At 36.9% G+C, this 72,089-nt stretch overlaps 1 protein-coding gene across 1 annotated transcript; it reads left to right on the forward strand.

Annotated features, from left to right (window-relative positions):
- Nucleotides 1–484: 484 nt before the first annotated feature.
- Nucleotides 485–46,583, forward strand: dglucy (D-glutamate cyclase). The gene is made up of 15 exons (XM_062034965.1): nt 485–570; nt 2,372–2,444; nt 6,845–6,998; nt 9,556–9,621; nt 15,043–15,178; nt 15,286–15,430; nt 15,708–15,830; nt 17,805–18,038; nt 22,002–22,119; nt 24,896–25,038; nt 30,413–30,512; nt 32,584–32,732; nt 39,941–40,060; nt 41,192–41,349; nt 46,243–46,583. The coding sequence occupies exons 2-15, from the start codon at nt 2,381–2,383 to the stop codon at nt 46,393–46,395; spliced, it is 1,863 nt and encodes a 620-aa protein (XP_061890949.1). The 5' UTR covers nt 485–570; nt 2,372–2,380; the 3' UTR covers nt 46,396–46,583.
- The last annotated feature ends 25,506 nt before the right edge of the window (nt 46,584–72,089 follow it).

Below are 72,089 nucleotides of genomic sequence, written 5' to 3' on the forward strand. Positions count from 1 at the left end.
AAGCACATATTTACACACCTATGCTTGAGAAGGAACAGGATGAAGAAAATCTTATATTTCCTGCCCCCCTTCAACATAATAAAGTAGTTAATGGCCAGCCCAGATTCACAAGCATACAAACCAAACAAATACATCCAAATATAATGAAAACAAACAAAAAACACACCAAAAAAAACAAGTGCAAAACTTCATGAAGTACAAACCGAACAAAAAAAATAATATATACCTCACGGGATGATACAAAACAAATACAAAACCAGACAAAAAATAAGTAAAATAATAAATATAAAGCAAAATGTAGACACTTACGGCTGTCCATAGCTTGATGTGAGGGTAATGTATACAGCACAGGGTGACACTTTTGCTTTGGAAAAATAATAATAATTTCCTAGTGGATCAATAAAGTTTGTCTAAGTTTATATACCGTATATAAAAAAAATAAAAAAAAATAAAATCATTGACATCCTGGGAGTGGCGCTGTTGCACTGACGTAGTTTGCAACCGCCTTTAAATCACCGCGAAGAAGAAAAACAGTAATTTCCGGTGCTGCAACTTTGTTGACATATTCCAGTAAGTATCTTGGTCTAATGACACGCCAGGTGTGACATTACCTGTTTCTAATGACACGCCAGGTGTGACACTACCTGTTTCTTCATGGATGCACGTGTGTAGAATATAGTCACGGTGACGCAGTAGCAACACATTCCAAGTTCCTTTAAAACGCAATGCATTTGTTATAAGAAGCAAATCATAAGTTGTGTATTCACCGGCAGCGTGACGTGCTTAGTAATACACAATTTATAATCCATTTGTTGTTTCTTTTTCAATCTCACCTGCCAGTTTCAACCTTGAAGATATGCAGCACAATGGAATGAAGTAAAATCATCATTCTGTCCTGGTGGTCCCTACCACTAGGGGCGCTAGTGAGACTGGTCCTTTATATACCTATACTGTATATATCTTTATATACCTATGTATGTATATATACATATATAGGTGTATGTATATATACAGGTATATAAATACCTATACTGTATATACCTTTATACACATATATACCTGTACTGTATATATCTTTATATAGCTATATACATATAGCTAACTACACCAACTACGTTGGCACGTGTTGCAGCCAGGAAATTCTAAGTTAATTATTATTTGCAAAAAAAAAAAAGTTTATGAGTTTGAACATCAAATATGTTGTCTTTGTAGCATATTCAATTGAATATGGGTTGAAAAGGATTTGCAAATCATTGTATTCCGTTTATATTTACATCTAACACAATTTCCCAACTCATATGGAAACGGGGTTTGTATATATATATATATATATATATATATATATATATATATATATATATATATATATATATATATATATATATATATATATATATATATATTACTGTAAATATCTTTATTTATATATATATATATATATACGCCATCCATCCATTTTCTATCGCTTGTCCCGTTCGGGGTCGCAGGGGGTGCTAGAGCAGCTGCATTCGGGCGGAAGGCGGGGTACACCCTGGACAAGGCACCACCTCATCACAGGGCCAACACAGATAGACAACATTCACACACTAGGGACCATTTAGTGTTGCCAATCAACCTATCCCCAGGTGCATGTCTTTGGAGGTGGGAGGGGCCTATCCCCAGGTACATGTCTTTGGAGGTGGGAGGGGCCTATCCCCAGGTGCATGTCTTTGGAGGTGGGAGGGGCCTATCCCCAGGTGCATGTCTTTGGAGGTGGGAGGGGCCTATCCCCAGGTGCATGTCTTTGGAGGTGGGAGGAGCCCAAAAATACTTTTGTCAATACATTTGACTTTAATTCTGTCACAAGGCACTGTTTTTTCCTTCTTCTGCATGAGTTAGTATCTTCTGCATGAGTGAGTATCTTCTGCATGAGTGAGTATCTTCTGCATGAGTGAATATCTTCTGCATGAGTGAATATCTTCTGCATGAGTTAGTATCTTCTGCAGGAGTTAGTATATTCTGCATGAGTTAATATATTCTGCATGAGTTTGTATCTTCTGCATGAGTGAATATCTTCTGCATGAGTTAGTATCTTCTGCAGGAGTTAGTATATTCTGCATGAGTTAGTATCTTCTGCATGAGTTAGTATCTTCTGCAGGAGTTAGTATATTCTGCATGAGTTGATATATTCTGCAGGAGTTAGTATATTCTGCATGAGTTTGTATCTTCTGCATGAGTTAGTATCTTCTGCAGGAGTTAGTATATTCTGCATGAGTTAATATATTCTGCATGAGTTTGTATCTTCTGCATGAGTTAGTATCTTCTGCATGAGTTAGTATCTTCTGCAGGAGTTAGTATCTTCTGGATTCAAAATGATTGTGTTCTTGTGTAGCAGTGAATCATGCTGACTGCTGTCAAAGGAGCAAGTCTTGGCCTGAGATACTTCAGCAGTAACTGCAGCAAAGGTAAAACACAGCATGAGTTAGTATATTCTGCATGAGTTAGTATCTTCTGCATGAGTTAGTATCTTCTGCATGAGTTAGTATCTTCTGCATAAGTGAGTATCTTCTGCATGAGTTAGTATCTTCTGCATGAGTGAGTATCTTCTGCATGAGTTAGTATCTTCTGCATGAGTGAGTATCTTCTGCATGAGTTAGTATCTTCTGCATAAGTGAGTATCTTCTGCATGAGTTAGTATCTTCTGCATGAGTGAGTATCTTCTGCATGAGTTAGTATCTTCTGCATGAGTGAGTATCTTCTGCACGAGTGAGTATCTTCTGCACGAGTTAGTATCTTCTGCATGAGTGAGTATCTTCTGCATGAGTTAGTATCTTCTGCATGAGTGAGTATCTTTTGCATGAGTGAGTATCTTCTGCATGAGTGAGTATCTTCTGCATGAGTGAGTATCTTCTGCATGAGTTAGTATCTTCTGCATGAGTTAGTATCTTCTGCATGAGTGAGTATATTCTGCATGAGTTAGTATCTTCTGCATGAGTGAGTATCTTCTGCATGAGTTAGTATCTTCTGCATGAGTTAGTATCTTCTGCATGAGTTAGTATCTTCTGCAGGAGTTAGTATCTTCTGCATGAGTTAGTATCTTCTGCATAAGTGAGTATATTCTGCATGAGTGAGTATATTCTGCACGAGTGAGTATCTTCTGCACGAGTGAGTATATTCTGCATGAGTTAGTATCTTCTGCATGAGTTAGTATCTTCTGCATGAGTTAGTATCTTCTGCATGAGTTAGTATATTCTGCATGAGTTAGTATCTTCTGCAGGAGTTAGTATCTTCTGCAGGAGTTAGTATCTTCTGCATGAGTGAGTATCTTCTGCATGAGTTAGTATCTTCTGCATGAGTGAGTATATTCTGCATGAGTTAGTATCTTCTGCATGAGTTAGTATCTTCTGCATGAGTTAGTATCTTCTGCATGAGTGAGTATATTCTGCATGAGTTAGTATCTTCTGCATGAGTGAGTATCTTCTGCATGAGTTAGTATCTTCTGCATGAGTGAGTATATTCTGCATGAGTTAGTATCTTCTGCATGAGTGAGTATCTTCTGCATGAGTGAGTATCTTCTGCATGAGTGAGTATATTCTGCATGAGTTAGTATCTTCTGCATGAGTGAGTATCTTCTGCATGAGTTAGTATCTTCTGCATGAGTTAGTATATTCTGCATGAGTTAGTATCTTCTGCATGAGTTAGTATATTCTGCATGAGTTAGTATCTTCTGCATGAGTTAGTATCTTCTGCATGAGTGAGTATCTTCTGCATGAGTTAGTATCTTCTGCATGAGTGAGTATATTCTGCATGAGTTAGTATCTTCTGCATGAGTGAGTATCTTCTGCATGAGTTAGTATCTTCTGCATGAGTTAGTATCTTCTGCATGAGTGAGTATCTTCTGCATGAGTTAGTATCTTCTGCATGAGTGAGTATCTTCTGCATGAGTTAGTATCTTCTGCATGAGTGAGTATCTTCTGCATGAGTGAGTATCTTCTGAGAGACTCCAAACAATGAGGAAGTCAACCTCACAGCACTCTTGATGGTTAACGGGATTCTTTTTACCGACTGGAGTCACTTACTGAACATGACATATTTACTTCTCTTCTTCAAAGTAAATCCTCAAATCATCATCCAAATGTATTATTATCATTATTACTTATAACATTGAGTCTCAGACAGATATGTTGCAACATGAAGACGTTTCCTTCTTTGTGAGAAATATGAGTCATTCCTCATCTAAACGGGAGTATATCAACATTTTATTAGTCGGCCTCCCAGGGAGAGCAGACCTTGTGCAGTAGGTGATGTTGTATCTCATGAAGTCTGCAGTGAGTAATAATCAGTGATGTCGTTGAAAGAAAAAACAAACCTTGTGATGCGTTTGTGAAATTAATGCGCTGCCGTATGGTTATGAATAAATGATAAATGGGTTATACTTGTATAGCGCTTTTCTACCTTCAAGGTACTCAAAGCGCTTTGACACTATTTCCACATTCACACACACATTCACACACACATTCACACACTGATGGCGGGAGCTGCCATGCAAGGCGCTAACCAGCACCCATCAGGAGCAAGGGTGAAGTGTCTTGCCCAAGGACACAACGGTTAAAATGATCAAAATATGTAAATATTACATGTTATTATGAATGTTACTACATGACATATATACTTACATCATGTATATATTACATGTTATTATGAATGTTACTAGATACTACATATATACTTACATCATGTATATATTACATGTTATTATGAATGTTACTACATGACATATATACTTACATCATGTATATATTACATGTTATTATGAATGTTACTACATGACATATATACTTACATCATGTATATATTACATGTTATTATGAATGTTACTAGATACTACATATATACTTACATCATGTATATATTACATGTTATTATGAATGGTACTACATGACATATATACTTACATCATGTATATATTACATGTTATTATGAATGTTACTACATGACATATATACTTACATCATGTATATATTACATGTTATTATGAATGTTACTACATGACATATATACTTACATCATGTATATATGACATGTTATTATGAATGTTACTACATGACATATATACTTACATCATGTATATATTACATGTTATTATGAATGTTACTACATGACATATATACTTACATCATGTATATATTACATGTTATTATGAATGTTACATGACATATATACTTACATCATGTATATATTACATGTTATTATGAATGTTACTACATGACATATATACTTACATCATGTATATATTACATGTTATTATGAATGTTACTACATGACATATATACTTACATCATGTATATATGACATGTTATTATGAATGTTACTACATGACATATATACTTACATCATGTATATATTACATGTTATTATGAATGTTACATGACATATATACTTACATCATGTATATATTACATGTTATTATGAATGTTACTACATGACATATATACTTACATCATGTATATATTACATGTTATTATGAATGTTACTACATGACATATATACTTACATCATGTATATATTACATGTTATTATGAATGTTACTACATGACATATACTTACATCATGTATATATGACATGTTATTATGAATGTTACTACATGACATATATACTTACATCATGTATATATTACATGTTATTATGAATGTTACTACATGACATGAATACTTACATCATGTATATATTACATGTTATTATGAATGTTACTACATGACATATACTTACATCATGTATATATGACATGTTATTATGAATGTTACTACATGACATATATACTTACATCATGCATATATTACATGTTATTATGAATGTTACTACATGACATATATACTTACATCATGTATATATTACATGTTATTATGAATGTTTCTACATGACATATATACTTACATCATGTATATATGACATGTTATTATGAATGTTACTACATGACATATATACTTACATCATGTATATATTACATGTTATTATGAATGTTACTACATGACATATATACTTACATCATGTATATATTACATGTTATTATGAATGTTACTACATGACATATATACTTACATCATGTATATATTACATGTTATTATGAATGTTACTACATGACATATATACTTACATCATGTATATATTACATGTTATTATGAATGTTACTACATGACATATATACTTACATCATGTATATATTACATGTTATTATGAATGTTACTACATGACATATATACTTACATCATGTATATATGACATGTTATTATGAATGTTACTACATGACATATATACTTACATCATGTATATATTACATGTTATTATGAATGTTACTACATGACATATATACTTACATCATGTATATATTACATGTTATTATGAATGTTACTACATGACATATACTTACATCATGTATATATTACATGTTATTATGAATGTTACTACATGACATATATACTTACAGCGTGTACATAAAACCTTAATGGAGGGGCTTGAATGAATAGAGCGACTTGCTGACATTTATTTACTAGTTAGAATGCATTAAAAGAATGCATGTGTTACATAAGGATTGTGAAGGATAAGAAACTAAAGTGTATTTCCCCTCTAAAGATTCCTCCTCCCTGTTCCAGACCTGATGGTGTTAAGTGGTTAGCTACTAATGATGTTGTTCACCAGGACTACTCACTCTACTTTTCATCTCTCCATCAGCTGCAAATTCAATTGAGAAATCCCTTTTGGGATCCCGTAAATGAAAATAAAAGCTGGGGGCTGTCTTGCTCCATAATGAATGAATAAGTATCCATATGGCCGTGGCTGATGTGTGGTGTATGAACTGTGTTTCAGGGTACCGGCAGGCCCACCTAGTCATCCTCCCTAAACATTTGGCCGATGACTTTGAAGCGTTCTGTCACAGTAATCCTGCTCCTTTGCCACTCCTGGACCGCAGACAGTGGGGGGACAACTCATGCCCACCTCTGGCTAAAGATGATGTCATCAGGTAACACTTTCTTTCTTGCTATTGATGAAGCGCAGCTGTTCAGTGCGGTCAAAACATTCCATGTGTTACACCCAAATCTTGTCTGATGAGAAGAAACTACAAAGTATTTTCAATATGAAGACAATATTTATCCTTTTTGAGGCCTCGTAACACAGCGCTGGACTAGCAACTACAACAACACAGCACTTCCTTATTATGCACCAATGACAGTTACGAGGTGCATTCAAGAACCCCTGGAATTATGGGTGTCAACATTTCAACACAAACACGTTTGCAGGTTTTCTCTATCCACTGCAATAAGTTTGACTAATTGATGTTGTTCATTTCCTATTTTTGAATGTATTATTTAGTTATTTCATTCAGATGATCCAAATATGTTCAGTTTGAATGTCACAAATATGTTTTTTTGTTTCTTTTTGTTTAGAATTTTTTAAGTATTGGTTCGGGCAAGATTTTAGCACCAGTACTGTGTCAAAATGACAGATTTGGTCCTCATATTGCAGGGGTGTTAAAGTCAAGGTCCGCGGGCCAGATCCGGCACGCAAGTGAATGATCTATGGCCCCCGGGATGATATTTGATTAGTCTTAGAACCACAGCCGCCCGCACGCACCAATACTCCAGCAGTGTTGGCGCTAGGAATCTTCAAAATGGGGTCCCAGGGATCTAAACTTTACGGCAGACGGTATTTTTTTCTATATTTTAATTGTAATATTTCCAGAATGTGTTTGTTCTATTTTTGGCCGAAGTAAGACAAAGAAAATAATGCAAAGTTGTCTTTATTTTTTTACTTTTAATGCCATGATTTTAATAGTCCGTGTGCACAGATCTTCCTCCATGTGGCCCCTGATCTAAAGTGACTTTGACACCCATTGTCATATTGGTCAACATTTTCATTTTCATTTGAAAAGCTTGTAATTTGATTACTTTGCATTCTTTTTTATGTGCATCACTCTGGAGACAGTTGTGTTGTTAACAGTGTGATATCAATAAAGGGGATTAGATTGTATTGGAAATGTAAACCATACCCATCCCCAACTCCTCCGCACGGAAAGTAGCTATTGGCTGTCCTAAAAGTCGCTAGATGACATCATCGCCTCATTTGCATAGTTTCTTGCAATGGCCGCTGTGGGAGTGATTAAAAGTAACATTTTAATTATAAATAGAACTGCAAATGACCTTCCATATTTTGATTCTTAGTTGTTGTCGTGTTTTAAAATCCATTTTGTTCTGCATAGGATTGTACGCTACACTGCTACTAATAAAGTACCAAGGTCAAATGCAGAGAATCATTTCGCCACACAGAGTGTGTGTAACAATCATTGCTACTTTATCTTTAACTTAACTAGTCAATCTATAACGGTACTATACAAATACCAGTACTTGTATACCGGTATTATACAGTTTAATAATACTCTGTATAATTACACTCTGTATAATAACTCTGTATAATAATACTCTGTATAATAACACTGTATAATAACACTCTATATAATAGTACTCTGTATAATAACACTCTGTGTAATAACACTCTGTATAATAATACTCTGTATAATAGTAGTCTGTATAATAATACTCTGTATAATAACACTCTGTATAATAATACTCTGTATAATAACACTCTGTATAATAATACTTTGTATAATAGTACTCTGTATAATAACACTGTATAATAATACTCTGTATAATAGTAGTCTGTATAATAACACTCTGTATAATAGTAGTCTGTATAATAATACTCTGTATAATAACACTCTGTATAATAGTACTCTGTATAATAACACTGTATAATAACACTCTGTATTATAATACTCTGTATAATAGTAGTCTGTATAATAACACTCTGTATAATAGTAGTCTGTATAATAATACTCTGTATAATAACACTCTGTATAATAGTACTCTGTATAATAACACTGTATAATAACACTCTGTATTATAATACTCTGTATAATAGTAGTCTGTATAATAACATTCTGTATAATAGTACTCTGTATAATAACACTGTATAATAACACTCTGTATAATAACACTCTGTATTATAATACTCTGTATAATAGTAGTCTGTATAATAACACTCTGTCTAATAGTAGTCTGTATAATAGTAGTCTTGTGTAATAGTAGTCTGTCTAATAGTAGTCTTGTGTACAGTATAAGATGTAGTGACGGGTGTACAACTCCAGCTAAAGGCCACATACTGTAAATGCTTCAGGCTGACTGATTGATTTCACCTGCAATAATTGCACTCTTCCTGTCAATCACCAAAGTTCATTTGCCTTGTGAAGCTAACAGGCTTAATAAGCTGAAAGTCCAAGTCAAGTCACACACGGAACCTTGAAGAGGACCATCATGGTGCAGAGGTCATTCGGTCCTGCGGCTAGTTTGTTGTTTTGGCCCCGCAGCACATTGGAGAAATAACATTTAATAAAATAACACCAGCAAAAAAGAGGAAACATAGAGCAGTAGGCATGAATAGAAAGATCTTAATAACACTGTAATAAGCATGCTTGTCTAGGTGTGATAGATGACTTCTTCTGTGTCTCCATCTTCACAATACAGAATGTATCAAGACGGTGTTGTGGTGGAACATGTCTCCAGCCTGCAGAAGTCCAGTGCTTCAGCCAGGTAAATATTACCTGCCTCAATCCAGTCCTGCAACACATCAACACTTCAATTAGGACTTCTTATATAAACAATCCAATCCTGCAACATTTCAGCACTTCAATTAGGACTTCTTATATAAACAATCCAATCCTGCAACATTTCAGCACTTCATTTAGGACTTCTTATATAAACAATCCAGTCCTCCAACATTTCAACACTTCAATTAGGACTTCTTATATAAACAATCCAATCCTGCAACATTTCAGCACTTCAATTAGGACTTCTTATATAAACAATCCAATCCTGCAAAATTTCAACACTTCAATTAGGACTTCTTATATAAACAATCCAATCCTGCAACATTTCAACACTTCAATTAGGACTTCTTATATAAACAATCCAATCCTGCAACATTTCAACACTTCAATTAGGACTTCTTATATAAACAATCCAATCCTGCAACATTTCAACACTTCAATTAGGACTTCTTATATAAACAATCCAGTCCTCCAACATTTCAACACTTCAATTAGGACTTCTTATATAAACAATCCAATCCTGCAACATTTCAACACTTCAATTAGGACTTCTTATATAAACAATCCAATCCTGCAACATTTCAACACTTCAATTAGGACTTCTTATATAAACAATCCAATCCTGCAACATTTCAACACTTCAATTAGGACTTCTTATATAAACAATCCAGTCCTCCAACATTTCAACACTTCAATTAGGACTTCTTATATAAACAATCCAATCCTGCAACATTTCAACACTTCAATTAGGACTTCTTATATAAACAATCCAATCCTGCAACATTTCAACACTTCAATTAGGACTTCTTATATAAACAATCCAATCCTGCAACATTTCAACACTTCAATTAGGACTTCTTATATAAACAATCCAGTCCTCCAACATTTCAACACTTCAATTAGGACTTCTTATATAAACACCTGATCAATACATTTAGGGTTTTTTCATGACGTATTTCAATGGTTCTACATTCTAAGCAGCGGTGTGCCTTCTCTGATGGCCTAACATAAATCGTCATCATAAATTGATAAAAGTTCATTTTATTTTTTGATTGACTTTCCATACATATATAAAAGTTTTTATCATATTCTCTTCATGTCATATTAGGCTCCAGTGTTGCTGTTTTTAAGTTAGAGCTTTTATCCAATCAGAATTCAGCTAATTAGTTGCCAGCGTTGTATGAATTCTGCCAGAAGCCTTCTGAACCAACATTAGCGGCGGCTGTGCAGTTTAACAAACGGAGGACATACAGTTGATAGACAGTTGCGATCAGATCATCAGTTGTTGACAGTAGCCCATCTAGGTAGCCTTACGTTGAATGTGACTGTGATTGGATACTCACTTGTCACTCCCAAGTATCCAATCACAAGTTGGGATTTAGGAAAGCAGAAAGGGGCACCGGAGCCATACCCGGCCAGCGGAGAAATAAGCGGCACTCACTTTTTTAACCAACAAAGAAGCAGAGCAAAACGTTGATTAGGTGGCAGATATATATTTGCAAGGGCATTTTCAAGAAGGATGTTTAAAGAGCAACTAGATCTTGTGAAAGGAGGTCGGCCCACCCCAGAAACGAGTTAAGCTGTCCCGGCTGTGAAATAGTTTGCCCGCCACTTCCACTGGCATCAACCAACTACCAGCAGTACCAATGGCTTATACGCCAGCATATTGTCACTTCAAATATATTTTGTCACATTCAATATGTTTTTTACAATGATTTTAGTTTTGACAGTACCACCTCTGATGCACTTTTATTGATTTTTAAATGTGCCAGAAAGTAGCCCGTTTTGTAGACTAGTGACAAGTGGAGGTGATTGAATGGCCAGCAGTGTTTCTGTATAGTACTTCTCCAGCCCCGGTCATGTGGCCACATAAATGATGGCATTTTCACAGGTATTTATTGAAGTCGGACTAAGTAGGACATCACTGAAGGCCTCAGGGGGAGTTTGCTATTGATGTAATTTGCATCAATAGCAAATGACATGTTTTTTTACCACTTTGTAGTTCAGGTTCTTCATCACGTACACAGCTCCTCATCCTCCGTTGTTGTCGGTTCTGTTTATGTTTATACTGTTTTTTAGTATGGAGACATGTTTCTGAGATAGCAAGCATTTTAAAGGGTTAATCATTGGAAGTATCAATCAATCAATTCCTTTATTGTCATTGTTATAATAACACTTAAGTCATACATGTCAACGAGATTTTGTTTGAGCTTTATCCAGCGGCATAGAAAGTGCATTGAAGTGCAGGTTGACCATAGTTTACAGTTTAGCATTGTCAGGAAGATGGCGAATAGACGGGGTGTGGGGGTGGGAACAGTTAGATGTCTGATGGGTGTTACGTTGATGTTGCAGCAATACAATGTCCACAGCACAATTATTGAGGTGGTGAAGAGTGAGGTAATAAGATGCAAAGGAGCAGGCTGTTCATTTAGCAGTCTCACAGCCTGGGGATACAGACTGTGAGACATTCTGCTGGTCCTGGCGCGAATCCATCTACACCTTCTTCCAGAGGGTAGCAGGTTGAAGAGGCCATGTGCTGGCTGGTATCTGTCCTTCAGGATGTTGTGTACTCGCTTTAGGCAGCGAGTTGTGTACATGGCACTCATCTCTGGGAGTATCGTCCATGTCATTTTCCCCGCCGCTTTAACCACTCGCTGGAGGGCCTGTTGGTTGGCTTTAGTGCAGCTAGCAAACCACACTAAAAATGCGTAAGTGAGGACACTGCTGATGGCACAGTTGTAAAAGTTAACCATTGATTTCTGCGGAATGTTTGCGCATTTTAGTTTCCTCAAAAAAAAAGATGTTGTTGGGCCTTTCCGACTGTAGAAGCAGTGTTAATGTCCCAGCATAGATCTTCTCTTATGTTCACCCCTAACAATTTGAAATGCTTGACCCTTTCTACCAGATTATTATTAATAATAAAAAGTGGAGGGTGTTTGTTCTGCCCTTTCCTGCGGAAGTCTACAATTAGTTCTTTGGTTTTGTTAGTGTTAAGAACCAAGTTGTTGTTAGCACACCATGAAGCCAGCTGTTATATTCTATCATAACAACAACATGACTGCAAATTCTTCGTTGCTTCTCTTGGACTGTTTTTGTACGTATGTGTGCACGCGGTCCGGGTGACTGACCACCTTAAACACCAATCCTTTTATTCATTAACACTTAGTCATTGTGAAAAACACAATCACAAACAGCCCCTTAAATGAACATCATCTTCTTGGCACAGTCTTTTACATTTACTTTTACAGACTGTTGTAAAAACAAAGTGATGTCCATCTTTCGCTGGGCAAACTAAGGACCGGGGGCCACATGCGGCCCGTTAAGCTTTTCAATCTGGCCCGCCGGACATTCCCAAATAATTGTTTTAGATGTTTAAGATGTAAAGTGTAGCTGCCATTAGGATGTGCACTCATGTTTTATAATGACCTTCAACTATACTTGTCAAGGCTTGGACTTTGGCGTGGTTTGTTCTCCCGAGGTGCAAATGATTTGGACCGGACGTGGCTTGGAGGTGGGAACATGATTTAATATAATGACCATAAAAAGGAATAAACAAAAGGCGCGCACAAGGGCGGAAGTACAAAACTTGACTATGAAAACAAAAGACATGCACAAAGGCAAAAAACTATGAAGAATAACAAAAACTTACTTGGCATGGCATGAAGAATAAACTATAATAGACATTAATCTCGTGGGTAGCAGTAGCATGGATGGATAGATAGATGAAGCATGGTATGAAATGATAGAGGATGTCGCCAGGACGAACAACAGAAACAGACAGGCTTAAATAGTGACATGATCAGTGAAAACAGGTGCGTGACTCTAAACGTGAAACAGGTGCGTGACATGACAGGTGAAAACTAAGGGGTTACTATGGTGACAACACAAACAAAAGTGCACAAGGAGTCCAAAAACAAAACCGAACATGACTAAAACAAAACATGATCACACAGACATGACAATACTAAGTCTTTACATGCTTGGAGTCTGTGCTTCTGCATGATATACTAGTTAATATGCTCATGTAATTAAGTTAAAGTTAAAGTACCAATGATTGTCACACACACACTAGGTGTGGTGAAATTTGTCCTCTGCATTTGACCCATCCCCTTGATCACCCCCTGGGAGGTGAGGGGAGCAGTGGGCAGCAGCGTAGCCGCGCCCGGGAATAATTTTTTGGTGATTTAACCCCCAATTCCAACCCTTGATGCTGAGTACCAAGCAGGGAGGTAATGGCTCCCATTTTTATAGTCTTTGGTATGACCCGGCCGGGATTTGAACTCACAACCTACCCATCTCAGGGCGGGCACTCTAACCACTAGGCTAGTTACTATGGTAATGTAAATAGTTACTATGGTCATCTAATTAGTTACTATGGTCATGTAATTAGTTACTATGGTCATCTAATTAGTTACTATGGTCATGTAATTAGTTACTATGGTCATCTAATTAGTTACTATGGTCGTGTAATTAGTTACTATGGTCATCTAATTAGTTACTATGGTCATCTAATTAGTTACTATGGTCATCTAAATAGTTACTATGGTCATCTAATGAGTTACTATAGTCATGTAATTAGTTACTATGGTCATCTAATGAGTTATTATGGTCATATAATGAGTTACCATGGTCATGTAATTAGTTACTATGGTAATGTAAGTGACAGCAGGTCAGACGAGGCACCAAGCAGTGTGGGTGTGGAGTGTTTCCACAGAGTGTTTCCAGAGCCTGAAATGTGGGTGTCAGGGACAGACGTGGAAGGAGATTTTCACAACAAAGTTCTAAAGCTTAGTGATCACATATATCAGATTGTAGGTGGGTTTATTTTTACCCTTCATGTTCATATTTCACTGTGTTTGTTGCATTTTAGTTGATTGTAAAATATGTGTATGGAGAGGAGGTGTGATGTTCATATGTTGTCAATATTCAGTGTTTTATCTTTTATAGTTAATATTGTAACATTCTTTATTTTCATGTACATTCTGGGTGTTTCATTCAGTAAAAAAATGTAAAATTCCATTCTGTTTAAGGTGGTCTGTCATAAAGTTTTTAGCATTCAATCCGACATTATTGTGAGGTTTTGTATTAGTGTTCCTAAACATAGATATACCGGCCTACAGACACATTTTTTTCCTCTAAATTTGGTCAAAATAATTGCCCAGGCCTGATGTAAGCCAGTGCTTGCGAGCAAGACTGAATGTTTTGGTCAAATCTTACGAGGTAAATTGTAGCATTCGCTACAGCAACTAGCGGTGGAGAGGCCTGCAACCCGAATCTTTGCTTGCAAACCTGAGGCATAACTATTAGCCGGGACACAGCATGTTTCCCGGAAAAGTCAGAAGGTGAAGTGCTTCTATCCCGAGGTACCAGCGTAATTGTTTGAATGGATTGTAATTGTTTGTAGGAGTGCATCACAGCAGTCACCTGGGCGTCAAGTCAAGTGGTCAGACATGGTGTGTTTCTATCTGGGCTCTAGCTTTGGCTTTGAGGCCGGCCTGAAGAAAGCTCTAGCCGGAGTCAGGAAGGTCAGCATGTACAAGGTATGGCATGGAACACATGTTCTGTACTGCTTCACATTTGCTTCTTTGTAAGCGCTTACAAATAAAAAAGGTCCTATCCTTTATGGTGATGACACGTCTTTGTCCAGACTGCAGTTCCCTGTATTCAAGCCGGTGTTTTCAGCTGCCCTCTTGTGGTGTCCATGTGTCCAATACCAGAGGCTACGCTCCAGGCAGCGGTCCAAGGCACGCACCATAACCCACATGGAGCCCCTGTGCACATCGGGGATGCGGGTAGAAATAACACTTTTTTAAGATAATAGGATATATTGTTAGAAATATATGTACTTTACATGTTCAGATTTGCTTGGCATACAGGATCTATCCAGACCAGATTATGGAGATCAAATATATGTACTCTGCATGTTCAGATTTGCTTGGCAAACAGGATCTATCCAGACCAGATTATGGAGATCAAATATATGTACTTTGCATGTTCAGATTTGCTTGGCATACAGGATCTATCCAGACCAGATTATGGAGATCAAATATATGTACTTTGCATGTTCAGATTTGCTTGGCATACAGGATCTATCCAGACCAGATTATGGAGATCCAGTTGAGTTGCAGCCTGCGGATATCCCCGTCTTCTGGGCCTGTGGTGTGACAGCTGAGGAAGCAATAATCAGCAGCAGTCAGTGTCACTTAAGTACAACACTTACATTCATATGTCGGCATGTGTGTTGCTATGGTAACTGATAACCAACACTATCATTGTACTATAAAGTCTGCATCTTTCAACCAGAAGAACATCAGCTGGAAGCTCAACCAAACTAATTGATTTATTTTTTTGGTAAAAAAACAGAGGTCAATTCAAACTACACGCACTTAAATAGACAAATGTCAAAAACAAACACTGTCATGAATAAGTTTGTAAAACGAAAATACGAGTGCATGTTGGTCTAGTACAGAGGTCGGCAACACAAAATGTTGAAAGAGCCATACTTGACCAAAAATACAAAAAAACAAATCTGTCTGGAGCCGCAAAAAATTAAAAGTCTTATATAAGTGTTATAATGAAGACAACACATGATGTAAGTGTCTATATTAGCTATATTAGCCTACTATCAAAATGACTTTAAAAGTCTTATATAAGTGTTATTAAGAAGGCAACACGTGATGTAAGTGTCTATATTAGCTATATTAGCCTACTATCAAAATGACTTTAAAAGTCTTATATAAGTGTTACAATGAAGACAACAGATGATGTAAGTGTCTATATTAGCTATATTAGCCTACTATCAAAATGACTGTGTCGCAGGCTGAAGCAAATCTTGGTTGACAGAAATGTTGAAATGTAATATTTATTCTACACATTTTTACAACATTAGAAAACATTAGTAAATTAGAGGCTACTCAGAAGGTGAGATAACTCCTGGAAATGACTAACTTAGAATGGCCAAAAGTATAGATGTGTGTGTCCAAGTGGAATGAAACTGTCTTCTTCTAATGGATTTATTACAATCTTTGCAAACTAGGTAATGTTTGCTGTGGTCTGGAACAACATGGCACACAAACAACTATGAGAAATGCAGCCAATATTACATACAAATAATGTGTCATGAAACATGCAAATATAAATTAAATACACAGAGGACATAAGTAAAGAAAATTAAATCATCTCAAATATGCCTACAAAGGAGGCATAATGATGCAATATGTACATACAGCTAGCCTAAATAGCATGTTAGCATTGCTTAGCTTGCAGTCATGCACTGACCAAATATGCCTGATTAGCACGCCAACAAGTCAATAACATCAACAAAGCTCACCTTTGTGCATCCACACACAGTATAAAACTGGACAAAATGAGACAAAGGAGTGGAAGATTTTACATGTAAACAAACTGTTGTGTCACAGTCCACACTATGGTGAGTTCAAGAATCGCCAAAATGAGTAGGACAAAAGGATGTTGACCAAAAAGTCATCAGTGAAGCATACACACAAACATATTCAACAGTGGTAGTTCTAACAACTGGGAAGGTTTGTGTCAGAAACCATATTAAAACTAAATATATATTTTTTTACATTTTCAATCCTTTTCTAAAAATCCTTGAGGGAGCCACTAGGGCGGCACTAAAGAGGATGGAGTAGTTGAATATATTCACGTGTATTGATTGTTACAAGTGAACCCTCTGAGCGCAGCTACAGTATAACTGCACAAAATGAAACTAAAAATATGTCTTTATTCAATGAAAGGACCCTGATTTCAGGTTTAGTTGCTTTAATTTTTGTGTAACACATTTTGTATTTGTTATAATAAGTGAAAATAACCTGAATCCATCATCAGGGTGAAGCCAGCAGACTGACTTGTTCTGGTGTAGGATTCTTATATTAAGTACAGTAAATAGTATATCATGTATCTCATCTGACACTTTTTAGTGGCCAAAGTGAAAAATAAACACTATATTTCAGGCAAATTTGGTTTATAATATTTTTAATTATTAAATGAAAACAAATGGTGATCTTCTCAGTTTTGTGTGCTAAGAATTCATCATCACTTTGAGTTTTGTGCAGCATACTTCCTGAAGTAAAAGCCTAGTTGCTTGGTTTGTGATGCAAAACATTAAAAAACTGATCAAAATAATCTCATGTTTCTGATTTTCAGAGCCTTCTTTGGCATTCACTCACTCACCAGGCAGCGTGGACTTGACGGATGCCCAGGAAAGCTCCCCAATGTGGCCTCCCCCTCACAGCATGGGGTCTGAAGTCTCAAGTCTTCCTCCGGAGCTGACGCCACTCTGCTTTCTGATATCCTCAAATCCATTGTTCTATAGTCTGGCATCACAGAGGGCTGTGTCCAAGATCAGGAAGTTGGAAGCAATCATTGGAGAAGATCCTGGTAAGTTCAGTAACATTACAAAACCCAAAAGCAGTGAAGTTGTCAGGTTGTGTAAAAGGTAAATAAAAAGAGAATACAACAAATCCTTTTCAACTTATATTCAATTGAATAGACTGCAAAGACAAGATATTTCATGTTCACACTGACAAACTTTGTTACTTTTGGCAAATATTAGCTCATTTGGAATTTGATGGCTGCAACATGTTTCAAAAAAACCTGGCACAAGTGGCAAAAAAGAGTGATAAAGTTGAGGAATGCTCATCAAAGACTTATTTGGAACATCCCACAGGTGAACCGGCTAATTGGGAACAGGTGGGTGCCATGATTGGGTATAAAAGTAGATTCCATGAAATGCTCAGTCGTTCACAAACAAGGATGGGGCGAGGGTCACCACTTTGTCAACAAATGCCTGAGCAAATTGTTGAACAGTTTAAGAACAACCTTTCTCAAGCAGCTATTGTAAGGAATTGAGGGATTTCACCATCTACGCTCCGTAATATCATCAAAGGGTTGAGAGAATGTGGAGAAATCACTGCATGTAAGCAGCTAAGCCCGTGACCTTCCATCCCTCAGGCTGTACTGCATCAACAAGCCACATCAGTGTGTAAAGGATATCACCACATGGGCTCAGGAACACTTCAGAAAACCACTGTCAGTAACTACAGTTGGTCGCTACATCTGTAAGTGCAAGTTAAAACTCTCCTATGCAAGGCGAAAACCGTTTATCAACAACACCCAGAAACGCCGTCGGCTTCGCTGGGCCTGAGCTCATCTAAGATGGACTGATGCAAAGTGGAAAAGTGTTCTGTGGTCTGACGAGTCCACATTTCAAATTGTTTTCGGAAACTGTGGACGTGGTGTCCTCCGGACCAAAGAGGAAAAGAACCATCCGGATTGTTATAGGTGCAAAGTGTAAAAGGCAGCATGTGTGATGGTATGGGGGTGTATTAGTGGCCAAGACATGGGTAACTTACACATCTGTGAAGGCACCATTAATGCTGAAAGGTACATACAGCTTTTGGAGCAACATATGTTGCCATCCAAGCAACGTTACCATGGACGCCCCTGCTTATTTCAGCAAGACAATGCCAAGCCACGTGTTACATCAACGTGGCTTCATAGTAAAAGAGTGCGGGTACTAGACTGGCCTGCCTGTAGTCCAGACCTGTCTCCCATTGAAAAATATGAAGCCTAAAATAGCAGAAGGGAGACCCCCGGACTGTTGAACAACTTAAGCTGTACATCAAGCAAGAATGGGAAAGAATCCAACTTCAACAATTAGTTTCCTCACTTCCCAAACCTTTACTGAGTGTTGTTAAAAGGAAAGGCCATGTAACACAGTGGTGAACATGCCCTTTCCCAACTACTTTGTCACGTGTTGCAGCCATGAAATTCTAAGTTAATTGTTATTTGCAACAAAAAAACACAAAGTTTATGAGTTTGAACATGAAATATGTTGTCTTTGTAGCATATTCAACTGAATATGGCTTGAAAAGGATTTGCAAATCATTGTATTCCGTTTATATTTACATCTAACACCATTTCCCAACTCATATGGAAACGGGGTTTGTACATTGTACCATGATGGCACTGGTGCCCACGCAGATAGTAGAAAACTAAACCAAAAAACTAAAACTCCCTTTCGCTGCTCGGCATGGAGCTCAAATGCTCAGGGCGAAAAAAATGCTTAAACATTTGATGATTAAATTTCAGCTGGAAACACGCAGACTCAACCACCTGCAACTAGGTGATGTTGTGCCAGTAATCAACTTTATTTTCTATCACTTCATATGCAAGCCTTGCATGTAGCATAAACTAGCAAATACCTTTGTAACGCTAGTCGCCACAATCTTTTCTTAAGTACTGTATTTTCTGGACCATAGGGCGCACCGGATCATAAGGTGCACTGCCGATGAGCGGGTCTATTCGGGTCTATTTTCATACAAAAGGTGCACCGTAATAAAGGGCACATTAAAGGAGTCTTATTATTAGGGACAGAGTCCCTTTGGGACAGAGGACCCTATTGTATTTGTAAGGTTTTATTATTATACCGCCGCCTCTTTGAGCTCTAATTTGACCCCCTTAACATGCTTCAAAACTCACCAAATTGGACACACACATCAGAGCTGGCGAAAATTGCGATCTAATCAAAAAACCAAACCCCAAAACACAAAATTGCGCTCTAGCGCCCCCTAGGAAGAAAACACAGGCAAAACTGCCTGTAACTCCCAGTAGGAATGCTGTAGAGACATGAAACAAAAACCTCTATGTAGGTCTCACTTAGACCTACATTTCATACACTGACAACCCCCAGCAAAAATCAACAGGAAGTTTGCAATTCCACCTTCAAAACAAAAAACAGTCACCTTTTTTCAAACATTATCTCCTCTGAGCGCGTTTGTCGTGTCGGCTTCAAACTAGCACAGGAGAGAGATTGAACCCTTCTGATTAAAAGTTGATGAAAGAGTTTTAAGTACTGCTCCGGTTTGGATTTTATGAGCCCTCAAAGTCGGTCCCATCCATCGCTGCTTGCAGCTTTAATTATGATTATTTTCTAAATGTAAAAGACTTCCTTGTGGTCTACATAACATGTAATGCTGGTTCTTTGCTCAAAATGTTGCATAGATGAGGTTTTACTCATCATCTTCAACTCACTTTCTGACAGTCTCTTCAGGATGCGTCTTATTTACGTGCCTCCACTTGGACAGCGTCATCTTTGTTGTAGTGGTGTAGCGTGCATGGACGGGAGTGGAAGAAGTGTCAAAAGATGGCACTAACTGTTTTAATGACATTCACACTTTACTTCAATCAATAACGGAGCAGCATCTCCTCATCCGTGGCTCACTAGTGCAACAACAACACCCGTGACCGGAACTCTCTAATAAGTAAAGTTCCTTGGGTGAATAATGTAAAGTCACTATACCGGTATGTTTTAGTGCTTTCATGGTGAGTTTACTGACAGATATAAGTAAGAACTTTACACTACTTTATATTAGAAATGGCAACAGTGGAGGATGAATGTCACATAACAAGAAAATAGAGAAAAAGAAGAAGCTTATCAACTACGGTGTCGGTACGGACTACAATGGCAGACGCGTGCACATTTTCAGGGCTTATGCAGATCCCAAATACAGATCAGCAGGTATCAGATGGTAAGAAAAGTTGGTTTTGCATAATATTGTGAAACAAAACAGCAAATAATATGTCTTAGCTTATACACACAGCATAATAATACTCCTATGTTGAAGCACAGTACAATCCATCAAGTGGTGTGGCTTCATAGCTTACCAAAGTTATACTAAAACATTTTGATAGATTTTTGAGTGCCGTGTGTAATGTTCTATATTTTCAATGGAACATATACAATGTTGGTGTTGTTTACTTGAGTCATATTGGCATCATAGTGCAGTCTACATGTATCTCTTATGTGTGACTGCCATCTACTGGTCACACTTATCATTACACCATGTACCAAATAAAATAGCTTCGAGGTCGGTAAGCACAACCAGAATGATGGCGTACATTAGGTGCAGCGGGTTATAAGGCGCACTGTCGAGTTTTCAGGAAATGAAAGGATTTTAAGTGTGCCTTATAGTCTGAAAAATTCAGTATATATATTTTTTACATATTTCCATCTATCTTCTTACGCTTATCCAAAGTGGGGCCACGGGGGCAGCAGCCTAAGCAGAGAAGCCCAGACTTCCCTCTCCTTAGCTACTTTGTCCATGTCTTTCTGTGGAATCCTGAGGCGTTCCCAGACCAGCTGATAGACATAGTCTCTCCAACGTGTCCTGGGTCTGCCCCCGTGGTCTACTACCGGTCGGACGTGCCCTAAACACCTCCTCTCCATGTGTTCTTCGGGTACTCAAGCTACCTCCAAAAAGCATGCATGTTAGGTGAATTGGAGACTGAATGGGCGTGTAAATGTTTGCTTTTGTTAACCTTTTTTTTTTTTGAAAACAGGTCAACGAGGAATCAAAGCTTTGTTTATCCAAGATGAACTTATCCGCTCCTGTCTGGCACTCTCCCATGCCTCATCTGTTGCCATAACAACAGGCTTTCCCACACACTACATGCACAGGTACATGCATCTTTCAAAAACATCCCATTACACCATCTAGACCACACCTGGGCAAAATAGGGCCCGCATTAACATTCTCAATCTGGCCCGCAGGATGTTCTACATCATTATTTTACAGCTTTAACATGAAAAGTGTATTTGCCATTATGATGTTTTTAAATGATTAAGTCTTGAACTCTAGAAAGTATTTCAATGGTTGAAATCTGCACTTTTGAGTGTTCTTATTACTGTAATGTACATCACAGGAACTAAGCAGAGCAGCCAGCCCCAAACACATGTGTCAGGAACACATTTTTACTTCATAATATATCATATTGTAGATGTTTATTACACTTTGCATTCATATTGTGCTGGTTCTTACATTGTTGTTGTGTTTTGCTTGATTGTAAAAGATACGCAACTATGGAGGAGCTGCTCTGAGAAGTCAAATATGTTGTTAATATTCACTCTTTTATTGTTCATAGTTAATATTAAATCCCACTTTCTTTATTTTCACGTACATTTTGGGTGTCCCATTCTGTAAAAAACTGTAAAATTCCATTCCGTTTTTTTGAGGTGGTCTGTCATAATGTTTTTAGAACTCTATGGGACATTGTGACTTTTGGTATTAGTGGAAAAACACACATACTGTACAGCAGATATTTACATCTAAATGTGTACATATCATTTATACACACATGCACATTGGCCCCCCCGGACACATTTTTTCTCTCAATGTGGCCCCCGAGTCCAAATATTTGCCCAGCTCTGGTGTATGCAGACACTGCTGCGTTGTGCTAACAAACAACCCTGGTGTTTAACAGAGGACGAGCAGGTTGTAGTCTAGTCATACGAGCACACACACACACTGCTAAAAATGTAAAGATGTCCACACAGTTTGTGACGTCACCAGTGAATTAGTCATGTGACCCGTGGGGTGCCTCCAACATAATTGTAAAGATCTGACAGTATGATTGCTGCTGTTTTGCCACCACCTTGTGGACAAGGCGAGTATTTCAGGTTAATGAGCATGTATTTTCAATTGGAAGTTTTTATATATGACTCAATCCAAACAACGTTTTCCACTCATGGTGTAAGTAAAGCAACTTGACTGATACACATGCTCACACATAACACAACCTGATCACTCAACTTTGTGGGTAATATAAAAAACAACAACAACAACACCCAAGCACTTAACAAAGTTCGCTATAACAGCCATTTAAATCAACTACAATGCATGATGGGAACAATGCAAAACACTCTCCACATTTAGTCATGTTTGGCGCTAATTAGCTGTTGTTTAGCTATTTGTGTCTAGTAACAAAACTTTCAGGAGGTCCACACAGAAGTAAACAAGGTATTAACTATATAGCATTTATATTAATATGATATATATATATATATATATATATATATATATATATATATATATATATATATATATATATATATATATATATATATATATAAATCCCCTGAAGAGCAGGGAAACTTGCAAAACCGGCTGGTAGGGCTGAAATAGACTGTTTTTTCCCTTACCTAACGCATATACATATGTATATGAGAGTATATACAGTATATACAAACCCCGTTTCCATATGAGTTGGGAAATGGTGTTAGATGTAAATATAAACGGAATACAATGATTTGCAAATCCTTTTCAAGCCATATTCAGTTGAATATGCTACAAAGACAACATATTTCATGTTCAAACTCATAAACATTTTTTTTTTGTGCAAATAATCATTAACTTTGGAATTTGATGGCAGCAACACGTGCCAAAGTAGTTGGGAAAGGTGGCAATAAATACTGATAAAGTTGAGGAATGCTCATCAAAGACTTATTTGGAACATCCCACAGGTGTGCAGGCTAATTGGGAACAGGTGGGTGCCATGATTGGGTATAAAAGTAGATTCCATGAAATGCTCAGTCATTCACAAACAAGGATGGGGCGAGGGTCACCACTTTGTCAACAAATGCCTGAGCAAATTGTTGAACAGTTTAAGAACAACCTTTCTCAAGCAGCTATTGCAAGGAATTTAGGGATTTCACCATCTACGCTCCGTAATATCATCAAAGAGAATGTGGAGAAATCACTGCACGTAAGCAGCTAAGCCCGTGACCTTCCATCCCTCAGGCTGTACTGCATCAACATCAGTGTGTAAAGGATATCACCACATGGGCTCAGGAACACTTCAGAAACCCACTGTCAGTAACTACAGTTGGTCGCTACATCTGTAAGTGCAAGTTAAAACTCTCCTATGCAAGGCAAAAACCGTTTATCAACAACACCCAGAAACGCCGTCGGCTTTGCTGGGCCTGAGCGTCATCTAAGATGGACTGATACAAAGTGGAAAAGTGTTCTGTGTCTCCTCAGTTCCCAAACGTTTACTGAGTGTTGTTAAAAGGAAAGGCCATGTAACACAGTGGTGAACATGCCCTTTCCCAACTACTTTGGCACGTGTTGCAGCCATGAAATTCTAAGTTAATGATTATTTGCAAAAAAAAAAAAAAGTTTATGAGTTTGAACATGAAATATGTTGTCTTTGTAGCATATTCAACTGAATATGGCTTGAAAAGGATTTGCAAATCATTGTATTCCGTTTATATTTACATCTAACACCATTTACCAACTCATATGGAAACGGGGTTTGTATATTTGCAATTTAAATTCAAATGATGATGCATGCTACAAAGTCTTAAAATGTAAACGTTATCATCTTCAAATGATGATGCTACATAGTCTTAAAATGTTAACATTTGCTATAACTTTGTTTTGACATTTTGCCTTCAGCCCTCCCGATGAGACTGATGGCCCACCTGGAGCTATTGCCATGGCGACCATGCTCCTTTCCCTGGGCAAGAAAGTTACAATGGTGATGGACAGGAGAGCCTTAGAGATGAATCAGGCCATCATTGATGAAGCTGTGAAGAAAGGTGGGAGTTTAGTGGTGAAGATTGAGATTGAAGTGGTACGTCCACCTAGGACTACATTGTGTTCCTCCTAACTGTCCTATCTTCCAGCAGCCCCGCCCACTGACATTCATTGAAAACTATTTAACCCCAAAGCCCCACAACTGGAACATGCAACATGCCCTTTTTAAAAAGAGCAGCAAACTTTCAAGCCAGTGGTATAGCCTACTATCAAAATGACTTTAAAAGTCTTATATAAGTGTTATAATGAAGGCAACACATGATGTAAGTGACTATATTAGCCTACTATCAAAATGACTTTAAAAGTCTTATATAAGTGTTATAATGAAGGCAACACATGATGTAAGTGTCTATATTAGCTATATTAGCCTACTATCAAAATGACTTTAAAAGTCTTATATAAGTGTTATAATGAAGGCAACACATGATGTAAGTGTCTATATTAGCCTACTATCAAAATGACTTTAAAAGTCTTATATAAGTGTTATAATGAAGACAACACATGATGTAAGTGTCTATATTAGCCTACTATCAAAATGACTTTAAAAGTCTTATATAAGTGTTATAATGAAGACAACACATGATGTAAGTGTCTATATTAGCCTACTATCAAAATGACTTTAAAAGTCTTATATAAGTGTTACAATGAAGACAACACATGATGTAAGTGTCTATATTAGCCTATTATCAAAATGACTTTAAAAGTCTTATATAAGTGTTATAATGAAGGCAACACATGATGTAAGTGTCTATATTAGCCTACTATCAAAATGACTTTAAAAGTCTTATATAAGTGTTATAATGAAGACAACACATGATGTAAGTGTCTATATTAGCCTACTATCAAAATGACTTTAAAAGTCTTATATAAGTGTTATAATGAAGACAACACATGATGTAAGTGTCTATATTAGCCTACTATCAAAATGACTTTAAAAGTCTTATATAAGTGTTACAATGAAGACAACACATGATGTAAGTGTCTATATTAGCCTACTATCAAAATGACTTTAAAAGTCTTATATAAGTGTTACAATGAAGACAACACATGATGTAAGTGTCTATATTAGTTATATTAGCCTACTATCAAAATGACTTTAAAAGTCTTATATAAGTGTTATAATGAAGACAACACATGATGTAAGTGTCTATATTAGCCTACTATCAAAATGACTTTAAAAGTCGTATATAAGTGTTACAATGAAGACAACACATGATGTAAGTGTCTATATTAGCCTACTATCAAAATGACTTTAAAAGTCTTATATAAGTGTTATAATGAAGACAACACATGATGTAAGTGTCTATATTAGCCTACTATCAAAATGACTTTAAAATTCTTATATAAGTGTTATAATGAAGACAACACATGATGTAAGTGTCTATATTAGTTATATTAGCCTACTATCAAAATGACTTTAAAAGTCTTATATAAGTGTTATAATGAAGACAACACATGATGTAAGTGTCTATATTAGCCTACTATCAAAATGACTTTAAAAGTCTTATATAAGTGTTATAATGAAGACAACACATGATGTAAGTGTCTATATTAGCCTACTATCAAAATGACTTTAAAAGTCTTATATAAGTGTTATAATGAAGACAACACATGATGTAAGTGTCTATATTAGCTATATTAGCCTACTATCAAAATGACTTTAAAAGTCTTATATAAGTGTTATAATGAAGACAACACATGATGTAAGTGTCTATATTAGCCTACTATCAAAATGACTTTAAAAGTCTTATATAAGTGTTATAATGAAGACAACACATGATGTAAGTGTCTATATTAGCCTACTATCAAAATGACTTTAAAAGTCTTATATAAGTGTTATAATGAAGACAACACATGATGTAAGTGTCTATATTAGTTATATTAGCCTACTATCAAAATGACTTTAAAAGTCTTATATAAGTGTTATAATGAAGGCAACACATGATGTAAGTGACTATATTAGCCTACTATCAAAATGACTTTAAAAGTCTTATATAAGTGTTATAATGAAGGCAACACATGATGTAAGTGTCTATATTAGCTATATTAGCCTACTATCAAAATGACTTTAAAAGTCTTATATAAGTGTTATAATGAAGACAACACATGATGTAAGTGTCTATATTAGCCTACTATCAAAATGACTTTAAAAGTCTTATATAAGTGTTATAATGAAGACAACACATGATGTAAGTGTCTATATTAGCCTACTATCAAAATGACTTTAAAAGTCTTATATAAGTGTTACAATGAAGACAACACATGATGTAAGTGTCTATATTAGCCTATTATCAAAATGACTTTAAAAGTCTTATATAAGTGTTATAATGAAGGCAACACATGATGTAAGTGTCTATATTAGCCTACTATCAAAATGACTTTAAAAGTCTTATATAAGTGTTATAATGAAGACAACACATGATGTAAGTGTCTATATTAGCCTACTATCAAAATGACTTTAAAAGTCTTATATAAGTGTTATAATGAAGACAACACATGATGTAAGTGTCTATATTAGCCTACTATCAAAATGACTTTAAAAGTCTTATATAAGTGTTACAATGAAGACAACACATGATGTAAGTGTCTATATTAGCCTACTATCAAAATGACTTTAAAAGTCTTATATAAGTGTTACAATGAAGACAACACATGATGTAAGTGTCTATATTAGTTATATTAGCCTACTATCAAAATGACTTTAAAAGTCTTATATAAGTGTTATAATGAAGACAACACATGATGTAAGTGTCTATATTAGCCTACTATCAAAATGACTTTAAAAGTCGTATATAAGTGTTACAAAGAAGACAACACATGATGTAAGTGTCTATATTAGCCTACTATCAAAATGACTTTAAAAGTCTTATATAAGTGTTATAATGAAGACAACACATGATGTAAGTGTCTATATTAGCCTACTATCAAAATGACTTTAAAATTCTTATATAAGTGTTATAATGAAGACAACACATGATGTAAGTGTCTATATTAGTTATATTAGCCTACTATCAAAATGACTTTAAAAGTCTTATATAAGTGTTATAATGAAGACAACACATGATGTAAGTGTCTATATTAGCCTACTATCAAAATGACTTTAAAAGTCTTATATAAGTGTTATAATGAAGACAACACATGATGTAAGTGTCTATATTAGCCTACTATCAAAATGACTTTAAAAGTCTTATATAAGTGTTATAATGAAGACAACACATGATGTAAGTGTCTATATTAGCTATATTAGCCTACTATCAAAATGACTTTAAAAGTCTTATATAAGTGTTATAATGAAGACAACACATGATGTAAGTGTCTATATTAGCCTACTATCAAAATGACTTTAAAAGTCTTATATAAGTGTTATAATGAAGACAACACATGATGTAAGTGTCTATATTAGCTATATTAGCCTACTATCAAAATGACTGTGTCGCAGGCTGACGCAAATCTTTGTTGACAGAAATGTTGAAATGTAATATTTATTCTACACATTTTTACAACATTGGAACACATTAGTAAAACTTCTCAGAGGATGAGATAACTCCTGGTAATGACTGTCTTAGAATGGTCAAAGGTATAGATGTGTGTGTCCAAGTTAAATGAAACTGTCTTCTTCTAATGGATTTATTACAATCTTTACAAGCTGGGTAACTTTTGCTGTGGTCTGGAACAACATGGCACACAAACAACTATGAGAAATGCTGACAATATTACATACAGATAATGTGTCGTGAAACATGCAAATATAAATTAAATACACAGAGGACATAAGTAAAGGATATTAAATGAGCTCAAATATAGCTACAAACACCTTTGTGCATTCACGCACAGTATAAAACGTTTGGTGGACAAAATGAGACAAAGAAGGAGTGACATAAAACACGTCTTTCTGTGGCAGCGTCGGAGAAAGTTGTACATGTAAACAAACTGTTGAGTAACAGTCCACACAACGGTGAGTTCAAGGGCCGCTGAAATGAGTAGGACAAAACGGCGCTCGCCAGATAGTGTCATCAGTGAAGCATAAACACAAACATATTCAACATATTAACAATTAGGAAGGTTTGTGTCGTGTTTGTCCTCCTACACAAACCTTATTACAACAAAATATTTAATTGATATTTTTTCCATTTCCATACATTTTTGAAGACGCTCCGTGAGTTGCTGACCCCCGGTCTAGGAGGGAACATATACAAATACCGGCACTGCATGAGGGAACATATACAAATACCGGCACTGCAGGAGGGAACATATACAAATACCGGCACTGCAGGAGGGAACATATACAAATACCGGCACTGCAGGAGGGAACATATACAAATACCGGCACTGCATGAGGGAACATATACAAATACCGGCACTGCAGGATGGAACATATACAAATACCGGCACTGCAGGAGGGAACATATACAAATACCGGCACTGCAGGAGGGAACATATACAAATACCGGCACTGCAGGAGGGAACATATACAAATACCGGCACTGCATGAGGGAACATATACAAATACCGGCACTGCAGGAGGGAACATATACAAATACCGGCACTGCATGAGGGAACATATACAAATACCGGCACTGCAGGAGGGAACATATACAAATACCGGCACTGCAGGAGGGAACATATACAAATACCGGCACTGCAGGAGGGAACATATACAAATACCGGCACTGCAGGAGGGAACATATACAAATACCGGCACTGCAGGAGGGAACATATACAAATACCGGCACTGCAGGAGGGAACATATACAAATACCGGCACTGCAGGAGGGAACATATACAAATACCGGCACTGCATGAGGGAACATATACAAATACCGGCACTGCAGGAGGGAACATATACAAATACCGGCACTGCATGAGGGAACATATACAAATACCGGCACTGCAGGAGGGAACATATACAAATACCGGCACTGCAGGAGGGAACATATACAAATACCGGCACTGCAGGAGGGAACATATACAAATACCGGCACTGCAGGAGGGAACATATACAAATACCGGCACTGCAGGAGGGAACATATACAAATACCGGCAGTGCATGAGGGAACATATACAAATACCGGCACTGCAGGAGGGAACATATACAAATACCGGCACTGCATGAGGGAACATATACAAATACCGGCACTGCAGTTTTATGTCCGTTTCAAAGTCTAAATGAGTATTTTTGATGAATAGTTTAGCTCTATTAAATATAGCAACCAAATGGCTAAGTTAGCAACACTGATTGCTTCTACTGTATAACATAAAAGTGTATAGTACTATTATGGAATACCCTGACACCATTATTTGTTTGTGTTTCATCCAAGTACTATATTCAATAAGAAGACACCGTGTGAAAGTAATAATTGTGTACTTTCATTCTCAGGTGTTCTGAAAAGCACAATTCCACTGGTCACCTTTGAAGAAAGTGGACCAAACTCTGCACTTCAGTTTTTGTGTCACCATGGCGACCCGACTAAGCCCAGGTTTGAAAATGTGACTTGCACCACACATGTTAGTGGTCACTTCATTGACTTGCACCACACATGTTAGTGGTCACTTCATTGACTTGCACCACACATGTTAGTGGTCACTTCATTGACTTGCACCACACATGTTAGTGGTCACTTCATTGACTTGCACCACACATGTTAGTGGTCACTTCATTGACTTGCACCACACATGTTAGTGGTCACTTCATTGACTTGCACCACACATGTTAGTGGTCACTTCATTGACTTGCACCACACATGTTAGTGGTCATGAGCTGCTACTGCACTTCTCCTTGTGTTGAATACACTTTGGTGTGTTCTTGCCTGTCACCACTTCCAGGTTAGTCTTTTTTTCTTTTTATGCACAAGTGTTTTTTCACGACTTTCACACGCTGACAATAAATGTAGCCTTGTCACATGACACCAAGGAAATTGCCGAACAGATCATGGCAGACCAATTGAAATTAATACTACAAACCCCGTTTCCATATGAGTTGGGAAATGGTGTTAGATGTAAATATAAACGGAATACAATGATTTGCAAATCCTTTTCAAGCCATATTCAGTTGAATATGCTACAAAGACAACATATTTCATGTTCTAACTCATAAACTTTTTTTTTTTTTGTGCAAATAATAATGAACTTAGAATTTCATGGCTGCAACACGTGCCAAAGTAGTTGGGAAAGGGCATGTTCACCACTGTGTTACATGGCCTTTCCTTTTAACAACACTCAGTAAAGGTTTGGGAAGTGAGGAGACACATTTTTGAAGTGGAATTCTTTCCCATTCTTGCTTGATGTACAGCTTAAGTTGTTCAACAGTCTCCCTTCTCATATTTTAGCTGCCACACTTTTTCAATGTCTGGACTACAGGCAGGCCAGTCTAGTACCCGCACTCTTTTACTATGAAGCCACGTTGATGTAACACGTGGCTTGGCATTGTCTTGCTGAAATAAGCAGGGGCGTCCATGGTAACGTTGCTTGGATGGCAACATATGTTGCTCCAAAAGCTGTATGTACCTTTCAGCATTAATGGTGCCTTCACAGATGTGTAAGTTACCCATGTCTTGGCCACTAATACACCCCCATACCATCACACATGCTGCCTTTTACAATTTGACACTATAACAATCCGGATGGTTCTTTTCCTCTTTGGTCCGGAGGACACGACGTCCACAGTTTCCGAAAACAATTTGAAATGTGGACTCGTCAGACCACAGAACACTTTTCCACTTTGCATCAGTCCATCTTAGATGAGCTCAGGCCCAGCGAAGCCGACGGCGTTTCTGGGTGTTGTTGATAAACGGTTTTGGCCTTGCATAGGAGAGTTTTAACTTGCACTTACAGATGTAGCGACCAACTGTAGTTATTGACAGTGGGTTTCTGAAGTGTTCCTGAGCCCATGTGGTGATATCCTTTACACACTGGTGTGGCTTGTTGATGCAGTACAGCCTGAGGGATGGAAGGTCACGGGCTTAGCTGCTTACCTGCAGTGATTTCTCCACATTCTCTTTGATGATATTACGGAGCGTAGATGGTGAAATCCCTCAATTCCTTGCAATAGCTGCTTGAGAAAGGTTGTTCTTAAACTGTTCAACAATTTGCTCAGGCATTTGTTGACAAAGTGGTGACCCTCGCCCCATCCTTGTTTGTGAATGACTGAGCATTTCATGGAATCTACTTTTATACCCAATCATGGCACCCACCTGTTCCCAATTAGCCTGCACACCTGTGGGATGTTCCAAATAAGTCTTTGATGAGCATTCCTCAACTTTATCAGTATTTATTGCCACCTTTCCCAACTTCTTTGTCACGTGTTGCTGCCATCAAATTCTAAAGTTAATGATTATTTGCAAAAAAAAATAAAGTTTATGAGTTTGAACATGAAATATGTTGTCTTTGTAGCATATTCAACTGAATATGGCTTGAAAAGGATTTGCAAATCATTGTATTCCGTTTATATTTACATCTAACACCATTTACCAACTCATATGGAAACGGGGTTTGTACATCACATGTCATGTATAGTGGCGATGGTTTCTAAGAACTATGAACTTGTTGCAGGTATGACCACATGGTGGCGATAGAGCGCAGTGGGCGAGCTGCAGATGGGAACTACTACAACATGAGAGGAATAAACATCAAACATCTTGTGGACCCAATTGATGACTTGTTTATTGCTGCAGACAAGCTGGCAGGGATGACAACTACAGGTATGTAACACCTGAGAGACATGGCACACACCAACTACAGGTATGTAACACCTGAGAGACATGGCACACACCAACAACAGGTATGTAACACCTGAGAGACATGGCACACACCAACTACAGGTATGTAACACCTGAGAGACATGGCACACACCAACAACAGGTATGTAACACCTGAGAGACATGGCACACACCAACAACAGGTATGTAACACCTGAGAGACATGGCACACACCAACTACAGGTATGTAACACCTGAGAGACATGGCACACACCAACAACAGGTATGTAACACCTGAGAGACATGGCACACACCAACTACAGGTATGTAACACCTGAGAGACATGGCACACACCAACAACAGGTATGTAACACCTGAGAGACATGGCACACACCAACTACAGGTATGTAACACCTGAGAGACATGGCACACACCAACTACAGGTATGTAACACCTGAGAGACATGGCACACACCAACAACAGGTATGTAACACCTGAGAGACATGGCACACACCAACTACAGGTATGTAACACCTGAGAGACATGGCACACACCAACAACAGGTATGTAACACCTGAGAGACATGGCACACACCAACTACAGGTATGTAACACCTGAGAGACATGGCACACACCAACTACAGGTATGTAACACCTGAGAGACATGGCACACACCAACTACAGGTATGTAACACCTGAGAGACATGGCACACACCAACAACAGGTATGTAACACCTGAGAGACATGGCACACACCAACAACAGGTATGTAACACCTGAGAGACATGGCACACACCAACTACAGGTATGTAACACCTGAGAGACATGGCACACACCAACTACAGGTATGTAACACCTGAGAGACATGGCACACACCAACTACAGGTATGTAACACCTGAGAGACATGGCACACACCAACTACAGGTATGTAACACCTGAGAGACATGGCACACACCAACAACAGGTATGTAACACCTGAGAGACATGGCACACACCAACTACAGGTATGTAACACCTGAGAGACATGGCACACACCAACAACAGGTATGTAACACCTGAGAGACATGGCACACACCAACAACAGGTATGTAACACCTGAGAGACATGGCACACACCAACAACAGGTATGTAACACCTGAGAGACATGGCACACACCAACTACAGGTATGTAACACCTGAGAGACATGGCACACAACAACTACAGGTATGTAACACCTGAGAGACATGGCACACACCAACAACAGGTATGTAACACCTGAGACATGGCACACACCAACAACAGGTATGTAACACCTGAGAGACATGGCACACACCAACTACAGGTATGTAACACCTGAGAGACATGGCACACACCAACTACAGGTATGTAACACCTGAGAGACATGGCACACACCAACAACAGGTATGTAACACCTGAGAGACATGGCACACACCAACTACAGGTATGTAACACCTGAGAGACATGGCACACACCAACTACAGGTATGTAACACCTGAGAGACATGGCACACACCAACAACAGGTATGTAACACCTGAGAGACATGGCACACACCAACTACAGGTATGTAACACCTGAGAGACATGGCACACACCAACAACAGGTATGTAACACCTGAGAGACATGGCACACACCAACTACAGGTATGTAACACCTGAGAGACATGGCACACACCAACTACAGGTATGTAACACCTGAGAGACATGGCACACACCAACTACAGGTATGTAACACCTGAGAGACATGGCACACACCAACAACAGGTATGTAACACCTGAGAGACATGGCACACACCAACAACAGGTATGTAACACCTGAGAGACATGGCACACACCAACTACAGGTATGTAACACCTGAGAGACATGGCACACACCAACTACAGGTATGTAACACCTGAGAGACATGGCACACACCAACTACAGGTATGTAACACCTGAGAGACATGGCACACACCAACTACAGGTATGTAACACCTGAGAGACATGGCACACACCAACAACAGGTATGTAACACCTGAGAGACATGGCACACACCAACTACAGGTATGTAACACCTGAGAGACATGGCACACACCAACAACAGGTATGTAACACCTGAGAGACATGGCACACACCAACAACAGGTATGTAACACCTGAGAGACATGGCACACACCAACAACAGGTATGTAACACCTGAGAGACATGGCACACACCAACTACAGGTATGTAACACCTGAGAGACATGGCACACACCAACTACAGGTATGTAACACCTGAGAGACATGGCACACACCAACAACAGGTATGTAACACCTGAGACATGGCACACACCAACAACAGGTATGTAACACCTGAGAGACATGGCACACACCAACAACAGGTATGTAACACCTGAGAGACATGGCACACACCAACAACAGGTATGTAACACCTGAGAGACATGGCACACACCAACAACAGGTATGTAACACCTGAGAGACATGGCACACACCAACAACAGGTATGTAACACCTGAGAGACATGGCACACACCAACTACAGGTATGTAACACCTGAGAGACATGGCACACACCAACTACAGGTATGTAACACCTGAGAGACATGGCACACACCAACAACAGGTATGTAACACCTGAGAGACATGGCACACACCAACAACAGGTATGTAACACCTGAGAGACATGGCACACACCAACAACAGGTATGTAACACCTGAGAGACATGGCACACACCAACTACAGGTATGTAACACCTGAGAGACATGGCACACACCAACAACAGGTATGTAACACCTGAGAGACATGGCACACACCAACTACAGGTATGTAACACCTGAGAGACATGGCACACACCAACTACAGGTATGTAACACCTGAGAGACATGGCACACACCAACAACAGGTATGTAACACCTGAGAGACATGGCACACACCAACTACAGGTATGTAACACCTGAGAGACATGGCACACACCAACAACAGGTATGTAACACCTGAGAGACATGGCACACACCAACTACAGGTATGTAACACCTGAGAGACATGGCACACACCAACTACAGGTATGTAACACCTGAGAGACATGGCACACACCAACTACAGGTATGTAACACCTGAGAGACATGGCACACACCAACAACAGGTATGTAACACCTGAGAGACATGGCACACACCAACAACAGGTATGTAACACCTGAGAGACATGGCACACACCAACTACAGGTATGTAACACCTGAGAGACATGGCACACACCAACAACAGGTATGTAACACCTGAGAGACATGGCACACACCAACTACAGGTATGTAACACCTGAGAGACATGGCACACACCAACTACAGGTATGTAACACCTGAGAGACATGGCACACACCAACAACAGGTATGTAACACCTGAGAGACATGGCACACACCAACAACAGGTATGTAACACCTGAGAGACATGGCACACACCAACTACAGGTATGTAACACCTGAGAGACATGGCACACACCAACAACAGGTATGTAACACCTGAGAGACATGGCACACACCAACAACAGGTATGTAACACCTGAGAGACATGGCACACACCAACAACAGGTATGTAACACCTGAGAGACATGGCACACACCAACTACAGGTATGTAACACCTGAGAGACATGGCACACACCAACAACAGGTATGTAACACCTGAGAGACATGGCACACACCAACAACAGGTATGTAACACCTGAGAGACATGGCACACACCAACTACAGGTATGTAACACCTGAGAGACATGGCACACACCAACAACAGGTATGTAACACCTGAGAGACATGGCACACACCAACTACAGGTATGTAACACCTGAGAGACATGGCACACACCAACTACAGGTATGTAACACCTGAGAGACATGGCACACACCAACAACAGGTATGTAACACCTGAGAGACATGGCACACACCAACAACAGGTATGTAACACCTGAGAGACATGGCACACACCAACAACAGGTATGTAACACCTGAGAGACATGGCACACACCAACTACAGGTATGTAACACCTGAGAGACATGGCACACACCAACAACAGGTATGTAACACCTGAGAGACATGGCACACACCAACTACAGGTATGTAACACCTGAGAGACATGGCACACACCAACTACAGGTATGTAACACCTGAGAGACATGGCACACACCAACAACAGGTATGTAACACCTGAGAGACATGGCACACACCAACTACAGGTATGTAACACCTGAGAGACATGGCACACACCAACAACAGGTATGTAACACCTGAGAGACATGGCACACACCAACTACAGGTATGTAACACCTGAGAGACATGGCACACACCAACTACAGGTATGTAACACCTGAGAGACATGGCACACACCAACTACAGGTATGTAACACCTGAGAGACATGGCACACACCAACAACAGGTATGTAACACCTGAGAGACATGGCACACACCAACAACAGGTATGTAACACCTGAGAGACATGGCACACACCAACTACAGGTATGTAACACCTGAGAGACATGGCACACACCAACAACAGGTATGTAACACCTGAGAGACATGGCACACACCAACAACAGGTATGTAACACCTGAGAGACATGGCACACACCAACTACAGGTATGTAACACCTGAGAGACATGGCACACACCAACTACAGGTATGTAACACCTGAGAGACATGGCACACACCAACAACAGGTATGTAACACCTGAGAGACATGGCACACACCAACAACAGGTATGTAACACCTGAGAGACATGGCACACACCAACTACAGGTATGTAACACCTGAGAGACATGGCACACACCAACAACAGGTATGTAACACCTGAGAGACATGGCACACACCAACAACAGGTATGTAACACCTGAGAGACATGGCACACACCAACAACAGGTATGTAACACCTGAGAGACATGGCACACACCAACTACAGGTATGTAACACCTGAGAGACATGGCACACACCAACAACAGGTATGTAACACCTGAGAGACATGGCACACACCAACAACAGGTATGTAACACCTGAGAGACATGGCACACACCAACTACAGGTATGTAACACCTGAGAGACATGGCACACACCAACAACAGGTATGTAACACCTGAGAGACATGGCACACACCAACAACAGGTATGTAACACCTGAGAGACATGGCACACACCAACTACAGGTATGTAACACCTGAGAGACATGGCACACACCAACAACAGGTATGTAACACCTGAGAGACATGGCACACACCAACTACAGGTATGTAACACCTGAGAGACATGGCACACACCAACTACAGGTATGTAACACCTGAGAGACATGGCACACACCAACAACAGGTATGTAACACCTGAGAGACATGGCACACACCAACTACAGGTATGTAACACCTGAGAGACATGGCACACACCAACAACAGGTATGTAACACCTGAGAGACATGGCACACACCAACAACAGGTATGTAACACCTGAGAGACATGGCACACACCAACAACAGGTATGTAACACCTGAGAGACATGGCACACACCAACAACAGGTATGTAACACTTGAGAGACATGGCACACACCAACTACAGGTATGTAACACCTGAGAGACATGGCACACACCAACTACAGGTATGTAACACCTGAGAGACATGGCACACACCAACTACAGGTATGTAACACCTGAGAGACATGGCACACACCAACTACAGGTATGTAACACCTGAGAGACATGGCACACACCAACAACAGGTATGTAACACCTGAGAGACATGGCACACACCAACAACAGGTATGTAACACCTGAGAGACATGGCACACACCAACAACAGGTATGTAACACCTGAGCGACATGGCACACACCAACTACAGGTATGTAACACCTGAGAGACATGGCACACACCAACAACAGGTATGTAACACCTGAGAGACATGGCACACACCAACTACAGGTATGTAACACCTGAGACATGGCACACACCAACAACAGGTATGTAAAACCTGAGACATGGCACACACCAACAACAGGTATGTAACACCTGAGAGACATGGCACACACCAACTACAGGTATGTAACACCTGAGAGACATGGCACACACCAACAACAGGTATGTAACACCTGAGAGACATGGCACACACCAACTACAGGTATGTAACACCTGAGAGACATGGCACACACCAACTACAGGTATGTAACACCTGAGAGACATGGCACACACCAACAACAGGTATGTAACACCTGAGAGACATGGCACACACCAACTACAGGTATGTAACACCTGAGAGACATGGCACACACCAACAACAGGTATGTAACACCTGAGAGACATGGCACACACCAACAACAGGTATGTAACACCTGAGCGACATGGCACACACCAACTACAGGTATGTAACACCTGAGAGACATGGCACACACCAACAACAGGTATGTAACACCTGAGAGACATGGCACACACCAACTACAGGTATGTAACACCTGAGAGACATGGCACACACCAACTACAGGTATGTAACACCTGAGAGACATGGCACACACCAACAACAGGTATGTAACACCTGAGAGACATGGCACACACCAACAACAGGTATGTAACACCTGAGAGACATGGCACACACCAACAACAGGTATGTAACACCTGAGAGACATGGCACACACCAACAACAGGTATGTAACACCTGAGAGACATGGCACACACCAACTACAGGTATGTAACACCTGAGAGACATGGCACACACCAACTACAGGTATGTAACACCTGAGAGACATGGCACACACCAACAACAGGTATGTAACACCTGAGAGACATGGCACACACCAACTACAGGTATGTAACACCTGAGAGACATGGTACACACCAACAACAGGTATGTAACACCTGAGAGACATGGATGTGATACCAAGTAGTTACAGGATCATACATTGGTCATATTCAAAGTCCTCATGTGTCCAGGGACATATTTACTGACTTTATAAACATGATATGAACTTTAAAAAAAGGAAAAAAGATTTTGTGTTGATAAAAATATAGATGTAATCATAGTAGTATCGACTAGATACGTTCCTGTACTTGGTATCATTACAATGGATGTCAGGTGTAGATCCACCCATGGCATTTGTTTACATTGTGACGGTGGTGAGCTATTGTATCCTCCTACGCTGTGTAGTGACGCATGTTTAGCTATTCCTCGTCCTCCAGTGATAATACTACTTGTAAGATACAGTAGATGTTGTGTCGTGCAGGAATTGGTGATGGAGGCAATGAGCTGGGGATGGGCAAAGTGAAGGACAAGGTGAAAAGCCTGATGCCAAAGGGGGAGCTGATAGCTTGTGACGTTCCTGCGGACTACACCATCACTGCAGGTGTGCATCATCATCATCATCATCATCATCTAGTCCTGATGCCTTCTCTAGTCAGGGTTCTGCACCAGGCCTTCAAAGTAGCGGTTCTGTTCATGTGCTCCATGTTCTGTTCATGTGCTCCATGTTCTGTTCATGTTCTGCTCCATGTTCTGTTCATGTTCTGCTCCATGTTCTGTTCATGTGCTCCATGTTCTGTTCATGTGCTCCATGTTCTGTTCATGTGCTCCATGTTCTGTTCATGTGCTCCATGTTCTGTTCATGTGCTCCATGTTCTGCTCATGTTCTGCTCCATGTTCTGTTCATGTGCTCCATGTTCTGTTCATGTGCTCCATGTTCTGCTCCATGTTCTGTTCATGTGCTCCATGTTCTGTTCATGTGCTCCATGTTCTGCTCATGTTCTGCTCCATGTTCTGTTCATGTGCTCCATGTTCTGTTCATGTGCTCCATGTTCTGCTCCATGTTCTGTTCATGTGCTCCATGTTCTGTTCATGTGCTCCATGTTCTACTCATGTTCTGCTCATGTTCTGTTCATGTGCTCCATGTTCTGCTCATGTTCTGCTCATGTTCTGCTCATGTTCTGTTCATGTGCTCCATGTTCTGCTCATGTTCTGCTCATGTTCTGTTCATGTGCTCCATGTTCTGTTCATGTGCTCCATGTTCTGTTCATGTGCTCCATGTTCTGCTCATGTTCTGCTCCATGTTCTGTTCATGTGCTCCATGTTCTGTTCATGTGCTCCATGTTCTGCTCCATGTTCTGTTCATGTTCTCCATGTTCTGTTCATGTTGTGCTCCATGTTCTGTTCATGTTCTCCATGTTCTGCTCATGTTGTGCTCCATGTTCTGTTCATGTTCTCCATGTTCTGCTCATGTTGTGCTCCATGCTGGGTGTTCCACATGAGCAGAGTGACACAGGATAGTCCAGCATGAAGCTACAAGTGTGTGTGTGTGACTGATGCTTACTCTCACACACACACACACACACACACACACACACACACACACACACACACACACACACACACACACACACACACACACACACTCACACACACACTCACACTCACACACACACACACGCTCACACTCACACACACGCTCACACTCACACACCTCCTCCCATCCCCCCTGCAGGTGTGTCCAACTGGGGAGGTTACGCTGTGGCCTGTGGTGTGTACCTGCTGCACACCTGTCCCACACACCTGCGATATCTGCACAGAGGACTGGGAAATGATCACGTGACTTCTGAAGAGTTACACCATTGGACCGACAACCTGCCGTCTGTGGACAAGGTCACACACACACACACACACACAACACTAACAACACAATAACAGGATAACAACACAATAACAACAGGATAACAACACAATAACAGGATAACAACACAATAACAGGATAACAACACAATAACAACAGGATAACAACACAATAACAGGATAACAACACAATAACAGGATAACAACACAATAACAGGATAACAACACAATAACAACAGGATAACAACACAATAACAGGATAACAACACAATAACAACAGGATAACAACACAATAACAGGATAACAACACAATAACAACAGGATAACAACACAATAACAGGATAACAACACAATAACAACACAATAACAACAGGATAACAACACAATAACAGGATAACAACACAATAACAGGATAACAACACAATAACAGGATAACAACACAATAACAGGATAACAACACAATAACAACAGGATAACAACACAATAACAGGATAACAACACAATAACAACAGGATAACAACACAATAACAGGATAACAACACAATAACAACAGGATAACAACACAATAACAACAGGATAACAACACAATAACAGGATAACAACACAATAACAACAGGATAACAACACAATAACAACAGGATAACAACACAATAACAGGATAACAACACAATAACAACAGGATAACAACACAATAACAGGATAACAACACAATAACAACACAATAACAACAGGATAACAACACAATAACAGGATAACAACACAATAACAACAGGATAACAACACAATAACAGGATAACCACACAATAACAACAGGATAACAACACAATAGCAGGATAACAACACAATAACAGGATAACAACACAATAACAACAGGATAACAACACAATAACAGGATAACAACACAATAACAGGATAACAACACAATAACAACAGGATAACAACACAATAACAGGATAACAACACAATAACAACACAATAACAACAGGATAACAACACAATAACAGGATAACAACACAATAACAACACAATAACAACAGGATAACAACACAATAACAGGATAACAACACAATAACAGAATAACAACACAATAACAACAGGATAACAACACAATAACAGGATAACAACACAATAACAGGATAACAACACAATAACAACAGGATAACAACACAATAACAGGATAACAACAGGATAACAACACAATAACAGGATAACAACACAATAACAACAGGATAACAACACAATAACAGGATAACAACACAATAACAACACAATAACAACAGGATAACAACACAATAACAGGATAACAACACAATAACAGGATAACAACACAATAACAACACAATAACAACAGGATAACAACACAATAACAGGATAACAACACAATAACAGGATAACAACACAATAACAACAGGATAACAGCACAATAACAGGATAACAACACAATAACAGGATAACAACACAATAACAGGATAACAACACAATAACAACAGGATAACAACAGGATAACAACACAATAACAGGATAACAACACAATAACAACAGGATAACAACACAATAACAGGATAACAACACAATAACAACAGGATAACAACACAATAACAGGATAACAACACAATAACAGGATAACAACACAATAACAGGATAACAACACAATAACAGGATAACAACACAATAACAACAGGATAACAACACAATAACAGGATAACAACACAATAACAGGATAACAACACAATAACAACAGGATAACAACACAATAACAGGATAACAACACAATAACAGGATAACAACACAATAACAACAGGATAACAACACAATAACAACAGGATAACAACACAATAACAACAGGATAACAACACAATAACAGGATAACAACACAATAACAACAGGATAACAACACAATAACAGGATAACAACACAATAACAACACAATAACAACAGGATAACAACACAATAACAGGATAACAACACAATAACAACACAATAACAACAGGATAACAACACAATAACAGGATAACCACACAATAACAGGATAACAACACAATAACAGGATAACAACACAATAACAGGATAACAACACAATAACAACAGGATAACAACACAATAACAGGATAACAACACAATAACAGGATAACAACACAATAACAACAGGATAACAACACAATAACAGGATAAAAACACAATAACAACACAATAACAACAGGATAACAACACAATAACAGGATAACAACACAATAACAACACAATAACAACAGGATAACAACACAATAACAGGATAACAACACAATAACAGGATAACAACACAATAACAACAGGATAACAACACAATAACAGGATAACAACACCATAACAACAGGATAACAACACAATAACAGGATAACAACACAATAACAGGATAACAACACAATAACAGGATAACAACACAATAACAACATGATAACAACACAATAACAGGATAACAACACACTAACAACAGGATAACAACACAATAACAACAGGATAACAACACACTAACAACACAATAACAACAGGATAACAACACAATAACAACAGGATAACAACACACTAACAACACAATAACAACAGGATAACAACACAATAACAGGATAACAACACACTAACAACACAATAACAACAGGATAACAACACAACAACAACATGCCTGATCCAAGTTTGCTTTGATTGTGCTATCAGAGAGAGGCTGATAATATCAGAGAGAGGCTGATGATATCAGAGAGAGGCTGATGATATCAGAGAGAGGCTGATAATATCAGAGAGAGGCTGATAATATCAGAGAGAGGCTGATGATATCAGAGAGAGGCTGATGATATCAGAGAGAGGCTGATGATATCAGAGAGAGGCTGATAATATCAGAGAGAGGCTGATAATATCAGAGAGAGGCTGATGATATCAGAGAGAGGCTGATGATATCAGAGAGAGGCTGATGATATCAGAGAGAGGCTGATGATATCAGAGAGAGGCTGATGATATCAGAGAGAGGCTGATACTGGGGGGTGCCCAAACTTTTTGACTTGGGGGCCACATCAGGCTAAAAAGAAAGGGCTGGGGTGGGGGGGGGAGCCATAAAGTGTCTGTAAAGTAACTATATGTATATATTAGTGTTGTCCCCATACCAACATGTATTTCCATACTTTTATAAATAAAGGGACCACAACAAATGTCATTATTGTCTTTATGGTAACAACAAATGTTAGTGTACATGAAACTTATGTTTATTATTGTCATTTAGTCCTTCAATAAAATAGTGAACTTGTCTTTTAGTAGTAAGTAAACAAACAAAGACTCCTAATTAGTCGTATGCAGTAACATATTGTGTCATTTATACACCTATTATTTTATACACATTATGAGGGACAAACTGTAAACATGCATTATTAATCTACTTGTTCATTTACTGTTAATATCTGCTTATTTTCTCTTTTAACATGTTCTATCTACACTTCTGTTCAAATGTAATAATCACTTATTCTTCTCTTCTTTGATACTTGACATTAGTTGTGGATGATACCACACATTTAGGTATGGATGTGATACCAAGTAGTTACAGGATCATACATTGGTCATATTCAAAGTCCTCATGTGTCCAGGGACATATTTACTGACTGTATAAACATTATATACATTTAGAAAAAAGGAAAAAAGAGTTTGTGATGCCAATAAATATCGATGTAATCATAGTCGTCACGTCATCACATTGCTGCTTTTAGGAGCAGAGGAGCATGTTGGGCAGCGCACACACACAGAGTACTTACAAGCAGACACAGTGTGTAGACAGAAAAGCAGAGGAGCATGTTGGGCAGCGCACACACACAGAGTACTTACAAGCAGACACAGTGTGTAGACAGAAAAGCAGAGGAGCATGTTGGGCAGCGCACACACACAGAGTACTTACAAGCAGACACAGTGTGTAGACAGAAAAGGGAGAATGTTGGTGTAAAAAGTCAAGATAAAGTTGAAGTTATAACACTGAAACACCCTCAGGAAGAGCTGCTTTAACACATGGCTAACATCCATCCACAGTGTTTTAGCTACTTCTAAATCACTAATCCTGGTCTCCATGGCGACAAATAAAGTAAGTTTCTTACAAGTATTATTATCACTGGAGGAGGAGGAATAGCTAAACATGCTTCACTACACAGCGTAGGAGGATACAATAGCTCACCGCCGTCACAATGTAAACAAATGCCATGGGTGGATCTACACCTGACATCCACTGTAATGATACCAAGTACAGGAGCGTATCTAGTCGATACTACTATGATTACATCCATATTTTTTGGCATCACAACATCTTTTTACCTTTTTAAAAAATGTATATTATGTTTATAAAGTCAGTAAATATGTCCCTGGACACATGAGGACTTTGAATATGACCAATGTATGATCCTGTAACTACTTGGTATCACATCCATACCTAAATGTGTGGTATCATCCACAACTAATGTCAAGTATCAAAGAAGAGAAAAATAAGTGATTATTACATCTGAACAGAAGTGTAGATAGAACATGTTAAAAGAGAAAATAAGCAGATATTAACAGTAAATGAACAAGTAGATTAATAATGCATTTTTACAGTTTGTCCCTCATAATGTGTATAAAATAATAGGTGTATAAATGACACAATATGTTACTGCATAGACTAATTAGGAGTCTTTGTTTGTTTACTTACTACTAAAAGACAAGTTCAACATTTTATTGAAGGACTAAATGACAATAATAAACATAAGTTTCATGTACACTAACATTTGTTGTTACCATAAAGACAATAATGACATTTGTTGTGGTCCCTTTATTTAGAAAAGTATGGAAATACATGTTGGTACTAAGATAATGTTCTGGGGACAACATTAGTTCCTACAGTAATTCAAAGTGTATTGAAACTGGACTCAAATATGATTTATTTTTCAGGAGGAGTCTATCTTGTCAACGCTGGTGGATTTTGGCATTCGAAGTGGTAAAACTGGTAACCTGGCCATGGAGGTGGATGGTCTGACCTTTCACCCCTCACATTCTGACATCATCGCCAAACTACTGGAGGTCACCTTGGACTCAGACTACTAAATAAATAGTTTGAGGTCTGATTGCCTTTGGCTGATGGAGCACATTGACATGTTGACTTGTACTGCAGCCTCGTTACGAGACAATTGAGAGGTGCAAAGACTCCTGGAATAGTAAGTCAATATATCAACTATCATTTCTAGTTACTTCTTTGGATGTTTGGTAACTAGCAATCATTTCCTGCTTTAAAGAACATTGAACTTTATGTCTGTGTCTTCATGTCTTTTTCATCTGGAAAATATTCACTCAGTAGTTGACTTGAGTTGAGTTGAGTGTGTGTGGAACATGCCTACAACTACTATGTAGTTGTAGGCATGTTCCACACACACTCAACTACATAGTAGTTGTAGGCATGTTCCACACACACTCAACTACTATGTAGTTGTAGGCTTGTTCCACACACACTCAACTACATAGTAGTTGTAGGCATGTTCCACACACACTCAACTACATAGTAGTTGTAGGCATGTTCCACACACACTCAACTACATAGTAGTTGTAGGCATGTTCCACACACACTCAACTACATAGTAGTTGTAGGCATGTTCCACACACACTCAACTACATAGTAGTTGTAGGCATGTTCCACACACACTCAACTACTATGTAGTTGTAGGCATGTTCCACACACACTCAACTACATAGTAGTTGTAGGCATGTTCCACACACACTCAACTACATAGTAGTTGTAGGCATGTTCCACACACACTCAACTACATAGTAGTTGTAGGCATGTTCCACACACACTCAACTACATAGTAGTTGTAGGCATGTTCCACACACACTCAACTACATAGTAGTTGTAGGCATGTTCCACACACACTCAACTACATAGTAGTTGTAGGCTTGTTCCACACACACTCAACTACATAGTAGTTGTAGGCATGTTCCACACACACTCAACTACATAGTAGTTGTAGGCATGTTCCACACACACTCAACTACATAGTAGTTGTAGGCATGTTCCACACACACTCAACTACATAGTAGTTGTAGGCTTGTTCCACACACACTCAACTACATAGTAGTTGTAGGCATGTTCCACACACACCTACAACTACTATGTAGTTGTAGGTGTGTGGAACATGCCTACAACTACTATGTCATCATATGTGGAACATGCCTACAACTACTATGTCATCATATGTGGAACATGCCTACAACTACTATGTCATCATATGTGGAACATGCCTACAACTACTATGTCATCATATGTGGAACATGCCTACAACTACTATGTCATCATATGTGGAACATGCCTACAACTACTATGTCATCATATGTGGAACACGCCTACAACTACTATGTCATCATATGTGGAACACGCCTACAACTACTATGTCATCATATGTGGAATACGCCTACAACTACTATGTCATCATATGTGGAACACGCCTACAACTACTATGTCATCATATGTGGAATACGCCTACAACTACAATGTAGTTGAGTGTGTGTGGAACATGCCTACAACTACTATGTAGTTGTAGGCATGTTCCACACACACTCAACTACTATGTAGTGGAGTGTGTGTGGAACATGCCTACAACTACTATGTCATCATATGTGGAACACGCCTACAACTACTATGTCATCATATGTGGAACACGCCTACAACTACTATGTCATCATATGTGGAACATGCCTACAACTACTATGTCATCATATGTGGAACACGCCTACAACTACTATGTCATCATATGTGGAACACGCCTACAACTACTATGTCATCATATGTGGAATACGCCTACAACTACAATGTAGTTGAGTGTGTGTGGAACATGCCTACAACTACTATGTAGTTGTAGGCATGTTCCACACACACTCAACTACTATGTAGTGGAGTGTGTGTGGAACATGCCTACAACTACTATGTCATCATATGTGGAACACGCCTACAACTACTATGTCATCATATGTGGAACACGCCTACAACTACTATGTCATCATATGTGGAACACGCCTACAACTACAATGTAGTTGAGTGTGTGTGGAACATGCCTACAACTACTATGTAGTTGTAGGCATGTTCCACACACACTCAACTACTATGTAGTTGAGTGTGTGTGGAACATGCCTACAACTACAATGTCATCATATGTGGAACACGCCTGCAAATTGTTTAAGAACAACATTTCTCAACAAGGAATTGAGGGATTTCACCATCTACGCTCCGTAATATCATGAAAAGGTTGAGAGAATGTGGAGAAATCACTGCAGGTAAGCCATGATATTACACACCTTGGATCCCTCAGGCGCTACTGCATCTAAAAGCCACACCAGTGTGTAAAGGATATCACCACATGGGCTCAGGAACACTTCAGAAAACCACTGTCAGTAACTACAGTTGGTCGCTACATCTGTAAGTGCAAGTTAAAACTCTACTATGCAAAGCCAAAGCCATTTATCAACAACACCCAGAAAGGCTTGGCTGGGCCTGAGCTCATCTAAGATGGACTGATGCAAAGTGGAAAAGTGTTCTGTGGTCTGACGAGTCCACATTTCAAGCCTATTTACACTCATTGTTTCTTCACTCTTTTCTTGTTGTACATTGTCAAAGTATCTTTAGTGTGCACTTTAACAAATGTTGTTGCTCTTTATTTTCTCCCACACTCTCACTGTGTGCCATCTTGTTTATGTTGACTTGTGACTGTACTGTGTGCCATCTTGTTTATGTTGACTTGTGATTGTACTGTGTGCCATCTTGTTTATGTTGACTTGTGATTGTACTGTGTGCCATCTTGTTTATGTTGACTTGTGATTGTACTGTGTGCCATCTTGTTTATGTTGACTTGTGATTGTACTGTGTGCCATCTTGTTTATGTTGACTTGTGATTGTACTGTGTGCCATCTTGTTTATGTTGACTTGTGATTGTACTGTGTGCCATCTTGTTTATGTTGACTTGTGACTGTACTGTGTGCCATCTTGTTTATGTTGACTTGTGATTGTACTGTGTGCCATCTTGTTTATGTTGACTTGTGATTGTACTGTGTGCCATCTTGTTTATGTTGACTTGTGATTGTACTGTGTGCCATCTTGTTTATGTTGACTTGTGACTGTACTGTGTGCCATCTTGTTTATGTTGACTTGTGATTGTACTGTGTGCCATCTTGTTTATGTTGACTTGTGATTGTACTGTGTGCCATCTTGTTTATGTTGACTTGTGATTGTACTGTGTGCCATCTTGTTTATGTTGACTTGTGATTGTACTGTGTGCCATCTTGTTTATGTTGACTTGTGACTGTACTGTGTGCCATCTTGTTTATGTTGACTTGTGACTGTACTGTGTGCCATCTTGTTTATGTTGACTTGTGATTGTACTGTGTGCCATCTTGTTTATGTTGACTTGTGATTGTACTGTGTGCCATCTTGTTTATGTTGACTTGTGACTGTACTGTGTGCCATCTTGTTTATGTTGACTTGTGATTGTACTGTGTGCCATCTTGTTTATGTGATCCCTGACATGGTGTTCATCATCCCCTCACTTGGCCTAAAGGACTACTTCTATTTAGTCATTCACTAAATGTTCTTTTTAATAACCTGCCTTACTTTAGTTTGGTGCCTTTTATTCTGGATCATATCTTGTTCTTCTTCATATTCTAATATTCTTTTATTCTGGATCATATCTTGTTCTTCTTCATATTCTAATATTCTTTTATTCTGGATCATATCTTGTTCTTCTTCATATTCTAATATTCTTTTATTCTGGATCATATCTTGGAAATGATGTGTTCTTCTTCATATTCTACATGCTCTTTCATTGCGTCTGTGCACGCTTGTGTCCACCATCTTCCTTCTCCTCCCTATTCTGCTTGCTATGCTCTGTTTGGCTGCTTCCATTATGCACTTTGTAATATCTCTATTTAGTTGTTCTATATCTTCATTTATATCTACTTCCTTTAATGGCATGTCTGTACTTTCCCTAAATGGTCCCCAGTCACCATGACTATACTTCCATCTTCCCTACTTCTTAGTGCTTAGGGTGAGGGTTAGGGTTAGGTTAGGGTTAGGGTGAGGGTTAGGGGGGAATGGTATTTTTATTTTTTTTAATTTTGTCATAAAGAAATACAATCATGTGTGCTTACGGACTGTATCCCTTGCAGACTGTATTGATATATATTGATATATAATGTAGGAAGCAGAATATTAATAACAACCCTTTGGTGTGAATGAGTGTGAATGGGGGAGGGAGGTTTTTTGTGTTGGTGCACTAATTGTAAGTTGGTGCACTAATTGTAAGTTGGTGCACTAATTGTAAGTTGGTGCACTAATTGTAAGTTGGTGCACTAATTGTAAGTGTGTGCACTAATTGTAAGTTGGTGCACTAATTGTAAGTTGGTGCACTAATTGTAAGTTGGTGCACTAATTGTAAGTGTGTGCACTAATTGTAAGTTGGTGCACTAATTGTAAGTTGGTGCACTAATTGTAAGTGTGTGCACTAATTGTAAGTTGGTGCACTAATTGTAAGTTGGTGCACTAATTGTAAGTTGGTGCACTAATTGTAAGTTGGTGCACTAATTGTAAGTTGGTGCACTAATTGTAAGTTGGTGCACTAATTGTAAGTTGGTGCACTAATTGTAAGTTGGTGCACTAATTGTAAGTGTGTGCACTAATTGTAAGTTGGTGCACTAATTGTAAGTTGGTGCACTAATTGTAAGTTGGTGCACTAATTGTAAGTTGGTGCACTAATTGTAAGTTGGTGCACTAATTGTAAGTGTGTGCACTAATTGTAAGTTGGTGCACTAATTGTAAGTTGGTGCACTAATTGTAAGTGTATCTTGTGTTTTTTATGTTGATTAATAAAAAAAAATGGAAATAAAATTTTTTAATTTTATTTTTATTTTTTTGTGCGGCCCGGTACTAATCGATCCACGGACTGGTACCGCTACTCCTACTATTTCTAGTTGTTGTGTTACTGTGGAGTTAAAAAGTCAGAAGTAAGTAATCTATGCCCTACAATGTACTTTTCAATGGTTTTGACCATGTCAGGCCGACATGCTCAAAACCATTGAAAACTACAATTCCCAGAATGCCTAGGGAAAATGGCTGCCAAATGACTGATTGAAGGCAGGTGAACAGGAATGGAGGTTCAGTCAGATTCATTCATTCACCAAACAAGCTGCATGCAAGGAAGAAGAGCAACTCTACAAGATCTACTCTACAAGTTTGTCCAAACACAGCAATGGTGGGTGAATATAATTCTTCATTTAATGACCATGGAAATACTTTGTTTGATATGCTTAACTTGTACCTGCAAGCTTCTTCTCTTGCTTACTCAACTATCTTCTCTTGCTTACTCAACTATCTTCTCTTGCTTACTCAACTATCTTCTCTTACTTACTCAACTATCTTCTCTTGCTTACTCAAATATCTTCTCTTGCTTACTCAACTATCTTCTCTTGCTTACTCAACTATCTTCTCTTGCTTACTCAACTATCTTCTCTTGCTTACTCAACTATCTTCTCTTACTTACTCAACTATCTTCTCTTACTTACTCAACTATCTTCTCTTACTTACTCAACTATCTTCTCTTACTTACTCAACTATCTTCTCTTACTTACTCAACTATCTTCTCTTACTTACTCAACTATCTTCTCTTACTTACTCAACTATCTTCTCTTACTTACTCAACTATCTTCTCTTACTTACTCAACTATCTTCTCTTGCTTACTCAACTATCTTCATTTGTTTATTAATGAAGATAGTTGAGGCAGCAGTTGAAATTTCAACTGCTGCCTTCAAGTTGAACCACTGCTTTACTGCCTTCAAGTTGAACCACTGCTTACACTTTGAGCATTGATTGCATGCTGTGTTGGACCACCTTTAAAGCACACGTCAAAGTTTAAAGCTGAAGTTAAAATGTTAAATGGTTTAAAAGCTTACATTAAATGGTTTAAGCTAAAAGGTTTGAAGTCCAAGCTTATGGTTTATTGTTTAAAGTTAAAAGTAGAAAAGATGAATGCAAAGTTAAAGATAAATTCATGTTAAAGTTCAAACATTATGTAGAAAGTTTCAAGTATTATTCAGAGGTTTTAAAAGCATTTGTAAAACAGTTTTCAAATAGGTGAGTATACTCACCTATTTGAAAACTGTGCATGTTCATGTGATTATAATCACATGAACATGTTTGAAGGCTTACAACCTGGTGATGATTATTTGAACATCAACTGAAATGAAAGCAACTAAGCTTCAAGTTGGAAATAAAAAGTTGATCAATTGTAAATGTTGAGTTGTCTGCGGTCCTTTTTGGAGTAGACGAGTGGAACTAACACTTACTTTTAATGTTGTATAATGCATGTCTTCTGTAATAAATATGACATCTCTTTACGTATTGTTATGTATCCTTTTATTAGAACTTTGTCTTCAGCCATGTTTCTTCAATATATATTATATGTGCTTTAGTTTTCATATTATTCATAAATATATTATATGTGCTTTAGTTTTCATATTATTCATAAATATATTATATGTGCTTTAGTTTTCATATTCTTCAATATATATTATATGTGCTTTAGTTTTCATATTCTTCAATATATATTATATGTGCTTTAGTTTTCATATTATTCATAAATATATTATATGTGCTTTAGTTTTCATATTATTAATACATCCCTTTAATTCCTGTCTGTTTGCTAACTTCTGCCATTCACTGAACAATCAACAAGGTGTTGGATTGTGGTCACATGACTCTTTACAACATGGTCACATGACTCTACTCTCTGTAGTTCACCTGGTCTTTACAACAATGTCGGAGTGGTATGATGACGGACGGGTCCCGGTTAGATCCGGGCGGAAACTAAGACCGCAGCGCCTGGTTCCGCCTCCACATTGTTTCCCCCCAAAATATGGCTCTTATTACGAGCCAGACGGCTGTTTTTGCAGCAGTTCCAGCATCAGCCTCGCAGAACTTATACGTGCATAAGTTACATCAGCCTCGCAGAACTTATACGTGCATAAGTTACATCAGCCTCACAGAACTTATACGTGCATAAGTTACATCAGCCTCACAGAACTTATACGTGCATAAGTTACATCAGCCTCACAGAACTTATACGTGCATAAGTTACATCAGCCTCACAGAACTTATACGTGCATAAGTTACATCAGCCTCACAGAACTTATACGTGCATAAGTTACATCAGCCTCACAGAACTTATACGTGCATAAGTTACATCAGCCTCACAGAACTTATACGTGCATAAGTTACATCAGCCTCACAGTGATGGATGACATTGACAGCCTTTATACAACATATATATTGACATGGATGACATTGACAGCCTTTATACAACATATACATTGACATGGATGACATTGACAGCCTTTATACAACATATACATTGACATGGATGACATTGACAGCCTTTATACAACATATATATTGACATGGATGACATTGACAGCCTTTATGCAACATATATATTGACATGGATGACATTGACAGCCTTTATACAACATATATATTGACATGGATGACATTGACAGCCTTTATACAACATATATATTGACATGGATGACATTGACAGCCTTTATACAACATATATATTGACATGGTCATCCATGTCATGTATTCAGGCTGTCCAAAATGTCTTCTACAGGTACCGGGACGTCAGCAGGCCTGAAAAGGAGCTCTTGCAGCTCCTCCAAATGAATTTGAGGAGAAATGACCTTGAATTTGATGCTCATTTCTACCTCCAGATGAAGGGCACTGCTGTGGGCAAGAAGAGAGTGTGAGACCTCTGCCTTGGCCGCTTGCCCTAACCCTGCCCCCGTCTCATTTCTATACTTTTATACTTCATAGCAGAATAATATCAGACAATAGAGAATAAAGCAACATCCAGCTATTATCAACACCCATATTAGGCATTTTGGCAGCATTAGTATTGTAAATAGAATGTATACATGCATGTATGTATCATTATAAAGATGGATGATCTCATCCAAACGTATTGTGTAAGTAAAGAAGAGCAGGCAGCAGCTCACACATTCTCCTACTTTGTAACGTATGTCGTGCTCATTCAGTGCTCATTCAGTGCTCATTCAGTGCTCATTCAGTGCTCATTCAGTGCTCATTCAGTGCTCATTCAGTGCTCATTCAGTACTCATTCAGTGCTCATTCAGTGCTCATTCAGTGCTCATTCAGTACTCATTCAGTTCTCATTCAGTGCTCATTCAGTGCTCATTCAGTGCTCATCAGTTCTCATTCAGTGCTCATTCAGTGCTCATTCAGTGCTCATTCAGTTCTCATTCAGTGCTCATTCAGTGCTCATTCAGTTCTCATTCAGTGCTCATTCAGTGCTCATTCAGTGCTCATTCAGTTCTCATTCAGTTCTCATTCAGTGCTCATTCAGTTCTCATTCAGTGCTCATTCAGTGCTCATTCAGTGCTCATTCAGTTCTCATTCAGTGCTCATTCAGTGCTCATTCAGTTCTCATTCAGTTCTCATTCAGTGCTCATTCAGTGCTCATTCAGTTCTCATTCAGTGCTCATTCAGTGCTCATTCAGTGCTCATTCAGTGCTCATTCAGTGCTCATTCAGTGCTCATTCAGTGCTCATTCAGTGCTCATTCAGTGTTCATTCAGTGCTCATTCAGTACTCATTCAGTGCTCATTCAGTGCTCATTCAGTGCTCATTCAGTGCTCATTCAGTGCTCATTCAGTGCTCATTCAGTGTTCATTCAGTGCTCATTCAGTGCTCATTCAGTGCTCATTCAGTGCTCATTCAGTACTCATTCAGTACTCATTCAGTGCTCATTCAGTGCTCATTCAGTGCTCATTCAGTGCTCATTCAGTGTTCATTCAGTGCTCATTCAGTGCTCATTCAGTGCTCATTCAGTGCGCTTTGTGACCAGCGACTCAAGTGACCCGACTCACTTCAGTGAGTGACTCATTGCTGCTGGAGTCAGACAAAAAGAATCAGATGTACCATCACTCTGCCAACTTGGCCAATGCTGCCACCCGCTGTCGTAAAGTGGAAGTGCACCTTGCTTGACACACCATTTTATCACTGCGAGCCTTATTGGAAGTGCACATCATCATCATTGTCATCATCAGTAAACATTCTTCACAAGTCCCAATTAGAAGACACCCTGACTACAAGTATCATCTGATATCAATCAATTAATGATGTGTTAATATAGAAACAATATTGATAATACAAGTATGACTTGTGCTGATATCAATCAGTCAATGATGTATCGACATAGCTCCTAGTCACTAGTGTCTCCAAGATTGTGCAATAGTCCACATTGATGTCAGTGTCAGACGGCTGATTGATATTGCTGTGATATCGTCACCTAAACACTTGTATCGTCATAGTACATATGGAAGTAAGTGTGTGTGTAATATGAATGTGTGTAAATATGTACAGTAAATATGAATGTGTGTAAATATGTACAGTAAATATGAATGTGTGTGTAAATATGTACAGTAAATATGAATGTGTGTAAATATGTACAGTGGAGACGCACTTCGTTCACTTTTCTTCTGCTAACAAAGTTGGACCATTAAGTCGTTAAATAAAATAATTTCCTGTGTGATACCAAAGTGCATTTTTTAATTTGTTTTCAAACTACGCATCAATTCTACTAATATAAACTTACACTGCCATCAAAACAAGAAGTCTACTAAAAACAACAACGCAGCTGACTGGCTACTTCCGCCGGAAATGTTTTTTTGTTTCATGGTTTGTAGCGCCTCGCAACCAACGTTATGTGCATACGCCACCTGCTGGAGCGAAGTATGGCTGCCTTGGAAGGGCCTTTGTAACTCAATCATATTCCAATATAAATTAATAAGGACTCCCTCATTATAATATTACATGATTGTGTACTTTTTTATTGTATATTTTTTACGTACACCGTAAAAAAAAAAATCCTTTTTTTTTTCGTCACTGTTTTTTACGGTAAAATGTTTGTTTTGCTTTAGTTCTTCTTCGTTTTGCAGCGCCTCGCAACCACGTTATTATGTGCATAACGCCACCTGCTGCAGCGGAGTATGGCTGCCTTGGAAGGGCCTTTGTAACTCAATCATATTCCAATATAAATCAATAAGGACTCCCCTCATTATAATATTACACGATTGTGTACGTTTTTATTGTATATTTTTTACATACACTATTAAAAAAAAAATATATATATATATATTTTTTTTTTTTTACGTCATCACTGTTTTTTACGGTAAAATTCTGCCGACTGACCAACTATTGTCATCGTTAATATATAGGTCAAGTACATTAAGTATTTATTGACATTTTAATACATTGTATATTACATGTGTATTATTAGATACTACATGAATGTGTGTGTAAATATGTACAGTAAATATGAATGTGTGTGTAAATATGTACAGTAAACATGAATGTGTGTGTAAATATGTACAGTAAATATGAATGTGTGTGTAAATATGTACAGTAAATATGAATGTGTGTAAATATGTACAGTAAATATGAATGTGTGTGTAAATATGTACAGTAAACATGAATGTGTGTGTAAATATGTACAGTAAATATGAATGTGTGTGTAAATATGTACAGTAAATATGAATGTGTGTAAATATGTACAGTAAATATGAATGTGTGTAAATATGTACAGTGGAGACGCACTTCCGTTCACTTTTCTTCTGATAACAAAGTTGGACCATTAAGTCGTTAAATAAAAGAAGTTCCTTTGTGATACCAAAGTGCATTTTTAAATTTGTTTTCAAACTACGCATCAATTCTACTAATATAAACTTACACTGCCATCAAAACAAGAAGTCTGCTAAAAACAACAACGCAGCTGACTGGCTACTTCCGCCGGAAATGTTTTTTTTGTTTTTTTAGTTCATGGTTTTGTAGCGCCTCGCAACCAACGTTATTATGTGCATACGCCACCTGCTGGAGCGGAGTATGGCTGCCTTGGAAGGGCATTTGTAACTCAATCATATTCCAATATAAATGAATAAGGACTCCCTCATTATAATATTACATGATTGTGTACTTTTTTATTGTATATTTTTTACATACACTATTAAAAAAAAAAAAAAAAAAAAATCTTTTTTTTTTTTTTAATGTCATTACTGTTTTTTACGGTAAAATTCTGCCGACTGACCTCCAACTATTGTCATCGTTAATATATAGGTCAAGTACATTAAGTATTTATTGACATTTTAATACATTGTATATTACATCTGTATTATTAGATACTACATGAATGTGTGTAAATATGTACAGTAACCATGAATGTGTGTGTAAATATGTACAGTAAATAAGAATGTGTGTGTAAATATGTACAGTAAATATGAATGTGTGTAAATATGTACAGTAAATATGTACAGTAAATATGAATGTGTGTGTTAATATGTACAGTAAATATGAATGTGTGTAAATATGTACAGTAAATATGAATGTGTGTGTAAATATGAATGTGTGTAAATATGTACAGTAAACATGAATGTGTGTAAATATGTACGGTAAATATGAAAGTGTGTGTAAATATGAATGTGTGTAAATATGTACAGTAAACATGAATGTGTGTGTAAATATGTACAGTAAATATGAATGTGTGTGTAAATATGTACAGTAAATATGAATGTGTGTAAATATGTACAGTAAATATGAATGTGTGTTTAAATATGTACAGTAAATATGAATGTGTGTAAATATGTACAGTAAATATGAATGTATGTGTAAATATGAATGTGTGTAAATATGTACAGTAAACATGAATGTGTGTGTAAATATGTACAGTAAATATGAATGTGTGTAAATATGTACAGTAAATATGAATGTGTGTAAATATGTACAGTAAACATGAATGTGTGTGTAAATATGTACAGTAAATATGAATGTGTGTGTAAATATGTACAGTAAATATGAATGTGTGTAAATATGTACAGTAAACATGAATGTGTGTAAATATGTACAGTAAATATGAATGTGTGTGTAAATATGTACAGTAAATATGAATGTGTGTGTAAATATGTACAGTAAATATGAATGTGTGTAAATATGTACAGTAAATATGAATGTGTGTAATATGTACAGTGGAGACGCACTTCCGTTCACTTTTCTTCTGCTAACAAAGTTGGACCATTAAGTCGTTAAATAAAAGAAGTTCCTTTGTGATACCAAAGTGCATTTTTTAATTTGTTTTCAAACTACGCATCAATTCTACTAATATAAACTTACACTGCCATCAAAACAAGAGGTCTGCTAAAAACAACAACGCAGCTGACTGGCTACTTCCGCCGGAAATGTTTTTTTTGTTTTTTTAGTTCATGGTTTTGTAGCGCCTCGCAACCAACGTTATGTGCATACGCCACCTGCTGGAGCGGAGTATGGCTGCCTTGGAAGGGCCTTTGTAACTCAATCATATTCCAATATAAATCAATAAGGACTCCCTCATTATAATATTACATGATTGTGTACTTTTTTATTGTATATTTTTTACATACACTATGAAAAATAAATAAAAAAAATCCTTTTTTTTTTTTTATGTCATCACTGTTTTTTACGGTAACATTCTGCCGACTGACCTCCAACTATTGTCATTGTTAATATATAGGTCAAGTACATTAAGTATTTATTGACATTTTAATACATTGTATATTACATGTGTATTATTAGATACTACATGAATGTGTGTGTAAATATGTACAGTAACCATGAATGTGTGTAAATATGTACAGTAAATATGAATGTGTGTGTAAATATGTACAGTAAATATGCATGTGTGTGTAAATATGTACAGTAAACATGAATGTGTGTAAATATGTACAGTAAACATGAATGTGTGTAAATATGTACAGTAAATATGAATGTGTGTGTAAATATGTACAGTAAATATGAATGTGTGTAAATATGTACAGTAAATATGAATGTGTAAATATGTACAGTAAATATGAATGTGTAAATATGTACAGTAAATATGAATGTGTGTAAATATGTACAGTAAACATGAATGTGTGTGTAAATATGTACAGTAAATATGAATGTGTGTAAATTTGTACAGTAAATATGAATGTGTAAATATGTACAGTAAATATGAATGTGTGTGTAAATATGTACAGTAAATATGAATGTGTGTAAATATGTACAGTAAATATGAATGTGTGTAAATATGTACAGCAAATATGAATGTGTGTGTAAATATGTACAGCAAATATGAATGTGTGTGTAAATATGTACAGTAAATATGAATGTGTGTGTAAATATGTACAGTAAATATGAATGTGTGTAAATATGTACAGTGGAGACGCACTTCCGTTCACTTTTCTTCTGATAACAAAGTTGGACCATTAAGTCGTTAAATAAAAGAAGTTCCTTTGTGATACCAAAGTGCATTTTTTAATTTGTTTTCAAACTACGCATCAATTCTACTAATATAAACTTACACTGCCATCAAAACAAGAAGTCTGCTAAAAACAACAACGCAGCTGACTGGCTACTTCCGCCGGAAATGTTTTTGTTTTTTTTAGTTCATGGTTTTGTAGCGCCTCGCAACCAACGTTATGTGCATACGCCACCTGCTGGAGCGGAGTATGGCTGCCTTGGAAGGGCCTTTGTAACTCGATCATATTCCAATATAAATTAATAACGACTCCCTCATTATAATATTACATGATTGTGTACTTTTTTATTGTATATTTTTTACGTACACCGTAAAAAAAAAATCAATTTTTTTCGTCACTTTCTTACGGTAAAATGTTTGTTTTGCTTTAGTTCTTCTTCGTTTTGTAGCGCCTCGCAACCACGTTATTATGTGCATACGCCACCTGCTGGAGCGGAGTATGGCTGCCTTGGAAGGGCCTTTGTAACTCAATCATATTCCAATATAAATCAATAAGGACTCCCTCATTATAATATTACACGATTGTGTACCTTTTTATTGTATATTTTTTACATACACTATTAAAAAAAAAAATTATGTGTATTTTTTTTTACATCATCACTGTTTTTTACGGTAAAATTCTGCCGACTGACCTCCAACTATTGTCATCGTTAATATATAGGTCAAGTACATTAAGTATTTATTGACATTTTAATACATTGTATATTGCATCTGTATTATTAGATACTACATGAATGTGTGTGTAAATATGTACAGTAAATATGAATGTGTGTGTAAATATGTACAGTAAACATGAATGTGTGTAAATATGTACAGTAAATATGAATGTGTGTGTAAATATGTACAGTAAATATGAATGTGTGTAAATATGTACAGTGGAGTCTGCTAAAAACAACAACGCAGCTGACTGGCTACTTCCGCCGGAAATGTTTTTTTTGTTTTTTTAGTTCATGGATTTGTAGCGCCTCGCAACCAACGTTATTATGTGCATACGCCACCTGCTGGAGCGGAGTATGGCTGCCTTGGAAGGGCCTTTGTAACTCAATCATATTCCAATATAAATCAATAAGGACTCCCTCATTATAATATTACACGATTGTGTACTTTTTTATTGTATATTTTTTACATACACTATTAAAAAAAAAAAAAAAAAAAAAAATCATTTTTTTTTTTATGTCATCACTGTTTTTTACGGTAAAATTCTGCCGACTGACCTCCAACTATTGTCATCGTTAATATATAGGTCAAGTACATTAAGTATTTATTGACATTTTAATACATTGTATATTACATGTGTATTATTAGATACTACATGAATGTGTGTGTAAATATGTACAGTAAACATGAATGTGTGTAAATATGTACAGTAAATATGAATGTGTGTGTAAATATGTACAGTAAACATGAATGTGTGTGTAAATATGTACAGTAAATATGCATGTGTGTGTAAATATGTACAGTAAATATGAATGTGTAAATATGTACAGTAAATATGAATGTGTGTAAATATGTACAGTAAATATGAATGTGTAAATATGTACAGTAAATATGAATGTGTGTAAATATGTACAGTAAATATGAATGTGTAAATATGTACAGTAAATATGAATGTGTGTGTAAATATGTACAGTAAATATGAATGTGTGTAAATATGTACAGTAAATATGAATGTGTGTAAATATGTACAGTAAATATGAATGTGTGTAAATTTGTACAGTAAATATGAATGTGTAAATATGCACAGTAAATATGAATGTGTAAATATGTACAGTAAATATGAATGTGTGTGTAAATATGTACAGTAAACATGAATGTGTGTGTGAATATGTACAGTAAACATGAATGTGTGTAAATATGTACAGTAAATATGAATGTGTGTGTAAATATGTACAGTAAATATGAATGTGTGTGTAAATATGTACAGTAAATATGTATGTGTGTAAATATGTACAGTAAATATGAATGTGTGTGTAAATATGTACAGTAAATATGAATGTGTAAATATGTACAGTAAATATGAATGTGTGTAAATATGTACAGTAAATATGAATGTGTAAATATGTACAGTAAATATGAATGTGTGTAAATATGTACAGTAAATATGAATGTGTAAATATGTACAGTAAATATGAATGTGTGTGTAAATATGTACAGTAAATATGAATGTGTAAATATGTACAGTAAATATGAATGTGTGTGTAAATATGTACAGTAAATATGAATGTGTGTAAATATGTACAGTAAATATGAATGTGTGTAAATATGTACAGTAAACATGAATGTGTGTGTAAATATGTACAGTAAATATGAATGTGTGTAAATATGTACAGTAAATATGAATGTGTGTAAATATGTACAGTAAACATGAATGTGTGTGTAAATATGTACAGTAAATATGAATGTGTGTAAATTTGTACAGTAAATATGAATGTGTAAATATGCACAGTAAATATGAATGTGTAAATATGTACAGTAAATATGAATGTGTGTGTAAATATGTACAGTAAATATGAATGTGTGTAAATATGTAGAGTAAATATGAATGTGTAAATATGTACAGTAAATATGAATGTGTGTGTAAATATGTACAGTAAATATGAATGTGTGTAAATATGTACAGTAAATATGAATGTGTGTAAATATGTACAGCAAATATGAATGTTTGTGTAAATATGTACAGTAAATATGAATGTGTGTGTAAATATGTACAGTAAATATGAATGTGTGTAAATATGTACAGTAAATATGAATGTGTGTAAATATGTACAGTGGAGACGCACTTCCGTTCACTTTTCTTCTGCTAACAAAGTTGGACCATTAAGTCGTTAAATAAAAGAAGTTCCTTTGTGATACCAAAGTGCATTTTTAAATTTGTTTTCAAACTACGCATCAATTCTACTAATATAAACTTACACTGCCATCAAAACAAGAAGTTTTTTTTTTTTTTTTTTTTTTTTTTAAGTTTTATTTATACATTTCAACATTTCAACAATCAAATAAGTACAAAAGTAGTACAAAACAGTACAAAAAGAATACAAAGCAGCGCCAGGGGGTTATAAATTCAAAGTAACTAAAATAGAATGCAAAAAAACATATATATAATATAAACAAAGTGCAAAGCCATAGGCTCACTCAATTTCAGTAAACAACTCAAATTTGGAACACAGCATAATCGTCTTCACAGCTTTCTGGTTGCTAGAGGTAGAGAGTGTCTTAATGTACACTTCTAACTCTTTTTTAAAGGCACAAAAGACAGGTCGGGTATTGAGAAACTTACATTTATGAATATAAAACTTAGCCAATAGTATAATGAGGTTGCAAAGGTAAAATTCCTTTTCAAATTTTTGTTCATATAGTGTAAAACCAAATATCACATCTTTAAAACAAAGCACAAATGTGTCATGAATATTGTCCAGGATGAAGCCACAGATGCCTGCCATAGTGATGGAGTGCTTTCACAAGTCCAAAACAGCTGGTAAACAGTCTCTGGATGCATGTTACATAAGGTGCAGGTAACATAAGGTGCACCATGCATGTTACATAAGGTGCAGGTAACATCAATGTCCTTCTTGTATCTAACCATCACAGTCTTTACAGGGTAATAACCAGGAATGATTTTAAAAGATATCTCTTTGACTTTGTTGGTAAGTAAATACCTGTTAGGAAGGGACCATGTTTTGACCCAGCAGATGTCATTCACAATATTATTCCAGAGCGCAATTACATAGGAGACAGACACACAATCATTTTGGAATAAGCTGCGGATTTTTCTGTTATTTTTCTGATCAAAGCAAAGTTTCCCCACAGGAGTGTCAAGTGGATCATTCACCATTTTTACAGCAGAAAGAGGAGATGAGTACAACATAACAACACCCGTTGGAATGGCATCAAATACAATGGCAAATTGTTTGGGAGTTACAGGGACCTTAAAGTGGTTGAGAAATTCTTGGTAATTAAAAAGTTGACCTTCCTTATTGAAAAGCTGACTCACTAAAATAATATCATTGTTGAACCAATTGTTGAGGAAAAGAGATTTCCTTTTGTAACATATATCTTTATTGTTCCAAATGAAGTATTTGCTGGTGAGAAATGGTGCTTGTATATAAGAGAGCATGCCAGAAGGGCTTGTTTGTGGAAGTTTGAAAGAGCAACAGGAATCCTATCAATGCTGTAGTTACACAATAGCAAACATTTTAGGCCTCCAAGGTTAGAAAATACATGATGAGAAATGAAGTTCCAAATTGAGGTAGGGTCTTTCAAATAGTGTCTTATCCAATTCATCTTGAAGGTGTTGTTTAGTGGAGTGAAATCCAGAAAGTTTAGACCACCCTGATTATAATTGTTCATTATAACAGATTTCTTAATATAATGAATTTTGTTTTTCCAAACAAAGTCAACAAGTATTTTGTCAATAGTTTTACATATTTTTTGGTTAACATCTAAAGAAATAGCCGCATACGTAAGCCTGGAGATACCTTCTGCTTTGGAAAGCAAGGTTCTGCCTTTTAAGGATAAATCTCTCTGTAGCCATTGGTTCAATCTTTTCTTAGTTTTTTCTACAATTGGATTAAAGTTCAAGACCGATCTAGAACTCTGATTTTTAGTGATAAGTATTCCTAGGTAATTAATACTATCCTTAACTGGAATTTGACATATAGACATCATTTCACATCTCTTCACAGCCATTAGTTCACACTTATTCACATTCAGACGGAGACCAGAAGCCAAGGAAAAAACATGAATCACATCCAAGGCAAGAGGAATTTGAGAAGAGTCCTTCAAAAAGAGTGTTGTGTCATCAGCCAGTTGGCTGATAGTTATTTCTCTGTCTAATATAGAGATCCCCTTTAAACAACTAGATTTGATATGAACCGATAGCAATTGGGTGGCTAACAAAAATAAATATGGAGAAATAGGACAACCTTGCCGTATCCCACGTTTTAATTCGAATCTTGGGGATGTGCCAGATTTTAGCTTTATTGAACTATTGCCATTGCAGTACAAAGTCTTGATTGTTTTGCGGAAAAAATTGCCGAAGCCAAATTTGTCAAGTGTCTTGAAGATAAATTCATGTTCGATCGAGTCAAAAGCTTTGTAGAAGTCCAGGAAAAGCAGGAATCCTTCATCATTAATGACCTCTGGGTAATCCAGTATGTCAAGTACAAGCCTGATATTATTCGAAATGTGTCTCCCTCTCATAAATCCTGACTGTGTCTCATCAATTATGTCATCCAGAACCAATTTTAAACGTTTAGCAAAAATAATAGCTACAATCTTATAGTCATTGTTTAGGAGGCTAATTGGACGCCAATGATCAATAATCAGTAAATCTTTGTTTGGTTTGGGTATAAGGGTAATGAGGCCTTGTGTTAAAGTTGGAGGAAGGGCACCTGTATCAATACTTTCACAAAACACTTCTAGTAAGAAAGGAGCTAGCTCTTTTGAAAATATTTTTATAGAATTCAGATGTAATACCATCCACCCCAGGAGATTTGTTATTTTTTAAACTATTAATTGATTCCACTACTTCCTTGAGACAGATTGGACGGTCACAGAATCCCTGGTCAGCTGTGCTGATTGACTTAGTTTCAGTTAAGGCATCCATAAACGAAATAGCATCACTTTCACAGTATTGACTATTGTATCATTTTTTGTAAAATTGAGAACAATAATTTGCAATCTGTTTTGCATCATTGCAAATCAAATCGTTTATTTTCAGTTGATCAATGGTGTTGTTTTAAGCCTGCGATTTTTCTAAACGAAAGAAATACGCAGAATTTTGTTCACCTTCCTCCAGCCATTGTTTTCTAGATCTTACAAAGGCTCCTTCTGCTTTCGATTGATACATTTTGTCTAATTTATTTTGGTTTTCTAAGAGACTTTCTTTTTCTTCTGCATCAAAACAAGAAGTCTGCTAAAAACAACAACGCAGCTGACTGGCTACTTCCGCCGGAAATGTTTTTTTTTGTTTTTTTAGTTCATGGTTTTGTAGCGCCTCGCAACCAACGTTATGTGCATACGCCACCTGCTGGAGCGGAGTATGGCTGCCTTGGAAGGGCCTTTGTAACTCAATCATATTCCAATATAAATTAATAAGGACTCCCTCATTATAATATTACATGATTGTGTACTTTTTTATTGTATATTTTTTACATACACTATTAAAAAAAAAAAAAAAACTTTTTTTTTTTACGTCATCACTGTTTTTTACGGTAAAATTCTGCCGACTGACCTCCAACTATTGTCATCGTTAATATATAGGTCAAGTACATTAAGTATTTATTGACATTTTAATACATTGTATATTACATCTGTATTATTAGATACTACATGAATGTGTATGTAAATATGTACAGTAAATATGAATGTGTGTAAATATGTACAGTAAATATGAATGTGTGTAAATAAGTACAGTAAACATGAATGTGTGTAAATATGTACAGTAAATATGAATGTGTGTGTAAATATGTACAGTAAATATGAATGTGTGTAAATATGTACAGTAAATATGTACAGTACATATGAATGTGTGTGTAAATATGTACAGTAAATATGAATGTGTGTAAATATGTACAGTAAATATGAATGTGTGTGTGAATATGAATGTGTGTAAATGTGTACAGTAAATATGAATGTGTGTGTAAATATGTACAGTAAATATGAATGTGTGTAAATATGTACAGTAAATATGTACATTACATATGAATGTGTGTGTAAATATGTACAGTAAATATGAATGTGTGTAAATATGTACAGTAAATATGAATGTGTGTGTAAATATGAATGTGTGTAAATGTGTACAGTAAATATGAATGTGTGTGTAAATATGTACAGTAAATATGAATGTGTGTAAATATGTACAGTAAATTTGAATGTGTGTAAATATGTACAGTAAATGTGAATGTGTGTGTAAATATGAATGTGTGTAAATATGTACAGTAAATATGAATGTGTGTAAATATGTACAGTAAATATGAATGTGTGTAAATATGTACAGTGGAGACGCACTTCCGTTCACTTTTCTTCTGCTAACAAAGTTGGACCATTAAGTCGTTAAATAAAAGAAGTTCCTTTGTGATACCAAAGTGCATTTTTTAATTTGTTTTCAAACTACGCATCAATTCTACTAATATAAACTTACACTGCCATTAAAACAAGAAGTCTGCTAAAAACAACAACGCAGCTGACTGGCTACTTCCGCCGGAAATGTTTTTTTTAGTTTTTTTAGTTCATGGTTTTGTAGCGCCTCGCAACCAACGTTATTATGTGCATACGCCACCTGCTGGAGCGGAGTATGACTGCCTTGGAAGGGCCTTTGTAACTCAATCATATTCCAATATAAATCAATAAGGACTCCCTCATTATAATATTACATGATTGTGTACTTTTTTATTGTATATTTTTTACATACACTATTAAAAAAAAATATATATATATATATATATATATATTTTTTTTTTACGTCATCACTGTTTTTTACGGTAAAATTCTGCCGACTGACCTCCAACTATTGTCATCGTTAATATATAGGTCAAGTAGATTACGTATTTATTGACATTTTAATACATTGTATATTACATGTGTATTATTAGATACTACATGAATGTGTGTGTATATGTAACGGGTATAAGAAATACTTTGATTATTTGAGTGAAATTCCTGCTAAAATATGTATATTGGTTTGTTATGCAATGAGAGGTCCAATTGCGCCATCTGCTGGTACCTGAAAAGTCTGTAGATATTACCGCAAACCGGAAGCTATTAGTAGACTTCCTGTTCTCTGCTAATGACATCGAAAGCAGCAGAGGTGCTAACCACATATTGTGTGTAAGTGCTCTCTGATCACTCATTGCAGGTAATAATGGTTGCACTATGTGCGTTTTACGTGTCAAGACGTTCATATTTAAATTTGTATTGTTCGCCATTTTAACATGGGAACAACGTGGTCTGTCATATTCGCTAGTCACCATTAGAGGGTGCTAAAAGTCCATTTAATTATTTGTGTCATGTCTTGTATTGTATTTTGTATTTTTCTATGCTCTATTTCATAAATATATAAAAAAGGATGATGTTGGTTAAAAACCAAGTTAAAAATATGTTGTATTGAATTAATTGTAATACCATTAAAGATAAAAGCAAGTTAAGACCACTATACGATCACACACGAAGAAAAAGTATACAGTTAAAAACCATTGTATTAAGTTACATCTGTAATTGCATTTCATGTAATTGTGAAAATATGAAAATGTTATGTACTTGAGTAGACTTCCTGTTCTCTGCTAATGACATCGAAAGCAGCAGAGGTGTTAACCACATATTGTGTGTAAGTGCTCTCTGATCACTCATTGCAGCTACCAGTAAAGAACCACATCATCCAGTCCAGCCTGTGTGTGGGTTCTTGGCGGGACGGGTACACAGCAGTTACATAAATATATACAGTAAATATGAATGTGTGTAAATATGTACAGTAAACATGAATGTGTGTGTAAATATGTACAGTAAATATGAATGTGTGTAAATATGTACAGTAAATATGAATGTGTGTGTAAATATGTACAGTAAATATGAATGTGTGTAAATACGTACAGTAAACATGAATGTGTGTGTAAATATGTACAGTAAATATGAATGTGTGTGTAAATATGTACAGTAAATATGAATGTGTGTAAATATGTACAGTGGAGACGCACTTCCGTTCACTTTTCTTCTGCTAACAAAGTTGGACCATTAAGTCGTTAAATAAAAGAAGTTCCTTTGTGATACCAAAGTGCATTTTTAAATTTGTTTTCAAACTACGCATCAATTCTACTAATATAAACTTACACTGCCATCAAAACAAGAAGTCTGCTAAAAACAACAACGCAGCTGACTGGCTACTTCCGCCGGAAATGTTTTTTTTGTTTTTTTAGTTCATGGTTTTGTAGCGCCTCGCAACCAACGTTATGTGCATACGCCACCTGCTGGAGCGGAGTATGTCTGCCTTGGAAGGGCCTTTGTAACTCAATCATATTCCAATATAAATTAATAACGACTCCCTCATTATAATATTACATGATTGTGTACTTTTTTATTGTATATTTTTTACGTACACCGTAAAAAAAAAATCCATTTTTTTCGTCACTTTCTTACGGTAAAATGTTTGTTTTGCTTTAGCTCTTCTTCCTTTTGTAGCGCCTCGCAACCACGTTATTATGTGCATACGCCACCTGCTGCAGCGGAGTATGGCTGCCTTGGAAGGGCCTTTGTAACTCAATCATATTCCAATATAAATCAATAAGGACTCCCATCATTATAATATTACACGATTGTGTACGTTTTTATTGTATATTTTTTACATACACTATTTAAAAAAATAATAATTTTTTTTTTTTTTTTTACATCATCACTGTTTTTTACGGTATAATTCTGCCGACTGACCTCCAACTATTGTCATCGTTAATATATAGGTCAAGTACATTAAGTATTTATTGACATTTTAATACATTGTATATTACATGTGTATTATTAGATACTACATGAATGTGTGTGTAAATATGTACAGTAAACATGAATGTGTGTGTAAATATGTACAGTAAATATGAATGTGTGTAAATATGTACAGTAAATATGAATGTGTGTGTAAATATGTACAGTAAATATGAATGTGTGTGTAAATATGTACAGTAAATATGAATGTGTGTAAATATGTACAGTGGAGACGCACTTCCGTTCACTTTTCTTCTGCTAACAAAGTTGGACCATTAAGTCGTTAAATAAAAGAAGTTCCTTTGTGATACCAAAGTGCATTTTTAAATTTGTTTTCAAACTACGCATCAATTCTACTAATATAAACTTACACTGCCATCAAAACAAGAAGTCTGCTAAAAACAACAACGCAGCTGACTGGCTACTTCCGCCGGAAATGTTTTTTTTTGTTTTTTTAGTTCATGGTTTTGTAGCGCCTCGCAACCAACGTTATGTGCATACGCCACCTGCTGGAGCGGAGTATGGCTGCCTTGGAAGGGCCTTTGTAACTCAATCATATTCCAATATAAATTAATAAGGACTCCCTCATTATAATATTACATGATTGTGTACTTTTTTATTGTATATTTTTTACATACACTATTAAAAAAAAAAAACTTTTTTTTTTACGTCATCACTGTTTTTTACGGTAAAATTCTGCCGACTGACCTCCAACTATTGTCATCGTTAATATATAGGTCAAGTACATTAAGTATTTATTGACATTTTAATACATTGTATATTACATGTGTATTATTAGATACTACATGAATGTGTATGTAAATATGTACAGTAAATATGAATGTGTGTAAATATGTACAGTAAATATGAATGTGTGTAAATAAGTACAGTAAACATGAATGTGTGTAAATATGTACAGTAAATATGAATGTGTGTGTAAATATGTACAGTAAATATGAATGTGTGTAAATATGTACAGTAAATATGTACAGTACATATGAATGTGTGTGTAAATATGTACAGTAAATATGAATGTGTGTAAATATGTACAGTAAATATGAATGTGTGTGTAAATATGAATGTGTGTAAATGTGTACAGTAAATATGAATGTGTGTGTAAATATGTACAGTAAATATGAATGTGTGTAAATATGTACAGTAAATATGTACAGTACATATGAATGTGTGTGTAAATATGTACAGTAAATATGAATGTGTGTAAATATGTACAGTAAATATGAATGTGTGTGTAAATATGAATGTGTGTAAATGTGTACAGTAAATATGAATGTGTGTGTAAATATGTACAGTAAATATGAATGTGTGTAAATATGTACAGTAAATATGTACAGTAAATATGAATGTGTGTAAATATGTACAGTAAATTTGAATGTGTGTAAATATGTACAGTAAATATGAATGTGTGTAAATATGAATGTGTGTAAATATGTACAGTGGAGACGCACTTCCGTTCACTTTTCTTCTGCTAACAAAGTTGGACCATTAAGTCGTTAAATAAAAGAAGTTCCTTTGTGATACCAAAGTGCATTTTTTAATTTGTTTTCAAACTACGCATCAATTCTACTAATATAAACTTACACTGCCATTAAAACAAGAAGTCTGCTAAAAACAACAACGCAGCTGACTGGCTACTTCCGCCGGAAATGTTTTTTTAGTTTTTTTAGTTCATGGTTTTGTAGCGCCTCGCAACCAACGTTATGTGCATACGCCACCTGCTGGAGCGGAGTATGACTGCCTTGGAAGGGCCTTTGTAACTCAATCATATTCCAATATAAATCAATAAGGACTCCCTCATTATAATATTACATGATTGTGTACTTTTTTATTGTATATTTTTTACATACACTATTAAAAAAAAAAAAAAATATATATATATATATATATTTTTTTTTACGTCATCACTGTTTTTTACGGTAAAATTCTGCCGACTGACCTCCAACTATTGTCATCGTTAATATATAGGTCAAGTAGATTACGTATTTATTGACATTTTAATACATTGTATATTACATGTGTATTATTAGATACTACATGAATGTGTGTGTATATGTAACGGGTATAAGAAATACTTTGATTATTTGAGTGAAATTCCTGCTAAAATATGTATATTGGTTTGTTATGCAATGAGAGGTCCAATTGCGCCATCTGCTGGTACCTGAAAAGTCTGTAGATATTACCGCAAACCGGAAGCTATTAGTAGACTTCCTGTTCTCTGCTAATGACATCGAAAGAAGCAGAGGTGCTAACCACATATTGTGTGTAAATGCTCTCTGATCACTCATTGCAGGTAATAATGGTTGCACTATGTGCGTTTTACGTGTCAAGACGTTCATATTTAAATTTGTATTGTTCGCCATTTTAACATGGGAACAACGTGGTCTGTCATATTCGCTAGTCACCTCTAGAGGGTGCTAAAAGTCCATTTAATTATTTGTGTCATGTATGTATATTGTATTTTGTATTTTTCTATGCTCTATTTCATAAATATATAAAAAAGGATGATGTTGGTTAAAAACCAAGTTAAAAATATGTTGTATTGAATTAATTGTAATACCATTAAAGATAAAAGCAAGTTAAGACCACTATACGATCACACACGAAGAAAAAGCATACAGTTAAAAACCATTGTATTAAGTTACATCTGTAATTGCATTTCATGTAATTGTGAAAATATGAAAATGTTATGTACTTGAGTAGACTTCCTGTTCTCTGCTAATGACATCGAAAGCAGCAGAGGTGCTAACCACATATTGTGTGTAAGTGCTCTCTTGGCGGGACGGGTACACAGCAGTTACATAAATATATACAGTAAATATGAATGTGTGTAAATATGTACAGTAAATATGAATGTGTGTAAATATGTACAGTAAATATGAATGT

The sequence above is a fragment of the Entelurus aequoreus genome, linkage group LG23, assembly GCF_033978785.1.
Source record: "Entelurus aequoreus isolate RoL-2023_Sb linkage group LG23, RoL_Eaeq_v1.1, whole genome shotgun sequence".
Taxonomy (NCBI): Eukaryota; Metazoa; Chordata; class Actinopteri; order Syngnathiformes; family Syngnathidae; genus Entelurus; species Entelurus aequoreus.

What these genes read in the sequence shown, in the direction of transcription:
- dglucy (XM_062034965.1), top strand. Translation starts at nt 2,381, where the DNA reads ATGCTGACTGCTGTCAAAGGAGCAAGTCTTGGCCTGAGATACTTCAGC. An exon ending in AATCATTGGAGAAGATCCTG is followed by an intron (nt 18,039 to 22,001) that starts GTAAGTTCAGTA and finishes TTTTGAAAACAG; the next exon opens with GTCAACGAGGAATCAAAGCT. An exon ending in GGACTACACCATCACTGCAG is followed by an intron (nt 40,061 to 41,191) that starts GTGTGCATCATC and finishes TCCCCCCTGCAG; the next exon opens with GTGTGTCCAACTGGGGAGGT.